The 60,948-nt window shown below is 42.3% G+C and overlaps 1 protein-coding gene and 1 non-coding gene across 4 annotated transcripts; both read left to right on the top strand.

The window, feature by feature from the left end:
- Positions 1 to 21,293: 21,293 nt before the first annotated feature.
- NPL (N-acetylneuraminate pyruvate lyase) lies at positions 21,294 to 60,215 on the top strand. Of its 3 annotated transcripts, none has more exons than XM_043924272.1 (12): positions 21,294 to 21,388; positions 26,522 to 26,605; positions 32,942 to 33,015; positions 34,123 to 34,210; positions 37,916 to 37,973; positions 45,459 to 45,534; positions 47,034 to 47,126; positions 48,060 to 48,208; positions 48,883 to 48,929; positions 51,754 to 51,838; positions 56,297 to 56,336; positions 59,625 to 60,215. In XM_043924272.1, exons 2-12 carry the CDS (start codon positions 26,538 to 26,540, stop codon positions 59,807 to 59,809), a joined length of 963 nt encoding a protein of 320 aa, XP_043780207.1. In that variant the 5' UTR covers positions 21,294 to 21,388; positions 26,522 to 26,537; the 3' UTR covers positions 59,810 to 60,215. The 3 variants fall into 3 exon arrangements, with proteins under 3 accessions (XP_043780207.1, XP_043780205.1, XP_043780206.1); XM_043924270.1 differs by lacking the exon at positions 21,294 to 21,388 and adding an exon at positions 22,481 to 22,581; XM_043924271.1 differs by lacking the exon at positions 21,294 to 21,388 and having other exon boundaries at positions 26,500 to 26,605.
- On the top strand, positions 44,441 to 44,548 carry LOC122708355. The gene has a single exon (XR_006345141.1). It is a non-coding gene; the product is annotated as a U6 spliceosomal RNA (small nuclear RNA).
- Positions 60,216 to 60,948: the final 733 nt, after the last annotated feature.

Raw genomic sequence — 60,948 nt, forward strand, 5'->3', positions numbered from 1 at the left:
CTCTGATGTAGTATGTATCACCTTCAATCACAACCACCAGTGTGTATGTCTGCCTTGCCACTCTGCCAAAATATGAGGAATAGGAGCACCATCATTTGACCCTGGGAGTCTTCAGGCCTTTTACCAGAGCCATGAGAATGATAGATGCACAATAAATGTTTGGTTACCATAGGAAGGCATGCCCTTCCCTCGTAGCTCAGTTGGTAAAAAATCTGCCTGCATGCAGGAGACCTGGGTTCGATCCCTGAATCAGGAAGATCCCCTGGAGAATGAAATGGCAACCCACTCCAGTATCCTTGCCTGGAAAATCTCATGGACAAAAGAGCCTGGTAGGTTGCAGTCCATGGGGTCACAAAGAGTTAGGCATGACTGGGCGACTAACACTTATTTTACACTTATAGGAGGGCATTTGTTAAACGCTACTTAAGGTTTTCAAGCTTCCTATGCAATCTTTTTCCTTCCTTTCATGAAACTGTTGAAGAATTGTTGTTGCTCGGTCTGCTTGGAAAGTCAAATAACATAAGGTTCTGAGTTTGTACGACTATCACTGATTTCATAAAAATTCATTCTCAGCACCACTAGTAATGATGGATTAATGTTGTTACTGAGAAGGCAGAATGACTTGACCTAACACATGTTATCTCTAGAGGTGACCTTTAACATGTTCTCAGGAAGCCTCAACTTCTCTGCATTGCTGGGACATGAGACCAGTCACAGGCCTGTGCAGAGACGTGGGAGTGGCTACTCACAGCCAATCAGCAAGCGGGGTAGGACCTTGGCCAGAATGTGATTCAAGGAGCCACTGAAAATAGCAAGTCCATGGAAGGCCAGGGGAATTTCACCCTGTCAAAGTGAGAAGGGGATGATGAAATAAGCTTCCCGGCAGTTGAGTAGAAAATATCCTGACTGAGTTGGAAGGCAATGAGGAACCGGGGAAGTTTCTGCTCACCTTGGGAAGGCAGTGGAACAGTCAAGACAGCACGGGATGTGGGACCCCAAGAATCAAATCTCTTCTACTGCGTAGCACAGGGAACTCAGCTCAGTGTTATGTGGCAGCCTGGATGGGAGAGGAGTTGGGGGTGGAAGGGACGCATGTATATGTATGGCTGAGTCACTTTATTGTCTACCTGAAACTATCACAACATTGTTAATTGGCTATACTCTGATATAAAATTAAAGGTTTCTTTTAAAAAACAATCAAATCTCAGTTCTTCCATTGGATGAGTTAACTTTCTCCTCTTCAAAATGGAGAATTAAGTGAAGAAAACTGCAAAGTGCTAGATAAATGTAAAAGAAATGGGGACTTCCCTGGTGGTCCAGTTGCTAAGACTCCATGCTGTCAATGCTGGGGGTCCTGGGTTCGGTTCCCAGCTAGGAAACTAGATCCCGCATATCGCAACAAAGATCCAGTGCAGCCAAACAAAAGTAAACATTTTTTTTTAAATATAAGAAATGATTCAATATGTTTGAAAAAGTCCTCTTCACTCAAGAACTCATGGAAAGAGCTCCCACCCTGAACAGAAACCTCTCCATCTTCTTCACACTACAGGTTGGAAGAGAGGTCTCTGCCTTCATTTAGCTTAAATTAGCAACTTTTAGAGAAGTTTAGAGGGACAAGAGGTTTAAAGGTTTTATCTTGGGACAAAACATTATTAGGAATCTCCTCTTTCGGCTACTATACCTTTGAAATATATTCAACTATACAGTATGATTTATGGCCTATGTAATTTTTTACCTTAAGAGCAAACATTTAAGATGCAAACTTGCAGGGGTGTGTGTTGGGAGTTGGTGCCTTGAGGTAGCAAGAACTTATTTTGCGTATCTCTTCCCAGTTTTGTGTTTTGTGATATCATGTTGGTAACTGAAAGTTAGCCATAGTGCATGTATTTAACTCTGGCAGTTGACAAATGCTATAAATCAGTTGTTGAGTTTTTTTCTCTCTCTCTCTCAAATTTGGCTGACCAGCACACCACTGACTGAGCCCCAAAAGACTCAAGGTTCCCCTAGCCATCACTCTCCATCAAAACACTACAAAAAGGAAACTGCAGCCATGTACACAAATACTAGACAGGGACACAACATTGTGTGGATAGAACAGCAAAAACAAAATGAAAACCCCTGGTGTACTAACCGTACATTCTTATCACATGAGATTCTGACAATGAGATGTCTTGAGTTTTCTTCTTTTAACTGAGAGTAACTGTAATATGCCAGAGAATTTTGAATCAGCCTTATTTGGAGCTTCAAATGAATCTACTCAAAAGACATATAACAGCTGGAATTCAAGCATCTCCATTGCACATTGCAAGTAATATAATGACAGAATAACTGACTTGTCAAAATAAGTGGCCTCTCATTTTTCCCAGTGAGCTAATGCAGTGTTGCATTTATAACCTTTCAATCCATGATGGTCAACTGAACACATAGCCTTTGTTTTCTCTTACTTCTATTATCTGTTCTCCTAAAGTTAAATGGATTGTTCCTTTTCTTCTGCAACTCCAAACATTAGGCAGTGTTCCCAAGACTGACAGGGAAAGAAGAAAGTGTCTGCATGTATAGACCATTGATGCTCCTCAGGGGTTCTTTTCACATGCAATTCTCACTTAATTCTTACGCACACCCTCTAAAGTAAGGTGCATCCTTTTTCAGATGAGGAAAAAGATGTTTCTCATGATAAGAACTGTGGACTCTGCACCCTATTGTCATTATTGCTACTGGCCATTGGACACTGACTATCATAGCCATCAACATTCTGCCACTAAAATGACTATAGTAGGGGAGCAAAAATTGCCACCCCAAATTGTGCCTCTTTGGCATGAAAATTAATCTAGGCTGGTTATTTTTCAGGCCTAAAAGACTCAGGAAGAACCACTGAATTTTCCCTAACAGCCTAAAGAGTGTAAATAGAAGACCAATTCCAGGAAGGCATTGTCATCATTATTGATACCTGTAGTATGAACTAGGGAGGAACCTGGGAAATTCTGCTTGTAAAAATCCCTCTCTGTATCCCACTGTCTCTGTACACCCTGCAAACATTTATTTTATTTACCAAATATTTGCTTTTCCACCTCCATATATATAGCCTTCCTCCCTTTTGTAGGTCCAAACCATTACCCCCAACATCCTCTTCTATCTTTAGCTAAAAATGGAATTTATGATGAGGGCTTTGGTGAGTTATTTTGACGAGTTATTGAGTTTTCCTGGGTTTCTCCTATGTATACATGTTACGAAACTTTTGTTTGACTTTCTCCTGTTAATCTATCTCCTGTCTACATCATTTTTTAGACCAGCCAAAAGAATCTAGAAGGGTAAAGGAAAATTCCTTCCTTCCTGACACTGCCAAAGTGCCCCTGCTTCTTAGGGTCATAAAGCATAGGACAAGAACTTAAGTCTCATGTTCAAATACTATCTCATGTCAACACTTCAAACAAACCAGTATCTGGTCTTTTTTTTTTCTTTTTTTGGCTTTTGCCATAGGAAGATTTTCCACCTAGAAAGACTGACAAAAAGATAAATTCCCCAAACATAGGAGGGAGTTCAAATTCAGGACAGTAAATATTAAAATGATGATCATGGGCATCTATCCTATTCATGGCAGCCTATTAGCTTTTGAGTCTCCTTCTTTATTTGGGGAAATAACCAAATTCTGATCATCACCATTCCAACATAAGAAAGAATGCAAATTCCCAGCCTTCCTGGCAGCTAGGATTCAGGCACGTGCTTTAGTTAAAACCGATCAGGGATGCCATGATAAAACTTTGATTCAGAAGTAAGCCACAAGGAAAGATACTCTGGCTTTCTGTGGTGGCAGCAGCAGTTGTGGTTATTTCCCAGGGATTGCAATGGTGTATTTCGGATGTAGAAGCAGCAGCTATGGAGCAGCAGCAATTTGCTGTTAGATCTATATCCTGGTTTGTGGTATTGTTCCTCCAGGCTTGTCCTCAAGTCCAGTTTTCCAGTCCACTCAACAGTCCTGTGATCCACTTGGTGTTTTTTAAATAAAATGCTTTTCCACTTATTCAGCAGGAGTCAGCTGCTACTGCTTAAAGAACTCTAACACAAGAACAATTATTTTTCTATTTCTCAGATGTGGAAACGGAAGCTTTAAGAGGTTAAATTCCTCAAGATCACAAAGTTAAACAATGACAGAGCAAAGATTTGAAGCAGGACTGTCATCATCCAAAACTCACATTACAAACCAGGAAAGTTACACCCCAAGGACGTAAAACTGATGAATCAGAGTTAAGTGGCTGTTGTTTTTTAAAGTTAGAATAAATTATAGAAATATCTAGTCCTAACCTGAAGTTCTGAGATGTAAAGTGAAAAAGCAGAGGCCACAACCCAGATCTTCTGATCTGACGTGTTTTCTATGGTACCTCTCATCCTCATAATCCTATCACATTGTTGCTTTATACATTTTGAGATGAATATTTTTAAATTATTTATTTATTGGCTGCACTGGGTCTTTGTTGCTGCGTATGGGCTTTCTCTAGTTGCAGCGAGCAGGGGTTGCTCTTCATTGCAGCGCACAGGCTTCTCATTGCGGCGGCTTCTCTTGTTGCGGAGCACAGGCTCTAGGCACACAGGCTTCAGTAGTTGCAGCTCAGTGGGTCCAGTAGTTGCAGCTCTCAGGCTCTGGTTGCCCATGGCATGTGGGATCTTCCTGGACCACAGATTGGACCTGTGTCCCCTGCAATGGAAGGTGGATTCTTATTCACTGTACCACCAGCGAAGTCTCTTGAGAAGCAATTTTAAGTGCAGTTGAATTCAAGACTTATACAGGGAGGCTTTCCATTGTTTCTTGCATCTCACATTTCTCTTCTATATCCAATGCCTATCTTACCAAAGTATATGCTTTGGTAGTTCTGTCCATAAAAGTCTATTTTTTAAATTATTTATCATTAAATACTTTTATTTCCCTCTCATTCTTGAATGACAATTCAGTTGAATATAGATTTCTGGGCTTCCATGGTGGCTCAGAGGGTAAAGAAGCTGCCTGCAATGCAGGTGACCCAGGTTCAATCCCTGGGTTGTGAAGATCCCCTGTAGAAGGGAATGGCTACCCAGGGCAGTATTCTTGCCTGGAGAATTCCATGAACAGAGGAGCCTGGTGGGCTTCAATCCATGGGGTCGCAAAGAGCCAGACACGACTGAGGGATTAAGCACACATTGATTTCTTGGTTTAACATTATTTTTCATCAAAAAAAAAAAAGGATGGAGAACCTCTCCCTGCCTCCCTAATGGTTTTCTGATATGAGAAGTGATGGTTGTATCTTCTGGATAGTGCTTTTAGGGAAATGGGCCTCCATGCCCCTTTTCTCTTCCCTGTAATCTCCCTGCCACCACCCCTGCCTAGGATGCAGACCAGAAGGCCAGAACTAAAGAAGCCATGCAGGATCCTGAAATAGAAGCCACAAATTGAAAATAACAGAGCCACTCTAGCAGCCTTTAACATCTCACATGGGAGAGACGTGGTTTTCTACCTTGGTGTTAGGGTATCTTTTTTAAAACCTCTTTATGTCATGCTGGGATACAGGTGAGTGACAAAGTTGTGTTAGTCTCAGGTGTACAACAAAGTAAAAATGATTCTTTTATATGTGTGTGTGTGTGTATACACATATACATGTATCTGTTCTTTTTAAAAGTATTTTTCCATCTAGTTAGTTGCGTAACATTGAGCAGAGTTCCCTGTGCTATACAGTAGGTCCTTGCTGGTTATCCATTTTAAATATAGCGATGTGTACGTCAATTCCAAACTCCCTAACTGCCCCCAACCCCTCCCCTCTGGTAACCAAAAGTTCATTCTCTGTGAATCTGTTTCTGTTTTGAAAGTAAGTTCAATTTGTATCATTCTTTTTAGATTCCGCATGTAAGTGATATCATATGATATTTGATGTTCTTTGTCGGACTTACTTCACTCAAGTGGTATGACAATCTCTTGGCAGGACACTCTGTTAAATCTGAATTTCAGATAAACATTTTTCACTTTAAGTATGCACCATTCAACTCTTAGGACATACTTACACCTATATATATATATATATATATATATATATATATATGTATATTCATTGTTTCATATATTTTTCATATGTTTCATAATATATTGTTTCATAATATTCATATATTCATTGTTTATGCAGAACTCAACTGTAACTGAGTATTCTGTATTTTAGTTTGCTAACCCTGACAAGCTTAGTCACCCTGCCTAAAACTGGCCTGAGGCCACATATCCAGTCTCTACATGGGTCTCAGCACCCCAGCCCCCAGATTCTAGGACACACGTGCAGATCCAGCAACATTAGCTACAGTTAACACATTGACTCTGAGTTCCTTTTTCAGAATGAGAACTAGACTGTTTCACTTACTTTTTCAATACTGGTTATACATATTTTTAATTGCTGACATGTTTTATCCAGACCTCTACATACAGGTAGGGGGAGAGGCTTGTCCATGTCAGCTATTGGCCATCGTCAGAAATGCTTTAATTACTTGCTATATGCCTCTCACCCTCCAGCAGAGCACCGTGCGATGCCATCCAATTGAAAGCCTGGAGGACAGAGGGTTGATTCACCCGAATTAACGGGAAGACAAGGGAATGTGCAGGAACAAGCCCTCACTTGTACTCCAGGGATGCTGCCCATCTCAGCAAAAGGAGTTATTCCTCCAGGATGCACTCTTCAAAAGGGAGGCAAACATGCCCCTGGTTTAGCTAAGGTTTGACTTTCCCCAAACCTGGGTATCCAAAGATTTCTTCTATATTTGGGGAACACAGAAGAGGAAGCAAAATTTTGACTTTGCTGGGTTTTATTTTCACTGGGCCGACTGAAGATGAGACACTAGATGGTGAGGTAAAAATAGAAAATTATTAACTAAACGGGGTTCAAACAAGTGTATTTTAAGAGCTTAAATTAGTCAAAACCTAAAAAATGTTAAGACACCGAGTCATAGGATGAGAAAATAAAGTACTTTTGTATTGAAATGTTTTAGAGAAAGGCCCCTTTCAAAACAGCTCTAAATCAAGTTCTCGGAATGGAAAAAGAGTATTTTGTTTTGACTTTAGACATGGAAAATCCCGTGGACCAAAAATTGCAAACTCCTTTTCAGAATACTCCAGTATTCTGGCCTTTTTTCCAGCAATTCCACATCCTCCATGTGGTTTCAAGGCAGGGCCTAATTTGTCTTCGACCTCACATTCACCAAAATTCTCAAATTCAGGCCTTTGACCTATCTCCAAATGAAATTTTACTTTCTGTTCTTGGACTCTGTGTTCAGGGTATCCATCTGTTCAAGATAAACATTTAAAATACAACACAACTTCTCAAATTCTGTTTTGGTGTGTTTTGTTTTGTTCTTTTTTTTTTTTTAGTATTTCAGACACCTTAAAAATTGATTCATGTCCTAGGCTTTCTGCCCCTGTTAAGGTTTTCCTGTTAAAAATTCATGTTGTATGGGCCTTAAAAAATGTGCACACCTCCAAAACATCTACTTGATATGAGCTCAAGAAATAAGGTACATATTCTGCTAAACAGAAATTATTTATATCTCAAAGGAAAATGGAATAGTTCTTTTGATGTGTGTCTCTAAGCCCAGAACTCCTCTGCTGCATGAGTTCTTCAGTTCCAACAACCTCCACCTCCACCTCCAGCCGCTGGGTCTGTAGAATTCCTGTAGGACAGGTCTACCCCACGCTAAAAAAAACTCACAGGATAACAGTCCAAAGTCAAACTCTCAAACTAAATCAAATCCAAAAACCATAGGGTTTTAATACATATTTTACTACAGAGCAAACCATGTAGCTTGGGCAACATTTGGAAATTATACAAAAGCGTAAAGAAGTGGAAATTTCATATATCTCCACCACTCTGGTAAATTTTTCTACACAAAACATTTTTAACAAAAATGAAATGCTACTCTAGAAGATGTAGAAATTGCTTTTTTCCACTTAGCTACATATTGTCAATATTTTCCACCATATTAAGTATTTTTCTACAGCATTTTAGTAATTACACATGCCATTTTCTAAATGTGTGTTATTTCATTAGTCCTTTATTTGAGGACATTTAGGTTGTCCCCAGTTTCTCTCAACTCTGTAATACTTATTCTTGTAGAAAAGCTATCCTTGCAGTCAGCCATGATTATTTCCTTAGAATAAATTCCCAGAAGTGAAATTGATAAGCTGATGACCAAGCGCATTTTCAAGATTTGAGGGACACATTGCCAAATTACCTTGCAACAGGTTTGTCAGTCCCACCAGCATTCAAGAGCATCTATTTGCTTGCTTTAAGGAATCTTGTATAAACTAGGAAAATTATCTATTATGCAAAAGTACTCTTTATTAATGAAAAGGACTTACAACACAGTTATTTAAACACTGAATGTCCTAGTACATGTAAAATGTTATTCAATTTAAAATAAGGCTTTAGGAACCTCCTTGGTGGTCTAGGGCTTCCCTGGAGGCTCAGACGGTAAAGAAGCCGCCTGCAGTGCAGGAGACCTGGGTTCGATCCCTGGGTTGGGAAGATTCCCTGGAGAAGGGAATGGCTACCCACTCCAGTATTCCGGGCTGGAGAATCCCATAGATAGAGAAACCTGGCAGGCTACAGTCCATGGGGTTGCAAAGAGTAGGACACGACTGAGGGAGTTTCACTTGGTGGTCCAGTTAATAAGAATCCATGCTTCCAATGTAGGAGGCACAGGTTTGATCTCTGGTCAGGGAACTAATTTCTCACATGCTATGCAGTGGGGCTAAAAAGTAAATTAAAAAAAAAAAAAAACCTATCACAGCAGCAAAGACCATTAAAAAACAAAACACAGGGAGTTCCTTGGTGGTCCAGTGCTTAAGATTCCATGCTTCCAATGCAGGGGGTGTAGGCTGGATCCCTGATCAGGAAACTAAGATCCCACATGCTTCGGGGTGCAGCCAAAAAAAGTAAAAATATGACTTTATGTTTCTGAGGGAATTTTCTGTAACACAATTACTAAAGAAAAGAAGGCATTTCTCTATTTGAATATTTTTAAATGGAGAACGCCACCTGTCAAAGAACCCCTTCTCTTTGTCCTCACCCAGCCGAGGGGAGGGGCTATGGAACCGCAGAGTTATTCGGCTCTGTTCCATCTCCTGTTTCACATTCAGCTTCCCGTCATGCACTGGGTGAACACGGCAGCCTGACATGATGAGAAGCCTCCCTGAAGACTACAGCCCACACTCATCCATCCCTTCACTGAACTCCTATTATACTTATTGTCTGTACCACACAATTAGCACTTTATTATATACTGTCTTGTTCTCTAATTGCCTCCACCACACAATTTAGCACTCTATTACATTCTGTCAGATTCTGTAATTCTGTCATGTATTTTTGTCTTGTCTTTCCACATAGATTACGAGTACCAGGGTGGCAGGGACCCTGTCTGGTCTTGCTTTGGGGTTTCCCACAGCCCCAAACACTGTTCCAGGAACAACAAAGTGGGCCTTTGACAAATGCTGGCTGGTTTATTGGTTGGTGGGGGGGTGGTTTGGGAGACTGGTTGATTTTCTGATGGGCTTTAAGCCAGCATCTGAGCTATCTAGAACCTGGAGGAGAAAACAGAGAAGGTGCTGGGTTACAGAACATGGCACCATGGTCATTCCAGTCACCATCCTTCAGTTCAACCTGCCTCATCACCAAGCAAGTCATTTCATTTCTCTCTACCTAGGTTTTCCTTGTATGTAGAAAAGGGAAACCAAAACATGTCACCAGATAATACCATTTTTTAGATTACATGATGTTTTTCATCCAAAGATTTTACATGATAACATCCTCCCATGGGACAGGCATCACCGCATAGAGGAGAGATCATGCTTTAAAATTAGAGAGACTTCTTACCAGTTATGGGATCGTTAACAAATAGTTAAATAAACCTCTCTCTCTGAAACTAAACTCTCATCTCTGAAGTTACTTCAGTGACTGTAATTACTTGTAATATTACTACTGTCCATAAGCTTGTTGGAATATTCTTATTTTTTCCAATTTATGCAAGTGCCATGCCTCACAGGAAGTGTTAAGAAATGTTATTATCATGATAAGTATAACAAACACCTCTGTTTGTCTCATACACTAGTTAAAGAGTGTCTGCTTCAGGGTGATTCATGGGTTTGCTTCTTAGAGAACAAAGTCAGGTAGTTACACAATTTCTTTATCTTTCTTGGTTGAGGAATTGTTTACGCTTAATGGTCTATCACATGACTTCAGACTTATTCAACTAAATAATAAGTGAAGAAACACCCGATATGTGGCACTAACAAATCCATTCCTCAGTCTGTCACTTTCGCCTCTGCTATAAACACGTAGGTGAATGGAGCCCTGAGTTAACCTTATTTCTCTGAACTAGGGATGATACAAATAAAATGTTCTGTCCCTGTGTGTCATTTGCTTTTCCCCCTTTTGATCAATATGTTTTGCCATACTGTGTCCATTTCTGTTTTTGTCTTTGTTTTCTGGATCAGCAGGTACACGATACAATGCAACTAGTCACATAGTTGTGATGTGTTATTTTCTTAAAACAAGATCAGTTTAAGCCTCCCCCAAAGTGCTGCTCTAACCCTGGATCTTCTCTACCTGAGAATCCCAGGGGTTGTCACAGAGCACTGGGCTGAGCTCCCCATGTTATAGAGCAACTTCCCAGCAGCTCTCTATTTCACACGAGGTAATGTATGTTTCAATGCTGCTCTCAGTTCATCCCACCTTCTCCTGGCCCCACTGGGTCCACAAGTCTGTTCTCTGTGTAGAGGACACCCTTTAAGAAGAGTTTTCCTCCCTCTTACTCAGGGTTGCCTGAGTATCCCTTGGGAAAAGATGAAGTTTCCTTTTGCGTACCTGTGCTAAACAACTATTCGATTATTCTCTCAAAAGTATTCATCAAGGTCTGCCATGTAACAGGCAGGGCCTGGGGGCTGGAGAGACAAAGGTGACTACCACTCTACCACCCAGAGCTGGGGATTCCCACTGTGGGAACCCACAGTTTGATGGGGGAAGCAGAAAGCCTGAAAGATAACTACCACACAGGGAGACAAGTGTGAGTAGAAAGTGTGTGGCCAGGCTGTAAGGCTGAGTCCAGTGTTGCCCGCCACCAAGAGTCAACTTTGTCTGATAAATCTAAGGGAGCGGTTGGCCTGGTTAGGAGCTGATTAGACTGAAGGGAAGGGACAGCTTGAAGATGTTTGGGTTGGAGGAACAACAGGAAGGAACAGTCCTGGGGTGCAGAATGGGGCATGGGAAAGAAAAAATGTCTTCTCTCTGACTTTGGCTCCCTGCCTAAACTCTACAGACTCATTTCTGAGCCTGTGGACAGAAAGCCTGCAGGCAGAGAGGGTAGGGCTCAGTGAGCCCCTGGATAAAAGTCATGTCACTTTGAGACAAGGGTGAAAAACTGTGGCGAAGAAGAAGGGGCTTTTCTCTGTGTCTTTAGGCACCGAGAGAGCAGCTCTGGCTGAGAGCAGCTCTGACAGTGGCTGAGAGGAGACACTGCCCCTCAGTGGCCTCATGGCAGAGGACACCAACAAGGAGCTGGAAGACTAACAGGAAAAGATGGGAGGGAACACATCAGAGGTACCACATGCCTTCCAGGAACACCGAGGGAGACGTGGAGCGAGGGCTGTCCACTCCGCAGGCGGGTGCAGGCACAGCCAGTGCAATGGGAGTTCTCACCACTAAGACAAGCACCATTACCAGCAGTGCTGATGCATAGGTAAAATTTCAGGAAACAGAGGTTCAGTTCAGTTCAGTTGCTCAGTCGTGTCCGACTCTTTGCGACCCCATGGACTGCAGCACGCCAGGCTTCCCTGTCCATCACCAACTCTGGGAGCCTACTCAAACTCATGTCCATCGTGTCAGTGATGCCATCCAGCTATCTCATCCTATTTTGTCCCCTTCTGCACAAAAGTTACGTGAGCACCAATAAAAGCCCTTATTTTCTGGCCACAAGGTTACGCAGAGTGGAACCTACACTAGTTAGTAATGGATCTGACAGGTAGACCTATAGGAAGTCCAAGATTAGTAACAAGAGGAGATTCAGACACGACTTTGGGGGTGGGGGTGGAGACTGGGTGACGCTGAGCAGGAGTTCAGCCAGACGCGGAGAGGGGCTGATGCAAAGCTCTGGGTGGAGGTGCTTCCAGGAAGATGGAACGAAAGAAGACGGCCCCGAGGCTGTACACAGACTGGAAGGCAGATGACCAGACAGGAATGTTCAGAACCAAATTTGAAAAAGGACTTCTCGGAAGTAAATTAAAAATTAAACCAAACACAAAGACAAAACCTAAAAAAAAAAAAAAAGAAAAGAAAAAGGACTTCTCTCCTGAACTAAACAAAATGAAATTCTATCCACAAGCACATGGTTCAATGGAAAAAAGAAACAAAATCTTCAAACAGCACTAAAAGGCATGTTGAAAAATAAGTCCCTCCCTTCCTCAATCCCTGTTGCCAGGAGAAATCACTGATACCACTGGCATACACTAGTATAAAACAACCAGAGAGTTGTTAAAATTCTTAAATATTTCCTCTCAGGTTGATAAGCAGCCACTGCTTCAAGCCCATAAAGTGCTGCCTGCCCAGAATTTCAATCAATCATTAATGGCTTAAAGCTTAGATTCTCGAGGGTCTCCAGCATCCTTCCAGCTTGAAGGCCAGCAGCCATCCAGCTTGTCAATGCCGAACCAGGTAAATATTCTGAACACCACTGTTATCCTTCCAGATAACCTATTCGCCTATATAGGCATATCCCCACACACATCTTTACTTCTTTTAATACAGATGGAAGAACTGAACACTGTTCTGTGTTCTGCGTGTTTTTCACCTGCTTGGCCCACCTTTACAAATGTAGACTGCACGTATTTCTTTCAGAGCTAACATAATTTAGCTACAACTAAGCTAAACTGACCTGAGGAATGGGGCACAGGAATAAAGAGTGAGATTCTGGAATAACTTATGGGAGCTTTCCAGTAGACCCAGAACTTGGCCAATGGATACAGTGGAAATACCACTGAAAGCTGGAATCTGAGAGTGCTGGCCTAGGAAAATGATGCCCTGATGGCTTGGGTAGAGAGAATGAGGAGGGACAGGGCCAGCAAAACCTCCCTAAGTCTCCCTCCAGGGACCATATGGGCTCCTGCCCCTGCTACCAGCTGACAGAGGGGACCTAAGCTTTCCAGAGTTTGAACTATTAGCACCTAAATTCAGGCCTTACCCAGAATCAAACCAGTCTTGGCTAAAAATATATTAAACTTCAAATCACACTTACCTCAATGAATTCCTTCCAATGAATTTCCTTCCTTTCAAAAGGGACACATAATAAATTTTCCTCATAAAACAGTCAAAATATATTTCTCCTAACTGCTCCGTCTTCATCTCAAATGAGAAAAGAAGCATAGGGTTTTTTTATTCATGAGGGAGAAAATACTTACAAACTAAACTTGAACCACATTTTTAATTATCCTCTACATATCAAAAAATCAAGACCACTGAATATACCTTTTCTTATAGTCATCTTTATCATTAAAGCACAAAAGACTACAATTTGCGGGGGGAGGGGGGACATAATTTTTCATGTCTAGCTTTTATGTTTCTGTACATCTTTTTTTTAATATTAAGAGGCAAGGATTAAAGAAGATTTAAAATTAAAGATGTCATCTGCATAGATTAAGGGGCCAGGAGAATGAGGAAATGGGAAAAGGAAAGGATTAGCTAATATTTTTATTGTTTACTGATATTCCCAGAAACTTTCAGTCCAGAAAGGAGTCATCAAAAAAGTAATTTCCGTTGATAGACTGTCACCTAGTGGTGAATTTTTACTTTACACATAATATTGGGTTGGCCAAAAAGTTCTTTTGAGATTTTAAAACTCAAAAGAACTTTTTGACCAACACAATAGAAGCAGTTACTGAGTTTGGGGATGTTTTGGAAGACACGCTTATTTCTCTTTGAGATCCCTGGGGAATGTTAAAGACTATCGTCACAAGGAGAATGGACTCACTTGTATGCTTCTCAAAGACCTCATGATCAGGTGGCATAGTGGTAAAGAATCCACCTGCCAATGCAAGAGACAGAAGAGACACATAAGATCCCAAGGTTGGATCCCTGGGTCAGGAAGATTCGTTGGAGTAGGAAATGGCAGCCCACTCCAGTATGCTTGCCTGGAGAATCCCATGGACAGAGAAGCCTGGTGGGCTATAGTCCATGAGGTCCCACAGAGTTGGACATGACTTGAGTACAGACATATGCAATGACCAGGTAGACAACAGCAATGTAGGCTGAATATCTTTCAAAAGGGAGTCTTGCCTTTGTAATTATTTGAAGATTATCAAAGAAGCCCAACCAAGTAAAATTAATATTATTGTATTTCTCTTCTGCTTTCAACCTATGGCATGTTCATAAGTCACCCTTGCTAGCAGTCAAACAAGGTCCAAATTTTCAAAGGGTTTTCCTCTTATTAGGTGGTGACAAAACATGTGTGCAACCCACTGGTACATCAGTCTAAAGACAGAACAGAGAATGTCCAAGTCAGCAACAAGGCAATGTTCCCTGGGTTTAATACACACCAGGAATAATCCCCTCCCTACTCTCAGAAGGGCATTACTCTTTTTGTCCAGTTCCTGTGTCCATCGGGCTCCCTAGTTTCACATCTTCTGTGCTGACACCATCACTCTTAACCACAAAGGTCCCTCAACAAAATATTAGCAAATAAAATTTGACAAAATATCAAAAGGATCATGCACTATCATCAAGTGGGAGTCATTCTAGGTACACAAGATGGTTCAACATCCACAAATCAATGTGATACACTACATTAATAAAATGAAGGAGGGACTTCCCTGGTGATCCAGTGGTTAAGAATCTGTCTGCCAATGCAGGGGACATGGGCTCAATCCCTGCTCTGGGAGGATGCCACAAGTTGAGGAGCAACCTAGCCCATGTGCCACAACTACCAAGGCCCATGCACCCTAGAGTACACGTTCCAAAACAAGAGAAGCCACTGCAATGAGAAGCCCAAGCACCGCAACTAGCAAGTAACCTCCACTCGCGACAACTAGAGAAAGCCCCCATGCAGCAACAAAGACCCAACACAGCCAAAAATAAATTAATTAATAAAAACTAAGTAAAATGAAGGATAAAAACCATATGATCATTTCAATCGATGAAGAACAAGCATTTGACAAGATGCCAAATGAACTCGGTGACTAAATCACCAACCACCACCAAAATGAACTCCAGCTTTTCAACCAGGCCCTCTGACATACCTGAATGGCCAGAACTTCCAAGAGAATTTTCATAACTGTAAGCTGGTTATAAATTCTTTCCTCTGAATGGAAACAACTCCAGCTCACCTAAGGATATATCTATTTCTGGTCCACAGTGGATAGCAACACTTTAAGATACAACTTACACTCTTTCCTTCCTAGATGCACCCTAATGTAGCACATTCAGAAAGCATGTTAGCTGTCTGAAATCCATTTCTTCTTTTCTAATAAGGCAACTGTGATATTTTGATCTATAGTAAGAAATACATATTTGGTCTTCATTCAGTTCCTGGCATGGAGAGCCTAACACCCTTGGAATTTCCTAAGTGATAAGAGCCAATCATTGCAGATAGTGACTACAGTCATGAAATTAAAAGACGCTTGCTCTTTGGAAGAAAAGCTATGACCAACCTAGACAGAATATTAAGAAGCAGAGACATTACTTTGCCAACAAAGGTCCATCTAGTCAAGGCTATGGCTTTCTAGTGGTCAAGTATGGATGTGAGAGTTGGACTATAAAAAAAGCTGAGTGCCGAAGAATTGATGCTTTTGAACTGTGGTGTTAGAGATGACTCTTGAGAGTCTCTTGGACTATATCCAGTCAATTCTAAAGGAAACCAGTCCAGAATATTCATTGGAAGGACTGATGCTGAAGCTGAAACTCCAATACTTTGGCCACCTGATGTGAAGAACTGACTCATTGGAAAAGACCCTGATGCTGGGAAAGACTGAAGGCAGGAGGAGAAGGGGACAACAGAGGATGAGATGGTTGGATGGCATCACCGACTTGATAGACATGAGTCTGAGCAAGCTCCGGGAGGTGGTGATGAACAGGGAAGCCTGGGGTGCTGCAGTCCTTGGGGTTGCAAAGAGTCAGAAACAACTGACCAACTGAACTGAACTGAACTGGCCTCTGTTCACCAGTACTGAATAGAAACGAGAAGACAGAATCTGAAGGGGTAGAAAAGAATAGCTTTATTACTTTGCCAGGTAAAGGAGGACACAGTGGGATCCTGCCTTGCAAAACTGTGTGTCCCTACCCAGGAGGATCTGACTTGGAGCCTTGTAACTCCCAAGGGCGAAGTCTCTGACAAGCTGAGGGTGTGTGCAGGGCATCAGGTGATGGGTCTCCTAATCTTCACAAACTTCTCATTAATCTTGCCTCAGGTGATTCTTTGGCTGCTTCTCCCTTGTTTAGCAACTGCTCATATCTGCTCTTTGGAACTCGAGGAAGGTCATGGAGGCTGGAGTCTTGCGCTCTGTGCTTAGTCTCTCAGTCGTGTCCGACTCTCTTTGACCCCATGGACTGCAGCCTGCCAGGCTCCTCTGTCCATGGGATTCTCCAGGCAAGAATATTGGAGTGGGTTGCCATGCCCTCCTCCAGGGAACTCTTCCTAACCCAGGGATCGAACCCAGGTCTCCCACAATGCAGGCGGATTGTTTGCCATCTGAGCCACCAGGGAAGCCCAATTTCTTTTGAGAAATGGGGGACAAAAAAGAGGCCTCCATGCCCTGGGGCCCCACAAGGCCCCACTCCACTTTACTTGGAGAGTGGTCAGCCTGGTGAGGGCATGAAAAAGTCTCCTTACGCTCTTTCCATGCCTTGCTGTAAATATCTCTTCCATTTGGCTGTGCCTGAGTTGTATGTTTCTAGTAAACTCCGGGAGTTGGTGATGGACAGGGAGGCCTGGCGTGCTGCGATTCATGGGGTCGCAAAGAGTCGGACACGACTGAGCGACTGAACTGAACTGAGTTCTGTGAACCATTCTAGCAAATCAATCAAACCCCTCCTGGCACAAATATGTTGAAATTGGCACTAGCACCTTTCAGCAACCTCACAAGAAGAAAAAGGCAACCTTTTGGGGAAATCACCCTTTACTCAGCCAGTTCAGGAGCTTGTGATATGACTCCACATCCTGCTCCAAGGGCGGAGCCTGTGGCCATTCTGATCAATTACAGTGCTCCAGAGTCCCGAGCTCTTTTCTCTGAATCACCGAGTTTCAAACCTGAGTTATAGTGAACAATATACGATGCAGAACTCCAATATATTTTTTAAAAATAAAGAAGGGTTGAAGGGAGTCAGTGCCTGCAAGCCCCACCCTTCTGGCCTCCAGATGGACAGACACTGTGCTCTCTGCACCACATGAAAAACAAAGATACGGTCCTCGGTGCCTGCGTGGAGCGCCTCACAGCGGTGCTACAGGGCAGAAAATACAAGCATATAAAAAAGTTAATGGGGAATATGTGTAACTCTATGGCTGATTCATATCAATGTATGATAAAACCCACTGAAATGTTGTGAAGTAATTAGCCTCCAACTAATAAAAAAAAAAAGTTAATGAAGGTGATTAAATAACACTGGATAACAAGAGACGAAATGTCACAGAGTCCTTGCCACTCATCAGAAAAGCGTCAGGGTGGGGAGTGATAGGGAGTTTGGGGCAGACATGTACACACTGCCATATTTAAAATGGATAACCAACAAGGACCTACTGTATAATACAGGCAACTCTGCCCAATATCATGTGGCAGCCTGGATGGAAGTGGGGTTGGGGGAGAATGGATACATGCATATGTATGGCTGAGTCCCTCTGCTGCTCACCTGAAACCATCACAACATTGTTAACTGTCTATACCCCAATACAAAATAAAAAAGTTTTTAAAAAAGAAAAGTGTCAGAGGACTTTAGGCTGCAGTGTGGCTTTTTTTTCTGCCTCTCCCTTCTTCTAAGGCCTACTCAAGTGTCTAAGATTGAACTTAGGTGTCACCTTCCCCTAGGGAGACCTCCCTGAGACTCTCTTGCCTCATCATACACACATTTACAAACATACACACATACTCAACCAGTCCACATGGAGTCTCCCCTCAGTGCTTCCTAATATCTTTACACAGGTCTATATATATATGTATTTTAATAAATGGCTTTCTCACAATTCATAGTTGAGGCTGTGAGTTTCTTCAGAGCAATTAGTGGATATTGGGATATGCACACCTCTCCCTCATTCTAATGAGACTCTTCCTATCCAACCCTCTTTCTTTCCTTCTCCTTCCAGAGGTATCAGAGCTCCATGACAACCTAAAGGCTCTCCCTGCCTTCCCTTGCTACCTCCCTCTGAAAATCTCCTGCACATCAAATTCCACGTTAGCATCTGCTTCTTAGCAAACCCTAACACATTATAATAAGGAATTGCCAGGTGGCCCTAGTGGTAAAGAACCCATCTGCCAATGCAGGAGACCTAAGAGATGTGGGTTCGATCCCTGGGTTGAGAGGATCCCCTGGAGGAGGGCATGGCAACCCGCTCCAGTATTCTTGCCTGGGAAATCCCATGGACAGAGGAGCCTGGCAGGCTGCAGTCTACAGGGTCACACAGAGTCAGACACGAGTGGGGTGACTTAGCACATAAGTGACTTAGCATGCATGCACCAAATTTATATAAACATTTATATATTTATATAAACAAACATATGCTAAGTCACCCCAGTCGTGTCCGACTCTCTGTGACCCTATGGATTGTAGCCCTCCAGGCTCTTTTGTCCACGGTATTCCCCAGGCAAGAATACTGGATTGAGTTGCCATTTTCTTCTCCAATAAATATAGTTATCTATAAAATATTCATATCAAATAGATTCAGAATATTGGCTTATTGGCTGGCAATATTAATCCTACTGATTTACATCTTTTGGGTACTTAATTTTTCATATATTAAAGTGTGACTTTGAGGGCTTCCTTGGTGGCTCAGTGGTGAAGAATCTGCCTGCCAACGCAGGAGACATGGATTTGATCCCTGCACTGGGAAGATCCCACATGTGAGGAACAACTAAGCCCGAGAGCCACAACTACTGAGCCTATGCTCTAGAGCCTAGGAGCTACAACTACTGAAGCCTGTACACCTAAAGCCCGTGCTCCACAATAAGAAAAGCCACCGCAATAAGCAGGCCACGCACCACTAGAGTTGTGCCACTAGAGAAAAGCCCAAGCAGCAACGAAGACCCAGCACCGCCAAAAATAAAAAGAAATAAAATTTTTAAAAATTTCTTCAAGTGTGACCTTGAAAAAAAAATACTAACGTTGTCCCACTGGGATATAATATTCTTTTTAACATAATGACTCAAACAGATGTAACTAGGACTCTTCCTTCCTTCCTTTTTTGCAGGATAACACAGAGTAGCAGTTAGTAGATCAGCTCCCACATGACCTGAGATCAAATCCCAACTCAACTGCTCACTGGTTCTATGTGTTAGTCACTCAGTCGTGTCCAACTCTGTGCGACCCCACAGGCTGTAGCCCGCCAGGCTTCTCTGTCCACGGAATTCTCCAGGGAAGAATACTGGAGTGGACTGCCATTCCCTTCTCCAGAGGAACTTCCCAACCCAGGGACTGAACCCTGGTCTCTGGCCTCACAGGCAGATTCTTTACCACTTGAGCTACAGGGAAGTCTATAGCCTTTGGCTGGTTGTATAGCCTTTGGCAAATCACTTAAGCTTTTTAAACTCCTGTTTCTGATCTTTAAAATGGGAGGATGCATCCTCATCTGAAAAGTATGACTTTTTAAAAAATGGTACCCACCATATAGGATTGTTTTATGAATTCATGAATGAATTAATTTCTGGTGCAACGTGCAATGAAAGACCTATCCTAATGATTTAAACGCACTTTGCAAACTAGAAAGCACTTCAGGAAATTCATTTTTCCTAAATGAAATAAGCATTGCCCGTTGTCGTTCATGGAAAACTGAGGTTAACTCACATCAGCAAGAGAAAGCTGAGGGATTTGTTTATGGTTGTGTTTCTGATTTATTAACACAGCACTTGATATTAGAAAATAAACTCTCGACATTTCTACAAGTGGAGATATTTTGGTTAAAAATACTTTTTCCTTTCAAAATTCTTTCCATTGTTCTCCAGAATAAGCCAGAAAAGCTGTTGCAGTAGTAACAAATCCGTCTTTAATATCCATTCATCTCTTTTTTAAAGCTGGAATAGAGTGATTCACAACATTGCATTAGTTTCAGTGAATCAGTTATACCTGTACATATATCATTTTTTTTTTTAAGATTCCTTTCCCATTTAGGTCATTACAGAGAACTGAATAGAGCTCCCTGTATTATACAGTAGCTCCTTATTAGTTATTTACTTTATATATAGTAGTATGTGTCAATCCCAATCTCCCATTTTACCACTCCCCCCTGTCCCTGCTGGTAACCGGCAAGTTTGTGTTCTATACCTGACTCTATCTCTGTTTCATAAATTAGTTCATTTTACCATTTTTTTTTAGATTCCACTTAAACACAACGCTTTAGCCTGGTGGCTTAGAGGTTAAAGCGTCTGCCTGCAATTTGGGAGATCTGGGTTTGATCCCTGGGTTGGGAAGATCCCCTGGAGAAGGAAATGGCAACCCACTCCAGTATTCTTGCCTGGAGAATCCCATGGAGGGAGGAGTCTGGTAGGCTACAGTCCACAGGAGGGCAAAGAGTCGGACACGACTGAGCTACTTCACTTCTTCATACGCAACATCACATGATATTTGTCTTTCTGACTCACATCACTCAGTATGACAACAATCTCTAGGAGTAAGTCTTTCTCACAGGAGAACCTGCGGGGTTGGGGCAGCAGCAGGAGCTGGAAGAGCGCGGAATCCCCAAGGGGCAGGCGGTGTTCTCAGCTTCTAGAAACAGCAGCCCGAATTTCCAAATCCAGAACCACAAAATACCCGTTGTGGCAGGGCCTCGGGCAGAAGGCAGGTTAACACAGAAAGGAGCCCAGGAGGGGAAGGACTGGCCCAGCAGAAGAAAAAGAAAAGATAGGTGTGGCTGCAGCTGAGGGGAGATGCGGGATGAGCGCGCGTTCGGAGAACCCAGGTGCAAGTTCCGATGCTCGCCAAGTGCTGTGGAGCCGGAGCTGCGCGCCCGTGTGCAGCCAGGCCCCGGCGTTGGCGGGGACACCCGGGGACGAGGGAACTCCACCTGTGCGCCCGGCCTTGGGCTACGGGCGGCGCTGGCGGAACTGCAGCTCCCGGGCCGGGCGGGGCGGGCACGTGGTGCGCGGCCGCCGCGATAAAGAGCGCGCCGGGGCGCCGGAGCGCAGCGGCGCAGGCGGACTCGCGGCGGCTGGGTGAGCGCGCCCGGGCGGCGTGGACGGACGGACGGACGGACGGACGCATGGAGACCGACAGACAGGGAATGAGCGCAGAGGGGTGTGGGGGAGTGGACTCGGGGGTGGGTGAGACCGTGACGGCCGGACACAAAGGTCAAGGCCGGGGAGCTGGGGAATGGAGCCTGGGGAAGTGTGAACGCTACACCCTCCCGGCCCGTGGCTAGTGTCCGGACGGACAGACGGACAGATGGGGAGGGACCCACTCCGCTAGGTTCTGTCCAGACCGCAGAGCCGGGCTTCAAGGATCCTTTTTTCAAAATGATCAAAGTCAGCCACTGGGGAGTTTAGGGATTAAGTGTGATACAGCCCCTTCATTTGATGGGAAGCTGTGTTTCTGCATTTTTGTTTGTCTGTTAGTTCTCTATTTCTGTTTTTATCTTTCCAAGTGGAGTGATTCTCCACGCCTAGAACTGCATCCTCCTCGTCCTCCCCCAGCGATTTTTTTTTAACTTTGCCCTTTTAGGAGAGCTTGACTTAGGCAGCTTGAATTCTTTGCACTAAGGATTCTTCTTGTCAGTGGATAGAGGTGTTAAGATTTCGAGAGTAATAGGCCCTCCCCAAGTGAGGCCTGTTATTAACTAATGACATTCTAAATACTCCTATTTACAAAATATGGATCATTCTCAGTTATCATGGTTGTGATTTTTTTTTTTTTTTTACCTCCATCTCTTCCTGAAGCAGTTTCACAGTTTACAAAACCAGCAAACTTTGCTCATTTATTTTCCCTTGTGACTCAGCTAGTGAAGAATCCGCCTGCAATGCAGGAGACCTGGGTTCGATCCCTGGGTTGGGAAGGTCCCCTGGAGAAAGGAAAGGCTACCCACTCCAGTATTCTGGCCTGGAAAATTTCATGGACTGTATAGTCCATGGGGTAGCAAAGAGTCACACAGACTGAGCAACTTTCACTTCACTTCCTGAATCATTTTCATGGTTTCCAAAGTCAGCAAACTGCTCATTTATTTAGTGTATTGTTCCGCACAAAGATAGATTTTTGAACCCTTCCTGCCCCAGATGGCTTACACTGGAAAAGAAGAGCCAGAACTACTTATCTCTGGTGTAGTTTTTAGTGAAAAGCAAATGTTTGCGGGAATTCTAAAGAGTAAGAAATTATTTTCATTTAGGGGATCAGAGAATGTCCTCTCATATTTAAGGTGAGTTCCAAAAGTTGATTATACTGAAGGGGTTGAAATGGGAGATACTGCCATTCTGGGTGGTAGAACAGGCGAGCCAGGACAAGGTAGGTTGCAACAGAGCACCAGGGGCCGGTTGGACTGGTGTGCTTCAGGTGTGGAGAGATCTCTACAGAGACCATAGACCAGGAAATTGGGTATTTGTCCCATGGAAGTGGGAAGAAGTTAATTAGTATTTTCTGAGCAGGGCAAAATCAAGATCAGAAATGTCTGAGCTACTAGGTTGGTCTGGTAGCCTGCCTATGTTGAAGAAGAGAGTTGGGGTTAGGACAGTGATTCCCAACTCTTATCCCAAGCCCCATATTTTTTAGCAAAGCAAGCTGTATTTAAGTGCACTTAATTTGAGACATAGGTAGATAAGTCTATCTTGCCAGTCCAGGCTTTTGACCATCCTAAGAATATCCTTGTAACTGCCCTAAATATGAAATAAATGCAGCTAAAAGCACAAGAATCTAGAGTGTATGGCCTCTAGGATACTTGATATGGAACCTAGCTCTCTGAACTCTTTTATCTCTTGAAACTTCTTGAGTCCCTTTAATGTGGAGTTGTGCCCACTGGTCTAGATAAGAGGTAATTAACAATGTGTAAGTTATGAGAGGGACAGTAAGGGAAGCGGGAAGGATTGCAGGGAAAGAAGATAACAGATAGAAAGGAAATGACTTAGTCCCTGAATAGAAGATCGTAGCCAGTGTTGGGGAGGTGGTACCGATGGAGCTGAGACGACAGGAAACAGTGCTGATAAAGGAATGCTGCCTAGTTTCTCCTGTAGTCAGCAGACAAGACTTCATGGAGGGGGCTGAACCTGTACTTGCTATGTGCGTGGCAGCCTGGCACTGTTAATCACCTTACAAGACTCAATTCATTTCATTCTCTCAGCACCCCTATGAGAAGTGATTACTGTTATCCCTGTTTACAGAAGGGGGACCTGAAGCACAGAGAGAGTAAATAGCTGTCCCGAGGTCACCCAGCTGGTAAATGGTGGAGCCAGGATGTGGGTGCAGGAAGTCTGACTCCTGACCTAGAGCTCTAACCCCCCTACTGTAAAGAGAAAACGAAGACATTAGACGATCAGATGGCAGGTTTGATTTAGGCTGTCCTGAGTTGAGATTCGTGCAGAAGGACCAGGTGACTGTGTGCAGTGGACACAGCGTCAGCCTCATTTGGTGCTCAGACCTTCTGGGGTAGACAGGGTCCTGTGTTCCTGGCCTTGCATTTTCCCCATGGGCCAGGTGATTGATTACATTTCTCTTTCAAAACTTCCAATAGGATTTAGTGTCATCTTCAAACTAGGAAAAGTCAGAGAAATCCTAGTATCCTTTATATCTGGTAAGGTCCTCCTTTATTGCCCTTCAGTACAGAGCAAAACTACTGGAAGGCTTTGGGCTTTATTTCAGGAGCAGAGCTCACCAGGGATGTATCTATTTGTAAGGGGAGGTATCATCATTGTCCAGGCACAAAAACAATACGTTTTGCTACGTGTACCCTTTCATGTTTTTGTCCTTGTTCTGCTCTGTTTCTAGCTTCAAGAGCTCCCTTCAGCCAGGAAGTGATCTCTGTACTCTGGAAGTTTATGCTCCTATTTGGGGAGATGAGATTAACAGTTATGAAAAATGAACACAGTAGGATAGTCCATAATATTACATTATGTGGGTCAAATTTAAGCACAGTGGGCATTGGTGTTTTGGGGTTTTTTGGTGCGCTAGGTCTTCGTTGCTGTGGGTGGACTTTCTCTAGTTGTGGTGAGCAAGGGGAGGCTACTCTTCCTTGGGGGTGTGCGGTCTTCTCATTGCAGTGGCTTCTCTTGTTGCGAAGCACAGGCTCTAGTTGTAGCTTTGGGCTCTAGAGCACAGGCTCAGTGGATGTGCACACGCTTAGTTGTTCTGCAGCATGTGGAATCTTCCCGGACCAGGGATCGAACCTGTGTCCTCTGTGTTGGCAGGTGGATTCTTACCCATTGCGCCACCAGGGAGTCTGGCATTGGGTTTTTAAAAGTGACCTCACAACTATAATATACTCTCTTGTTAATTATAGACATCACTACATTTTCACTAAGCCAAACATGTTTTGTATCAGTTCAGCTGCTCAGTCGTGTCCGACTCTTTGCGACCCCATGAATCGCAGCACGCCAGGCCTCCCTGTCTCAAACTCATGTCCATTGAGTTGGTGATGCCATCCAGCCATCTCATCCTCTGTCGTTCCCTTCTCCTCCTGCCCCCAATCCCTCCCAGCATCAGGGTCTTTTCCAATGAGTCAACTCTTCGCATGAGGTGGCCAAAGTATTGCAGTTTCAGCTTTAGCATCAGTCCTTCCAGTGAACATCCAGGACTGATCTCCTTTAGGATGGACTGGTTGGACCTCCTTGCAGTCCAAGGGACTCTCAAGAGTCTTCTCCAACACCACAGTTCAAAAGCATCAATTCTTCGGCGCTCAGCTTTCTTCACAGTCCAGCTCTCACATCCATACATGACCACTGGAAAAACCATAGCCTTGACTAGACGGACCTTTGTTGGCAAAGTAATGTCTCTGCTTTTTAATATGCTATCTAGGTTGGTCATAACTTTCCTTCCAAGGAGTAAGCGTCTTTTAATTTCATAATTGTCACCAAATACTGTCTGATTATATTTTATTTTCTTCTTCAATTGTTAGATTTTGCATGTGTGGCTTTAAATTTTCATGTCCTCCAGCTCAAAAATTAATAGTGCTTCTATAACTAGTTAAATGGCAGAGGTGGGAGATGAACCAGGTAGCCTCCTGTGGAATCTAGGCTTTTAACCAGGATGCTTGATGCCTCTCATTGCCTATTTTGGGCAACTTCTTGGCTTTTTTATGCTGGTTATGAACAGGTACATTCTCTGCCAGGTGGTGAGGGATCCTTTTACCCCAAATGAGTGTTTGCTAGGTTCGTTGTCTCAGCAGAGATCTCTGTGGAAGTCATCATCCAGCTATAATCTGGACACCTCATTCAATCACTCACATAGAGAAGAAAGTGAAGTCACTCAGTCATGTCCGACTCTTTGCAACCCCATGGACTGTAGCCTGCCAGGCTCCTCTATCCATGTGATTTTCCAGGCAAGAATACTGGAGTGGGTTGCCATTTCCTTCTCCAGGGGATCTTTCTGACCCAGGGATCGAACCCGGGTCTCTCGCACTACAGGCAGACTCTTTACCATCTGAGCCACCAAGGAAGCCCAATCACTCACATATCCATCACTTTTTAATTGAACACAAGGTGTCCAACAGAGCACTCAGTTTCAGGGAAAGTAAAGACAAATGAAATCTATTTCCTGTCCTAGGGGAGCTTGGTCTAGTGGGGAAGAGGTGAATGTAGTATTTGTGATGTGATTTACTAAAGCCAGGGAAACGGAAAAACTGATTAAAACTAGAAAATGAAAGGATAGTTAGGTAAATCTAAAGATAATTATGTAGCTCACACTGAAGACTTTTAAGGCTTAAATACTGGTCTTAGGGGAGATTCTTGCTCAACCATATGAAGTTATGAAGAGAGATAAGACTGTCCCTTTTCTCCTGACCATATTTCAACTTGAGTAATGTTATTTGACCTTGCTGAATTCGGTTCATATTCTTTCTTCTGCTGTTTTTAATCTCTGCTCTCTGAGGTTTCAGATTGCCTTGGTCATCTGTATAGATAAGCCGGGAGTCCTTTCCAATGGTATTTCCCTAGAACATTACTCTCTCTTATCCATCTCTCCTGTCTTTAAAATACAGTTTCCTCCTTTATAGTGTAAAGCTCTCACATTTTACATTCCTCTCATTTGCTCTGTGTTTGTACACTTGTAAGCATTTTTCACAGTTCTGAACTGTGTAGGAATGGACTTTGCCCCAGAGTTTTATCATTAATTGACATTTCTTGAAGACAGGAAGGACATTGTATGTCTTCCAGACATTTCAGCAGCTCGATGGCCTCCCCAAAGAAGAAGCTCCAAGGTCTTGTTGCTGCGACCATCACGCCGATGACCGAGCATGGGTAACTATGGTTTGGGACTAAAGGGAACTCCCTCCACCATAATGATCAAAAGGTCTCTATAGTAGCGGTGGCTTGGATGCTGCAGCTTCCATCCCTACAGTGTCTCTGACCCCAGGTCAGAGAAGAGGTCTCTATATCACAGGCAGTGCAGAGGGAGATGAGATAATATATGGCAGCTCACCTTCCTCCCAGTGTCTGTAGCCCCACAAAGCAAAAGTCTGCTTGGATTTCATCAGAGCCCTGCCCATCCCAAATAAGACCAGTGGAGTTGGGTGAGGAAGATCTCATTTTAGCAGGATTTGATATCAAGCTCTGGCCCCTAGAAGTTGTGTCTAGACTGTTCATGGATGTGATGAAATGTCCTACCCTGAAGAAAGTGGGGAAGGTTTCTGCCACATGGCCCCCTTAGGCATGTTTTACACACTCATTTCAACATTGGTTAAATAATGGGGAACTTGCAAAAGGGAGGTAATAACAGATGATTGCTGAGAAATTGTTACCCAAGCAAGCATTTTCCAGATGAATAGTATGGTGGTACTAGCAGAGAATGGTCATGTGCCCCGGGCATCCATGAGCAATATATAAGTCCTCCCTGAACATTACCATTAACACAGTGGGGATTCATCCGCCTTCTGGATCTGTTTTTGATGTTAGAAGAAAAGCTTCTCCTTTCTTCCTCTATTTAATTGCAGCCATACCTACATTATGAAGTTATGAGTATTAAAATGAGAGAATCCATGTAATAATGTTTAGCACAGGGTCAGCATGTGCTTAGGTTAATTAGTTTGAATTGCTGTTGTGGCATAAGGGATAAATGAAAGATGACATATTCAGTAAGCATTTAAATAAGACTTTTATGTTTTGGGTCTTCTGTTACTGAATTTTTACAAACCTTAACCCTATCCCTTTAAAGTGGATGACATTTCTTATGACATTTACTCTTTTTAATTCAGAGTTGGCCTGATACTGAAGTATCACAGTTTTCCCTTAGGTCATTGGAGTTCAAACATTTTAACTTCTAAGATTCTCAAAAAAAATCACATCTTTACTAGGTCTAAGTAAAATTCTTGCTGAGATGGCATGGTTAATAGCAATTCTTTTTTTTTTTTTTTTTTTCTGTTGCCTCTCCATTTCCACAAGCGCTAAGAAAGGCTGAAGTCAGCTCTTTCTCGATGTGTCAGCTCCTTGTTGGGCAGATAAAACAGCAATCATGTGATTGCACGAGCAGACAGGATTTACTTCCTGTTATGGAGTAAGATCCTGTTTGCAAGCTCAGAACACTGCATCTGGTTGGTGCTACTTTAACCTTTTTAATCAGATCCCTCTTAGCCTAGAAGTGGCTTCTTCAAAGTCCTGCTTGTTCATCTGGAACCCTCGGAGTGTCACTGTGTTCTCACTCTATCCTGTTGTTTTCCTGGGACACCAGGACCCACACATATTAGAGATAACTAAAATGACTCTGTTTTTCCGGATCCTTCTGTTTCCCAAATACTTCTAGCCCTGTTGCCTTCATTCATTATTTCCTCTTTTTTTTCATGAATTCTTTTCTCTTCTAGGACCCTCACTTTCCTGAAGTGTGAAATAAAAATGTGTTTTTAGAAGGGCCTTGTAAAAAATTAAATCAAAATGTGTGTAAGTACATGGTACATAGTAGGCATGTAAGTTTGGTCAGTTCCCTTTTCTCTCCATCTTTCTGCTCCATCAAAACATTCCTATAGCTATGAAGCAGGTTTGGAGAACCCACCAAGAGCAGGTAGATATTAACCTACTTGCCCACACGAGAATCTGTTTTTCTGACATGTTTCTAAGAGACAGGACAGAAAGAAGAACCACATGGAATCTAACACCTAGAAATTCTGCCCCATGACCTACCAACATAGGAGTTTTCGTAACCTGGATCTTAGAGTAAACCATGGCCTCCATAATGCAGAATGGCTGAAGATTCTTTTTTCTTCATAATTCTAGTGGTTCAACTCTGAATATAAGTTGATGTCCTAAAGTGAGGAAGTTGGCAGGAAAAAAACATGGTTAAATAGATTTTAGTTAGAGTATCTGGGTTCCTAACCCCCAGCTCTGACACCACTAACTATCTGACCCTGGGGAGCTCTATTCACCTTGTAAAAGTTCTCTCATATTTTGTAAGGAGACAGAATTCAACCACATAATCTCTTAAGGCCCATTCAAATGCTAAAAGTCCGCAGTTCTCTGGTATTAGGTTTTTAGGGATAGTGTGGTGACCTCCATTAAGTAACAATTTCTGAGTACCTGCAACTCCAGTCCATCCTCCACACTGTAGTTCAATGAGTTTCCTCATAAATAAATATAATCATTTAATGGATATGAACTTGGGCAAATTCTAGGAGATGGTGAGGGACAGGGAGGCCTGGTGTGCTGCAGTCTATGAGGTCACAGTCAGACGTGACTTGACGACTGAACAACAACAAATTAGATTTACTCTCTAAGAATCTCTCTGAATTCTGTTTTGTCTAAGCCTTGCTACTCCCCTGGTCCATGGACCATTAGCTCCAACATCACATAGGAACTTGCTAGAAATGCAGTATCTCAGGTGCTACTACATAACCACTGAACTAGAACCTGTATTTTAACGGTGTCCCTGAATGATTCTTTAGCACATTGAAGTCTGGAAAGAACTGGTCTGAAGGTTAAAGCCCAGAACCTGGGATGACATAGGAAGTCCTTTACAGTCTACCTTTCCTACTGCATTTCTTTTCTCCAAAACATCTCATCCCCTTTCTTCTCTGTGTGCCTTTACACATTTTGTATCCTCTGCCTTTTTCTACCACCATCCTCTCCTTTCTGTGCTCCATTTGAACTTGTCTATTCATCCATCAAAACCATCCCCTGGTTATTCTTCTCCAGTTTCCCTAAAAAGAGTATTTATAGAGTCCTTCCTCTGTGGCCTCATAGCACCCTGTGCCTACCTTTTCATATTATATCACAATTATTTGTTTATGATAATTATTATAATAATTGTTTGTTACATGTGTGTTTCTACCAACAGATTTTTTTTTTTTCTTCAATCTGGCTATACCAGGTCTTAGTTGTAGCATGTGGGCTCTTCTATCTTTGTTTCAACATGTGGGCTCTTTAGTTGTGGCATATAAACTCTTATGTTGCAGCATGTGGGATCTAGTTCCCTGACCAGGGATCAAACCTGGACTCCCTTCACTTGGAGCCTGGAGTCTTAGCCACTGGACTAACCAGGGAAGTCACCCAACAGGCTTTGTGCTGCTTACCCTCATATATAGATATTTATTGGGTACCAGACACTGCATAGGGACTGAGCATATATCTTATTTATCTTTGAATCTTCAGCATTTCACACAGCATGTGGTAAATTTAGTTAGCTGTAATTTCATGAGGAGAGGAAGCTAACATTGATTGGCTGAACACTATGTATTAGTCTTCATGCGGGGCATTTTAAAGGACACACTCCATTTAAATCTTCCCGGCAACTCAGAGAGGTGTTACCTCTGTTTGTGCAGTTGTTGAAACCAAGATCCTAAAGATTAATGCCTAATTGGAAAGGAAGGTCAATCTTTACCTAGCCCTATTCGTGTCTTTTTCTACATTAGAGTGAAGGACTTTTGTTTTCCTTAGTTGCTTCAAGGAATCACTTTTTCCACGGGGCAAGTTCACAGTCATTAGAACAGAGAGTCCATTTCAGATTGGCCAAAATGTCTGGAAAAAAGTTGTGTTTTATTCCCTCGAAGGCCCTGGACTTCCTCATGAGAATCTTTACAACACCCTTTAGTAACAACAAACCTGTTACACAGCTAGTCAAAGGGCCCAGCCCACTGGAGATGGATTTGTGTAGACTGTTGTCTTTGTAACTGTTGTGGGAGACTGAGTGACCCAGATTTCCAGAATAGGATGCTTTCCGCCTCTGGCAGGGTGAGGTCATTATTAGCCCCTGCATGCTCCTCTCTGAAAGGAGTTTTTAAGTAACCGGGTAGTTATTTTGCCAAAAAGGATGAGTAGCTTCCATCTGATTCTGAAAGCTGAAGTATACATGGACTAGTGTTAGAGTGAACGTGTTAGTCACTCAGTCATATTTGACTCTTCGCGACCTCACGGACTGTAGCCTTCCAGGCTCCTGTGTTCATGGGATTCTCCAGGCAAGAATACCAGAGTGGGTTGCCATTGCCTTCTCCAAGTGATCTTCCGGACCCAGGGATCGAACCTGGGTCTCCTGCATTGAAGGCAGATTCTTTACCTTCTGAGGCACCAGGGAAGCCCAGGAACAAATTAGATTAAACCAAAAGAAAGCATATCAAAGTGAGTACAGTGCCTACCAGGCCTCGGTCACCTGGAGCTCTAGAGGCTCCTCCTTGCTGAAAAGGCCAGGCCTGCTCTTGGTGTGTGAGTATGTGGCTGCGGTGGAACTGGGGAGATGTTGAGACTTCAGTGAATGTCTGCAGGAGCCACTGTGTCTGAACCCGTGACTCCAGCATAAGCTATTGCCCAGAGACTTTATTTCCGGTTTCCAGTCCGTGAGTGGAAAGTCCCTGGGGCCTGCCAGAGGTGTTTCCTGCTTGCATGAGTAGGTGGACATCACTGGTCAAAACTAGAGCTCCTGTCACACAGACAAAGCCCCTGCTGATGGTTCCTGCACCTCAGGACTTTTTCCAGGTGGGGAAGAGCTGACGGAAGCAGCAAGGAGCAAGTGTGTTGTAAAGGTGTGGTTCCGAGTGGTCACAGATGTCTGAAGCAGAGAGACTTCAAGAAGTTGAGCAGGTCAAGCTGACCTAAATGCGAGTCCTGAGATGAATTGTCTAAGCAGCCATCTCCCCCATCTTAGAGTCTTGCTCAGTGAGACTGAGAGGCCAGGATTTGACGTTTGAGCAAGTGGGGCAGGGAGGGGTAGTGTTAACGATGCTGGGACATGAGCCATTATGGAAAGCGCCTGCTCCCCTTGCAGGCCTCTTAACTACATTAAAGCACGCCTTTGCCCAAGTGGCAGCTTGGACTGGTTGTCTCTCACGCATTGTGGGCAGTGGTTGCCTAGGCATTCTTTGTTTTCATCTCTATTGTTCTGTTTCCTTTGACAAATACCCTTTGATGTCTTTGTTTTCTATATGCCTCAGATATTTTGGTTTCTTTTTGTTTTTTTAAGGAATAATAAGATGAAAAGAATGTTAATAAGGTTAAAATTAAATTAGTATTCTCTGGCCCCACTGACAAAAATGCAAAAGTACTAGCTAACTCATATCAATACTTAGTTTTCTTGTCAACCATGCATTCTGCAACATTTAACACACCCTTGCCCCACTGTTTTCCTTTGTATTTTCATTCTCCATCCTCCCCACCTATATTTTGATTGAGAACAGGTCACTTTATCTGATCTGTCATTTTCTAGATTTTTAAACTCAATATGATTTTAAGGAAAAGAGCCCTTACTACCTGAAGTATCAGATCTTTACAAGGTCAGTACTTTTCAAACTGAAAAGCACATACAGATCATCTGGAGATCTTGTTACAGTGCAGATTCTGACCAGGAGAACTGTGTGGCCTGGGACTCTTCATTTCCAGCTAATATAACCAGATACTGATACCGCTGTCCCTCAGATGACACATTGAAAGACAAACTGATGCCAAAGTTCCTTTCCAACTGTTATTCCCCTTCAGTTTAACACTAACATATATAAATGGCTTTACGCCTTCCTCTATTGTCATAAATATTAAGTGCTAAATTCTTCAATTACTAAGATTGTATTTTCTTACTTCCTAAGAAATGATTGCTTCTAGCCACATGGAAAATGTTAAGTTCTCATTTACCCACACCCCAGCCCATCACTCTTCCCCAAAAGGGCAAAAGATAAGTAATTATTTTTTAAATATTACTTGTGAAAAAAAAAATATTACTTGTGATGCAGTTTAAATGTAAAACCTTTGTGGATAGCTAATAAGGTTTTGCTCACATCATTGAGGCACATGTGGCTGAGTAGAGAAGAAAAGAACCCAGGTATCATTCAGAGCAGGCCAAGAATTTCACAGTCTGGTTGGGTGGATTTGAATAACGATTAACAAGAAAGAGCAGTTTATAGTCACGGTGGCTCAGCTGTTAAGAATCTGCCTGCCAAGCAGGAGATGCAGGTTAGATCCCTGGGTCAGGAAGACCCTCTGGAGGAGGAAATGGCAACCCACTCCAGTATTCTTGCCTGGGAAATTCCATGGACAGAGGAGCCTGACGGGCTACAGTCCATGGCTTCGAAAAAGAGTCAGGTACCACTTAGCGACTAAACAATAACATGGATTGAATAATCTAGAAAAGAATAAATGTGCATTCTTTTCTGATTTTTTTGTGTTTTTCAGAGAAATCAACTTTTCAGTCATTGGTCGGTATGTGGACTATCTTGTAGAGGAACAGGGAGTGAAGAATGTCTTCGGTAAGTCATCTTTAGGGATTTCTCTACATATCTCGAGCTCAGTCCTTGGAAAGCAGATTACTAGCCTGGAGTTCACAGTGTTATTGTGTTATAGATTATGGTTGAGCCTGGCTAAGCAGTATAAAATTTGTGAATTTTTAGGTTCATCAATTTTAAACCTAGAAGATGATCAAGAGATTATCTAATTTAGTAGTGTGCTTGAGATAGGCCAGGAACTGGGACCTTTTACCAGAGCACTTGCACCTATAGCAACAGACTATAAAAAGACTATAAGGGACTAAATATCGCTATGCACATGTGTAGTTGGGGCTAATTATGAGCAATAAGATACAGAAAGTCACGAGCCAGTGGCCACTTCTGAGATGCTGGGAGCAAAAGCAGGGTGCTGTACATGATCCCTGCACACAGCACACCGAGGGAGTGGGCAGACCATCTGTGCTTCCTGCCCAATCCATGGACCGCCCTCTTGTGACCCCCCTTTAAGGACCGGCTCGCCACTGTGGGGAGCGAGCAAGGTGCCTGTTTCTGGTTCCTCCTCCCTCCGGCTGCAACATGAGCCGCCGTAAAGCCTTGCCTGAAATTCTCTTCTGGCCTCTTACCAAATTCTATTGATTAAAGAGTCCAAGGACCCAGGTCTATAGACGGAGGTCGTTTTAGATCTGCGGTACCCACCATTGTCTTTGTAAGTAAACACCACTTAGGACCGCCGGGACATCCCAGTACTGGGTGGTATTGGTTTTCCTGCCATTAAACCCACATAGAGAACTTGCCTGGTGTGTTCGGAGACTTGCCTGAAACCTGGGCAGTCATCTCTGTCTCCATTTAAAACACTTACTCTTTATCCCTGAAAACAAGGACAGATTTGTAATTACAAGTCGTGCCTAACCTTCCCGGTCCTTTTGATAAGATGAAGATGAACAAAAGACTGGGTCTGAAGGGAAAAATGGAAACATGGCGTCACACCACTGGCTCCAGACTCCGTCCTCGGGTCTGTCTCCGTGTCCCTTCCTCTTGAGCAGGGGTTTCTGCCCCTGCACTTCCAGCGTTGGTGCTGGGGGAGTGACAGGTATCTGCTGGTCCCCCTGACTGACTCTCTGTTTGGAACAGTGAACGGCACGACGGGAGAAGGCCTATCACTGAGCATCTCGGAGCGCTGCCGGGTCGCGGAGGAGTGGGTGACGAAGGGGAGGAACAAGTGAGTGGCTCCATCGAGATAAACACCCTTGTCTGCCAGGGCAGCAGAGACCACAGCTCTATCCCAGATGACACAGCCTCCCTGCCTTCCGGCCACAAGTCTGACCCAGGGTCAGCTTGTGGGGAGAGGAGTTCCCTTCCTTTCCATGTGGAAGGGCAGCAAGACACACCCGGCTCCCGGAGATCCCATCGGGTAACCAGAAACTGTCTCTGGTCTGTCTACCAGACCAGTCCCTCGAGGGCGGCGGGGTTCCCTGTGCTTGGACTGAGGGGCAGAGGGTCCTGGTGATTGGCTGCTGGCCCTTCTGCGGAGCAGCTCAGCATCCTTCCTATCTCAGGGTGGGTCCTATTGCTTCCATCAGATCTTGTCTCTGTAGATGACTCCGCGTGCTCTCTGTGGTGCTTCCTATCATAGTCTTAGGGAGCTTTCTGCGTCCTCTGAACTTCAGTGCAATGATGGATTTTTGTCATAACACTCAATTCGTGCCTTGGTAAAACCAACAGGACTGCATTGATTCAATAAGCACATCCATGAACCAAGTTTGGTTCGTTGTCTGTTACTTTGTGTGTTATGCACTGTGCTGGCACTGGGGATATAAAACAGGATCTCTGCCTTCAGGTTGCTTACCATCCAGTGATGTTAGACCCTGAAAAATAACACTGATCCTTCTGACAAATAGTGCAAACAGGGATCAGAGTGATTGACAGTGCCTTAGATTGGAGGTAAGTCTCCAATCCTTAAATGGCTTTAGAGCACCTTGTATGCATGCTAAATCGCTTCAGTTGTGTCCCACTCTGCAATTCTATGGACCATGGCCTGCCAGGCTCCTCTGTCCATGGGATTCTCCAGGCAAGAATACTGGAGTGGGTTGCCGTGCCTTCCTCCAGGGGATATTCCTGACCCAGGGATCAAACCCGAGTCTCTTATATCTCCTGCATTGGCAGGTGGGTTCTTTAACACTAGTGCCACCTGGAAAGCCCTTGGAGCACTTTGGGCACTCTGAAATTGTACGCCAAATTTGAATGTCCACATAGGCATTTTCTGTCAGTTTTCAGCTAATTTTCAGTCAGATCCTGGGCCCCAAACAATTAAAGACCACGGGTGGAGTGAGAAGAGGAAGGCTAAGGGTAAACATTAAGAGAAGCACCAGAGGAAATTCCCTAGTGTTCCAGTGGTTTAGGACGCTGTGCTTCTACTGCCGGGGTGCAGATTCGATCCCTGGTCGGGGAACTAAGATCCCATATGCCTCCCAGCGTGATCAGAAAAGAAAAGCACCAGAAATGGGAGGATAGTAAAGTAGGCACAGACAGAAAACACTCAAAAGGAATGGAGGGAGATTCAGAGAGAGTCCTGTCACTGAAGGAAAGATGGTCTTGTAGAGTGTCCAGAGAACATGGAAATTAAGAGCAGGGCTTGGAGGCCAGACTGCCTGAGTCGGGTGCTAGCTCTGCCTCTTAAAGCTCTGTGAGCTCAGGCTGGTCTTAGATGCCCTGTGTTCTTTCTGTCAAGCAGGAATGTTAATAGTACCCATCCTATAAGGTGACGATGAGGGTCCAAGCAATGCCTGACACAGTGCTAAGTATTATATAAGAATTCACTAATTATTTGCAGTGGGTGCTGTGTCCATTATATCATTTGTTTTAATAATTGTTAGATGTTGTGAGAGTCTGCAAATGGAGGATTGAGAAGGCAGGAAATGACCAGTGACCTCAAAGAGAGCAGAGCCCATCGGGTCACTGTCACAGAAGCAACTGCAGAGAGGGTAGAATACAGCAGACACCTGGAAGGGGGACCAGTAAGGGTAGCTTATTCTCACACTCGAAAAACATTTGCAGGTGGGGACTTTCCTGGTGGTCCAGTGGCTAAGACTCTGAACTCCCAATGCAAGGGGGCCCAGGTTCGATCCCCAGTCCAGAAACTAGATCACACAGACCACGACTAAGACCCAGCACAGAGAAATAAATTTTTTTAATACTTATTTTAAAAAATGTGCTGGGATGTAGGGAAGGAGAGATAGAATAATGGATTAGAGAGGAGGAAGCAAGATGAAAAGAAGGGTAGTTTTCTTTCTCTCAGAGTAGGAATGTCTTAAACACATTTCCATGCTGAAAGGACAGTGCCATTGGAGAAGAGATAAAGAGAGTGGAGAACCAATGCCTTTGATGGAAGATCTCAGCAGGGCTTGAAATAAAACCAAATGTAGGTAGAGTAGCTTTTAGGAGACAGGTAAGAAGCTGGGAGGAACACACAGAAGGGGACACAGCTAAGCACAGAGGTGAGGAGGAGGAAAAGGGAGTCTGTGTACAGAAGTGCCTTTATCTTTGGTGTCTTGGAAGCGAGGAGCAAGGACATCTGCCAAGACAGAGGGGTTGTGGGGTAGAATTTAGAGCTTGAGGTGACAAGTCAAGACTTGGAGCAGCCTCTGCAGGGACTTGGAAAACGAAGTAAGTCATGATGGCAAGAACACTTTGGGGAGTCTTTTCCTCCTGAATTGAGAAATTACAGGTCTGTACTAAAGCCACAGAGTCAGCAGCCTGGTGGAGAGGAGAAGGAAATGCATGATTGTTTTAACCTAAGCCAGGAGATGGGGTAGTAAAAGGTTTAAGGGAGTCATGCAGTAAAGCTACTGGTGAGGGTAAAAAGCCAGCCACCTTTTCTCCTTTCACAAATCTTCTGTTATCCTTTGCAAATGCAGATCTGATCAAAGGACTTCCCAGTGAGATCCCATTTTACCCAAGACAACACAAGTCAAGGATGACAGGAGGACTCAGTGCTCGGGCCTCGACGGGGATGGCATGTCTCCATCCCGTGAGAGCGGCACGTGTGTCATTCAGGGTCCCTGGAAGACTCACCAGCACGACTGATTTCACAACTGAGTTTTATTGATCCTACCCACAGAGGACCAGTCTAAGTGTGACTTCTTCCCAGGGGGCCCTGTGGCACACATCCAAAGATGAACATTGGGGTCTCAGAGTAAACCTCTTTCATGGCCAAATCCTGAGGACTTTCAATATAGGAAAAAACTTTTCACAGCGAGTTCCTTTCTTGCAGGACTGATTCCTGGATGTACTCCTTAAGGAACCTCTTTATTTTTATCTCCAACCCAAAATATCTCAGTTTTACACCTATGTTCATGTGTACTGTCACCATTGAATGCAGTATCTCTAACAAGGCATAGTCAAAGCAAGTCCTCAAGTACTGGTTAATCTGTTATTGCTTTCAAAATTCTATTGCTTCAGTTCAGTTCAGTCACTCAGTCATGTCTGACTCTTTGTGACCCCATGAACTGCAGCACGCCATGCCTCCCTGTCCATTACCAACTCCCGAAGTTTACTTAAACCCATGTCCATTGAGTCGGTGATACCATCCAACCATCTCATCCTCTGTCATCCCCTTCTCCTCCCGCCTCCAATCTTCCTCAGCATCTGGGTCTTTTCAAATGAGTCAGTTCTTCATATCAGGTGGCCAAAGTATTGGAGCTTCAGCTTCAACATCAGTCTGTTGCTTGGTTGAATCTTAAATTGTATTCCCTGGATTTTTTACAAAATCCCTGATCAGATTAGTTTTAAGTAGAGCACGGTAGAATTCACTAGTCTTAAAAGTGAGATTAGCCAGATATTAGCTAACTGGTAAAACCGGCACAAACCAGAATAGCACAGCCCTTTGTAAACTTCAAGTTATGCAACAGAGTTTTCTCTTTTGCAGGTTGGATCAGATAGTAATTCATGTGGGAGCCTTGAGCTTGAAGGAGTCACAAGAACTGGTATGTATGTGGGTCCATCTGGGAGAGACCACTTGAGAGGCCTCCATCTTTATGCTGGAGTTAAAGTCAGTATCATTTTTGCTAAATATTGGATGCTATGCTGGTACATATAAGGTATAGGACCTCAGGGAAGCCAGCAGGGCTTCCTAGATTAAGCAGTTATTACCTTCAAAATTCTGTTGTTTGGTTGAACCTTAAATTTTATTCCCTGGACATTTATTTAAATCCCTGATTAAATTAATTTTAAATAGACCTTGGTAGAATTTAGTCGTCTTAAGACTGAGGTTACTTAGGTATTAGCTAACTGCTCAAACAAGCACAAACTACAGTTAGGGCAGCCTTTCTGTGTCACTGTAAACTTCAGGTGATGCAACCATGCTTTCTCTTTTGCAAATTGGATCAGATGTATATATAAATATAAAGAATATATATTCAGATTCTTTTTCATTATAGATTATTATTATAAGATATTGAATATAGTTCCCTGTGCTATACACTAGTCCTTGTTTATCTATTTTGTGTGAAGTAGTATGTATCTGTTAATGCAGCATGGATGGACCTAGAGAATATCATACTAAGTGAAGTAAGTCAAATTTATATGTGGAATCTAAAAAAATGATACAAATGAACTTATTTACAAAACAGAAACAAACTCCCAGACAATAGAAAACAAATTCATGGTTACTTGGGGTCTTAGAATTACAATTCAGGGAGCACAGATTGCAGCAGCCACCAGAACAGTGCCCTTCTGGGAACCAAAAGGCAGGAGTTTTTAAAGGAAAATAGAAGTACACTTAGTTTCCATGAGTTATTTGCCAAGAGCTCTGATTGGGAGGTCTATATCTTCTTTTTTTTTTTCTGTTACAATTTATTGACTGGTCAAGTGTGCCTCAGACATGCAGATGACACCACCCTAAGGGCAGAAAGCAAAGAGAAAGTAAAGAGCCTCTTGATGAAGGTGGAAGAAGAGGGTGTAAAAGCTGACTTAAAACTCAATATTCAAAAAACCAGGATCATGGCATCCAGTCCCATCACTTCATGGCAAATAAATGGGGAAAAATAGAAACAGTGACAGACTGTATTTTCTTGGGCTCTAAAATCACTGCAGACAGTGACTTGCAACCAGGAAATTAAAAGATGCTTGCTCCTTGGAAGAAAAGCTATTACACACCTAGACAGCATGTCAAAAAGCAAACACATCACTTTGCAGACGAAGGTCCGTCTAGTCAAAGCTGTGGTTTTTCCAGTAGTCATGTATGGATGTGAGAGTTCGACCATAAAGAAGGCTGAGCGCTGAAGAATTGATGCTTTCGAACTGTGGTGCTGGAGAAGACCTTGGACAACAAGGAGATCAAACCAGTCAGTCCTAAAGGAAATCAACCCTGAATGTTCATTGGAAGGGCTGATGCTAAAGCTGAAGCTCCAACTCTTTAGCCACCTGATGCAAAGAGCCAGTTCATTAGAAAAGACCCTGATGCTGGGAAAGATTGAAGGCAGGAGAAAGGGGTGACAGAGGATGAGATGGTTGAATGCCATCATCGACTTGAATGGAGATAAGTTTGAGCAAACTCCGGAAGAGAGTGAAGGACAGGGAAGACTGCCGTGCTGCAGTCCATGGGGTCACAAAGAGTTGGACACGACTGAGTGACTAAACAACTGTGTCTCACTTGTTATCAGTAAAAGCACATTTCTGCACAGTACCCCAAGATGCCTTTCTCAACAGATAGCTGCTGCTACTGCTTCTTCTTCTTTTTTTTTGTCAGCAGGGTCAGCACAGTTCACAGTTTAACAGGATGGAGCCCTAAAATACAAAATAACATTCCTATTGACAACTCCTTCCACAAGTTTCAGATTTGCAGGATGAATAAGTTCTATAGATCTGTTACTCAACAATGTGAATATATTTAGCAGAACTGAACTGTACACTTAAAAATAGTTAAGATGGTTGTTTTTTTTTTTTTTTAACCTTGCAGCTTGTATAATCTTAGTTCCCCGACCAGAGATTGAATGCAGGCCATAGCAATGAAATCCTGGAATCCTAACCATCAGGTCACCAGTGAATTCCCAGTGTTGCATTTTTCTAAGTCACAATTTTGAAAAATAAATTTTAAAATAATTAAATTTTTTTAAAAGGATTGCCCTACATACACACCAAGGAAATAAGATCTGAAAGAGACATGTGCACCCCAATGTTCATCGCAGCACTGTTTATAATAGCCAAGACATGGAAGCAACCTAGATGCCCATCAGCAGACGAATGGATAAGAAAGCTGTGGTACATATACACAATGGAATATTACTCAGCCATTAAAAAGAATTCATTTGAATCAGTTCTAATGAGATGGATGAAACTGGAGCCCATTATACAGAGTGAAGTAAGCCAGAAAGATAAAGACCAATACAGTATACTAATACATATATATGGAATTTAGAAAGATAGTAACAATAACCCTATATGCAAGACAGAAAAAGAGACATAGATGTATAGAACAGACTTTTGGATGCTATGGGAGAAGGCGAGGGTGGGATGACCTGAGAGAACAGCATCAAAACATGTATATTATCAAGTGTGAAACAGATCACCAGTCCAGGTTGGATGCACGAGACAAGTGCTCGGGGCTGGTGCACTGGGATGACCCAGAGGGATGGGATGGGGAGGGAGGTGAGAGGGGGGTTCAGGATGGGGAACACATGTAAATCCATGGCTGACTCATGTCAATGTATGGCAAAAACCACTACAATATTGTAAAGTAATTAGCCTCCAACTAATAAAAATAAATGGAAAAAAAAATAATTAAAAAAAAATGGATTGCCCTAGTGGTACTAAAAACCAACTAAAGTTTTAAGTCTTAAGTTTGTCACACCACCACTCAACACAGCTATGGAAATTTTCTTCTCTTACACTCTTCAGTTAGAACATAGGAAGAAGAATGCAAACAGTTGGATCACTCTGGGTTTAGAGGTGAGCAGGTTAGGTGGAGGAAAACTGTGGCAAGGGAGGAAGGAGTTAAAAGTTGCTAGCAGAAAAGTCAATGGTGTGGTGGTTTTGAAGCCTTTGTGAATGGATTAAGTAAAGGAAACCCAGAGATTTGTAGACTGGACTGCTGTCAGTTAACTGTTGACTGAAAAAAATGTGCAGCCAAAAAGGCAAGAATTTTATTTTAATCAGCGTACTTAACTGAGGACTCGGGCCTGGGGTACAGCCACTCAGCTAGCTCCGAGAGACTGTTCCAAAGAGGCAAGGAAAGAACCTGGATGTGGAGGAGTTTCTGGCTGAAAAAAAAAACAAAAATAAGCCATGTAGTTGAACATCAAAAGATTATAGCTTATCACAAAAGTACATTTCAAGTTAATTATTTTAGTGCTTTTCTTTGTATGGGAAAGTGCACGCGGGCCTATTGAAACCATCCCTTTGATATGCATATTTTTCTCCATCCTGAGTTCTCCTCAGGGCACATTGACCTGGTGGCTGCAGCAGCTGATGGCAATTTGGCCGAAACATTGTTTACTGAAATGGCAGAGATGTTCTTTGTCCACGTAACTTTGATACTCTAATTTCAAGGAGCACAATGACCTGATCTAACTCCAGCATCTTCTTGTGGGTTTTGTTTGAGTCTATGAATGCTAGGTTGCTTCAGTTGTGTCCTACTCTTTGCGACCCCATGGACTGTAGCCTGCCAGACTGCCCTGTCCATGGGATTCTCCAGGCAAAAATACTGGAATGGGTTGCCGTGCCCTCCTCCTTCCGGGGATCTTCCTGGCCCAGGGATTCAACCCATGTCTCCTGCATTGACAGGCGGATTCTTTACCACCAGCGCCACCTGGGAAGCCCTTGCTTGATTCTATTTCCTGTTATTTGAATTAATTAATTAAGTTTTATTTACTTATTTGTCTATTTATTTCTTTATTTTGGCCCTGACGTGGTATTTGGGATCTTAGTTCCCTTACTACAGGTTGAACCCGTGCCCCCTGCAGTGGAAGCCCAGAGTCTTAACCATTGGACTATTGGAGAAACCCCTATTAATTGAATTTAGAAATGGGATGCATACTGTATACTTGCAAAACTGCAATTCAACACTCTTAGGCATGCCACAAGTGAAGGCATTACTAAATGATTGCTTAGTAAGCCTAGAATCTTGAAAACCTGATTTATTCTTTTTGATTTGTTGTTCTTACAATCGGCCTTTCAAGTAAGGTAGTGTAGTGGAGGAAATCTTTTTTCTCCCCCTTCTCCTTTCAATTGCTTTTTTCTCTGATAGAAGAGGTGTTAGTTGATCAGTCATGTCCGACTCTTTGAGACCCCATGGACTGTATGTAGCCCATCAGGCTCCTCTGTCCATGAGATTGTCCAGGCAAGAACACTGGAGTGAGTAGCCATTCCCTTTTCCAGGGGATCTTCCCAACCCAGGGACTGAACCTGGGTCTCGTAAATTTTAAAATATTGTCACATCATGACATGAGAGACAGTGTTGTTCATTGGGCTCAACACTAGAATAGTATAAAGACAATCTTAACATAAAGATTAATCCCCTGCCATGGGATAATCTTGCCGAGGAGACAGTAATATTGGCATCTGCTTAGACGTAAATCTCCATTGGATGATGCTTGAATGGGCACTGCCATCAACTATCTATGAAGTGGTTTTTGTCCTTCCTTTCAGCTAAGGTTACCCTACTACTCTTGTCCTAAACAGTGTATTGAATGATTCAAATATATCACATTTCAACCCTGTATTAATAAAATTCTGTCCAATGTCCTTGACTGGTCTTTAGACTGTATTCCAGTCTCTTTTTGACTCTTCTGCTTTACTTCTGCAGAAAGTTAATCACATCTGTTGGATACAGATATCCAAAGTTAATGTAATGCCCCTTTTAGGTAATGGGGCATGTTTCACACATCTACTGGGTACTTGCTATGCGTTCAGCACCATGGCTGATCTGAACCCAAGAGTCAGTAAGATCTGACATCCTCCCCTCAGGGAATTAACTCTTGTTGGAGACCAGTAACCATATGCAACTATCTTACAATGTGGTAGGCTTAGGTACTGTACTTAAAATAGATTTAACAAAAGTTATGAGGGCTCAGTGGGAAGAAATGTTCATTTTTTCTGAGATAATGTGAGAAAACATCAGAAGAGTAGCACTGTATCTTCTGTGATGTTTATAATCTTTCTACTTAACCTTTATCAACTGCATTGCTGAAACCATTGTGGCATTTCAGGACGGCGTGAGGGGTACTCCGGAGAGCCCTAGTCCTTTATGTCTCACTGCAGAAAAAATTCAGCAAGAGGCAAAATGATAGCTAAGAAGTGATTTATTTGAATAGGATAAATTGTAAGCTTGTGAGGCTTACAAGAGGGTGGGTGAGAGGTTATAGGGCTATAGTTTTATAATCAGAGGAGAAGTGGGGAGGGGGAGAAGACCTTCTTTGTCTTTCTTGAATAGACATCATGCTTCCAACATCAGTTCCTCCTTCAGGTTGGGCAGGGGAGTTTTCTTATCCCTTCATGGTCAAGCTAGGTACACAAATTATTGCTTTTCATGGTTGCAAAGAGTGTGTCCAAAGTTAACTGAGCTCACTGCGCATGGCGTAGGTCTTATGCTTGTTGTTATTCAGTCACTCAGTCGTGTCTGACTCTTTGCTACTGTTGTAATTGTTTTATTGTTCTGGGTCATGTCTCACGCTTCTGCTGCAAAGCAAGCATGCTTGGTTTTGTGGATAAGGGAACCTGCTTTCTGGAGCAATCATTAACTTAGAGAGTCCTCCCATTTTTTGTCTACTTATAATCCCCTAGTGGCATTAACTATTTAATCACCTGCTTTGTCCTTTTACTCTGTCCCTAACATTTCCAGTCTGTAATATAAATTTTGAAATGTGACTATTGTTATCTTTGGAGAGGAAAGTCGGTATTATCCAACGGGCTGAACACTGGAAGAGGAATGACATTTGCAAGTTTCTCTATCATTAACAGTTATAATTTATCAAGACAAACTGCTCATGTCTCCATAGCAAGTTTTTTTTGTAGTGACAAAATCTGCGGAAGGTTCAAGTTAAATACACAGCTCACCTCCTCCAAAGGTCTCTACTTTGCAACCTGGGATTTTCCTGGCAATGACATCATTAAACATGGCTAATTTCCCACTCTAGTGGTACATCAGCTGGCAAATTTGAAAAGCCTGTTGTTAACCTCTAGTATCTAAGTTAGAGGTGAATATAATAAATCTCTTACTCAGGATAGTTGTGATATTGTGATTTATAACAAGAAATATATTGAATTGGCCGAAAAATCATTTGGTTTTTTCCATAAGATCTTATATATTTGGTTTTTGTCCCATTTCTGGCACAGAACTCCTAAAACCCTTGGAGTTCCCAGAGATGAGAACAATAAAAGCGTCTCCTGTTAGGTTAATGAGGTGAATTTTGGAAAGCACTTAAGGTTGGGAGCTGGTTGTCAGGAACACCAAGCAGCGCTCGCTTCGGCAGCACATATACTAAAAGTCGGAACGATACGGAGAAGGTTAGCATGGCCCCTGCGCAAGGATGACACGCAAATTCGTGAAGCGTTCCATATTTTTGGACAATCAGAGCCGGTCTCTGCACAGGCACAGGCTCTTCTTGCACTGGACACATTCCCCGCCCATCTTATCTCAGAGGTACAGGAAGTATGTTCTTAAGCATAAAAATCAGAAAAGCTATATTTAACCAACGTGAACAAAATGAAAACAAAAACACTGAGGAAAAAAAAAGAGAACACCAAGCAAGTGAATTAAGGGGTTGGAATTTTCATTCTCAGCTCTCTCCCTGCACGGAGGGAAAGAGGCTGGAATTTGAACCGGTCACCAATGGCCAATGATGTAACCAATAATGCGTATGTGGTAAAACCTCATTAAAGATACCAAAGGATGGATTTCGAAGAGCTTGTAGCTTGGTGAACATGTAGAGATTTGGGGAGGGTGGTGCACGTGCACCGGGAGACGATGTGGAAGTTTTATGCCCCACCCGCCCCGTGCATCTCTTTGATCTGGCTGTTCCTGAGTCATATTCTACTTTGTATATATACATAAAGTAGACAGTTGTTTCTCTGATTTCTGTGAGCTGCCTTAGCAAATTATTTGATCCTTGGAGGGGGTCATTGGCACCTCCAATCTACAGCCCGTAGGTCAGGAGCACAGGTGATAACATGGCATTTGAAGTGAGGATAGTATTTCTGCCTGGAGAATCCCCATGGACAGAGGTGGCTGGCAGGCTACAGTTCATGGGGTCGCAAAGAGCCGGTCATGACTGAGCACCTGAACACAGGAGGCTGGTCTTATGGGACTGAGCCCTTAACTTGAGGAAGCCGACTCCATCTCCAGATAGATAGTGTCAGAGTTGACTTGAATTGTAGGAAACCCAGCTGGTGTTTGAGAATTGCTTGTTGGTGTGAAGGAACCCCCACACTCACCCACATTGGAACTGTGACCAATGGTCTTTCTTCTTTTAAAGGCCCAACATGCAGCAGAAATAGGAGCCGATGGCATCGCTGTCATTGCACCTTTCTTTCTCAAGCCGTGGAACAAAGGTAGGTAGATAGGTCTAAACACACAATGCCACACATGGTCCATTTCTTTACGCCGTCATTCCAAATGCTTGTGTTTAACTCATGAAAGTAAAGTCCTATGAACTTCCATGAAAAGTCTCACGGCATGAGACTGCCGTGGCATAGTAGTTCTCCGGAATTTTCAGACTTCCTGGATCCGTAGGAGAAAAGACTCCATTAAAGGACTTCGGCTCTTTTGCCAAATGACCTGATCAGGTCATTCACCAAGCCCGGGGTCAACCCACAGGTGCCTGTGTTTGGGTCAGGTGTCCACTTCCTGTCCAGTCAGTTGTGTAGAGTGTCAAGAGTTACATAGCAAAACGTGAGACCATTTTTCTCCAAAAAAAAAAGAGGAATATAAGTGATGGGCATTTTGAGACTACATGTACTATTCAAGTGAGTAAGTGGTGAACTGGAAAAAAGATTTCACAGAAATACCCATTGCTTTCAAAATATCAAATTCTTGTTTTCTCTATGGAAACTGTGGTTTCCAAGTGTACTGAGTCCTTTTAGTTCTTTTGATTAGCAAAAATACAATACAAATTTAAAAGGATTAAAAACACAAAATGTTATTTGCATGCAGTTAAATATTTATTGGTAGAAAATAGTTGTTAGTATAGATAAATAATTTAAATGATGCAATTTGGAAGTTTAGAGTGAATATTTTTTAAGTTTTTTAACATAGTTTTTAATTTTTCTTGCATAAATACTTTACACAAAAGACAAAGAAAAAATAATACATAATTTTGTCAGAAATATTTATCATAGATAGAAAATATCATCACAGCATTCAGATGAAGTATGTTGGATTCCTTCTCCTGCTATTCAGTGGCATCCAAATGTAAGCAGTCTTGCTGGATTTGTTTATCATAAATACCTATATAAACAGCAGTGAAGTTGCTGTTGAAGCTCAAAATGGATGATGTAGGAAACCCCAGTTCTTCAGTAAACCAAACTGAACTCTCTTCTGGAAAATATAAATTTCTCTCCAAAGGGGGAAAGTACCAAACTTTGGTTGAAATGTGCCATTCCTTTCATGTCTTCCCATTTTGAGCAGATGTTGTTTTATCTTTTTGTTGTAGGATTTTCTCAATTACAACTTTATTCTGATCTTAATGCAAAGTCTTTGCTATTCACTGACCACACTTACCCTGCTGGGTAAGAGGAAGAGGATCCTGTTTGATGGGCTCCTGGTTTTTGTAAGAGTATTTCATGACTTCTCTTAGTACGTGGGAAGATTTGCACCAGTTTTTTGTTAGTATTTTAGTATAGTAGGAAAGTGAACCTCTTATTTTGGCCCTTCTGGAGAGAGGAAAATAAAACTTTGCATGAAATGAATTGCAGTAGCAATCTCAGAGATAGTAAGCGTGGTCAAGAATTTTCAGCCTCCAAAATAGATGGTTGCATGTCACTCGATGGCTTTTTTTTTTCTGGGGAAAGGCAGTGTTTTACACCCGTTCACACCATGACTGTTCTTTCAGATGCCCTGATTAATTTCCTGAAAGAGGTGGCTGCCGCCGCCCCTGCATTACCATTTTACTACTATCACATTCCTGCCTTGACCGGGGTAAAGAGTAAGTACTGCTTCTTTCCATGGCTCTTTCCCTTCCCTTTTCACATCGTACCCTATTTCACTAACAAACTCCCACACTCCACCCCATGCCACCCCACCCCATGTCACGCAAGCCTCAGACTGTAGACTAAGATAGTTCCAACTGCTCCAAAATCAGTCACTCATCAAAAATAAGTCAGCCTGGGACTGCCCTGGTGGTCCAGTGGTTGAGAATCTGTCTTCTAAAGCCGGGGATGTGGGTTCCGTCCCTGTTTAGGGAATTAAGAGCCAACATGCCACTGGGCGACTAAGCCTGTGCGCTGCAACGAGAGTCTGGGTGCTGCAGTACCCAGCGCAGCTGGAAAAAAGAAATGTCAGTCCTCATCAGTCATCGACACTACCTTATAATGGAATATTTTAAGTATGAAAGACAAGGTGACCCCTAGGCACTTCTAGCGGACACCTGTGTCTGTGTCACACACTCCTCCTTCTTATATGGGAAGATATAGCCTGAAAATCCCATTAGGACAACTGCCTTTGTACCCTAACCCGTCCTCGGTGCCTGGCACACAAGAAGGTACTCTGATCTCTTCTCACTTTTCTTCTAGCTCTTCTGTCATCGTTATCGTACTTCTCCTGCATGAAGATTGTTAGATGAAATTTCTTAGGAGGTTATTTTTAAAATGCTGCTCCTCTTAACTTCCTTAAAAGAAAATACTGAAGTTGCGCTTTATATATATCCATCTATTGTTCAAGGAACAGAAGACTTAGATCTGTAATTTGACAAGTACAGATGAACGAGGAGGCAAGGGCAAGTGATTGTGTTCAATCCGCAGCCAGCTGCAGCTGAGAGCAGCTCCTGGCAGCTCGGTGCAGACGTGTGGGGCTCGATGGGATGTCCTCTGATACTTCCCGAGGGCGTGCAGGTGAACAAGGCATTTATTGTTTTGAACAGTTCGTGCTGAGGAGTTGTTGGATGGGATTCAGGATAAGATCCCCAGCTTCCAAGGGCTGAAATTCAGTGACACAGATCTCTTAGACTTCGGGCAGTGTGTGGATCAGAATCGCCAGCGACAGTTTGCTTTCCTTTTTGGGGTGGATGAGGTAAGTCACCTCCTGGCATGTCCCGGCTGGTTAGTTTCCCTCCCAAACAATTGATGTAGCTGCTAATATAGTAGCAACTCTTCTCCTTTTTCATCATAGTAATTATGTCCTTTGCTTCTGTTTTTTTTTTAATATATTTTAAATTTTTATTTGCTATTTATACTCAATAAAACTGAAAAAAGTCTATCATAGCCTCATGATGAGGCTTTTGCCATATTCTGTTAGAAGCAAGTTATTGATCCCACCCACTCTCAAAGAAAGGGACTTATTCAGGGGGTAACACTAACAAACAGAGATCAGGTAGGCCATCTTAGAATTCTGTCCATTATAATGAAATAATTCAATAGGTTACTGAACAGTATTTGTATTATTGGCTAACAGCAATTTGGATGTCACTCTCTAGCATGGGGAACTAGGGTAATGGGGAGAAAACTGCTTTATGTGACTATTCCTTGCAAACACTGTACAAATTTATTGATAAAAGTTATAAGAATATATAGTAAAAAAAAAACTGTCATTAAGCAGAAGTTGAATGTAATTATGTAGAGTATGTTCAATGATGTTTATATTTTACATATAAAATATATATTATATATATAAATATATATTATATATATATGTATATATTTTTATCTGTCAAAACATAATGGAAGAAAATCTTTGTTTCTGATCAGCAACTGTTAAGTGCTCTGGTGATGGGAGCAACTGGAGCGGTGGGCAGGTAAGCAGGACTCGTTTTCCCCAATGATTATAACTGTAAAATCCCCCCCAGAGCCATTCGTCACCTGAGTAGTTGTATTTCTTGCATGTAAACCTTTTCTAAGAGAAGTTGCCCTTCTTTGCCACATTCTCAGCGAAAATGAATTTAGCAGGGCTTAGCACTTTGGTGGGCTTCCCTGGTAGCTCAGATGATAAAGAAGCTCTAACTCTACCAATAGTATCTTAGGCTAATTACTGGATTCTTAGAGTAACCAGCAAGGCAGGGGGTTCTTGAAATTCAGAACAAGGATGTTTTCCCAGTTTCTCATACAATGACTCAGGATCAGAGAAGTTTTATCTTGTTGTACTGGGAACAGCAAGTTCTTACCTCCTCCTCCTCTAATGCAGGAGACCTGGGTTTGATTCCTGGGTTGTGAAGATCCCCTGGAGAAGGGAATGGCAACCCACTCCAGTGTTCTTGCCTGGAGAATTCCTTGGAAAAAGGAACCTGGTGGGCTACAGTCCATGGGGTTCGAAAGAGGCCGACAGGACTGAAGGACTAACTTTCACTTAACACTTTGTTACTGACTCAGTCCTTGTTTTAAGAAGCAGCTGTTGCAGTTAGAGATGAGGCACAGGAGCTGAAAGTATGCACAGAACTTCTTTGTCAGAAATTACCTGGTTACAAATAACAGAAAACCATTCAAACTAGCTTATGTGAAAGAAGGTAAGTTATTGTAAAATACTGGGAAATTTCATACACCCCAAGGGAGGGAGTGCAGTGAGGTCTCAGAGAAGATGAGAACCCAAAACTGCAAAGCTCTCAGCTGCAGACTGTTCTCCATCTGTGGTCCTTTGGACATCTCTCTATCTCCCTTCTCTCCAGATGGGCTTTCTCTGCTTCAGCATGCACGTGGCCAGTCATGGTGCCTGATTGGGGCATCTCAGGCTGTCACTAGATAGCACTGCCAAGTCAAATGTCCACGTAAAGCCCGATCAGTTGCAACTGGGAGGGCAGAATCATGTGGCCTGATGTCTACTCAGCAGAAGGCCCTGGGACATTCGATTGAGCATGTCCACTGCACATGTTAACCTAATTCATTAGGAATGTGCCTGCAAGCAGATTGAACTGTTTATATTAACTGAAAGTGTATTTCCCCCCCCCGTGAGAAAAGTACAGGGGAAGCAAAGTGATAACTCAGAGCATATCTTGGTGAGCATGGCTTTGATGAAGAGTAGTTGAGTTGGATGATCTTAACGGCTCTTTCACCAAGCCAGGATGCCTGAAACAACCATTGTCACACAGGCCGTTTCTACTGAGGAAACCTGCATGCCTGGATCTGCTGACCATGGAAGTTCTTACTTTTTAGACTTTTTTTTTTTCTGACCTTCATACTAGGCGTTTTTATTCTGTCAACATAATCTGAAGGCAAAGTACATTTGGTTACACTTCATTACTTCTTAATTATGATGAACATTCCTCTCTGAGTGAAGACATAATCTGGGACTTCCTTGGTAGTCCAGTAGCTAAGTCCATGTTCCCAAATGCAGGGGGCCCAGGTTCGATCCCTGGTCAGGAAACTAGATCCCACATGTTGCAACTGAGACTTCAGATGCCACAACTAAGACCCAGTGCAGCCAAATAAACAATTATTTAAAAAAAAATAAAAGCATTTAAGAAAAAATTCCATGATTAAAAAAATTTTTTTTATAAATGAGAATACACCTGAGACCCCTGGGATTCAACTTATAGTATTCCAAGACCCCTGAGACATTCATGTAACATATTGTGAACTCCGGTGTTTCACATGTGCAAGTAACTTACCTCAGCAATTATATTTTATTCTTCCCTATTTTATTACTGGGAGATAATTCCACTTTCTTGGAATCCCTTGTATGGACTCCAGGGACTACTTATTTGAAGTACCAAGAATATGCTGTTCCCGGTACAACAAGATAAAACCCTTCTCTGACCCTGAGTTACTTTTTGAGAAACTGAGAAAACATCCTTGTTCTGAATTTCCAGAAACTCCTGCCTTGGTGGTTTCTCTAAGAATCCAGTGATTAGTCTAAGATTCTATTAGTAGAGTTAGAGTTTCTTTTTTAAGATGGCAAGAACATCTTATCAGATCAAGTAACTAACTCTCACCTCTGTTTTTGTTGAAGTGTAATAGAAGGGGATACAAAGGGATGGAAAACCTTCTCTACAACTCTGTAGCCTTTTTTTGAGGCATAGCATCTTCATGGCGAAATGGAAGCCGCATCTCCCTCACAGGGTTTTGAGAGGATCAGACTTGGTTTATGTCAGGCAGTGAAACATAATAGTCAATAAGAGGTATCTCATATTATTATTATAATCTAGTCTCTAGGTAGCATATAACTCAACAAGGAATTGAGGTAATCTGCTAGGATTTTCCCCTTTTACTGTGGTGCTCCATTCACTCTGTTCCTCAGCTTAAAGTTTCTAGGATGTACTTTAGACATTGCATTTTATCCACAGTTCTTATCTAGCGTTGCACCTCTGTGTGTGCCCTGGGCCAGGGGTTGCCCTCATTCACTCTTTGCCAAAGGTACCTCTGTCTTTCACTTTTTTCCAACTCTACCCTTTTTGTATTTTTCCTCCCTTTTCTTCATTCCCTTTAGTGTTCTTTGCCTCCTCTGCACTGCTTAGTATTGCTGGAAAATTCAGAACTAAAGACACCTGATCCTTTAATAGATTAGGGCCCAAAAATAGGCTTCTGAAAGGCTTGGTATATTTTTCCCTTTTAAGCTTCAGAGGGGTTTGTAGAGCTGGGTCTTCCCGCTGAGTTACTGATCCTACAGTGTGTGCTGTTTTCTCTTTCTAGTACCTATAACTACCTGGGAAAAAAGACAAAGCAGATGTTGGAGGCTTTTGAACGAAAGGACTTCTCTTCAGCTCTGAGCCATCAGGTTAGCTTTCTTTTTCCCTCCTTAGAAATCACAGCCTTTTTTCTTTCCCACTTGAGAGTTCTTATTCTCTCTCATCAGCATTCCTACCATGCCTGCCCTCTTTAAAGTTGCCCAACTGCTTCTTTCTGTATTTTCCGTCTTTTTTGTTGTTTAAAACCAAATCTGCTCTCATTGTCCACGGTCCCTACATGTCTAATCAGGACAGGCCCCATACGGGAATGACTCCTTTCTGTTCCTCCTAGAAATGATCTTATTTTTAGTCTACATTCAAAGTGTTTTTATGACTGTGAAATAATAGTGATGGATTTCTGAGTAAGTGACCACATGCCATCCCCTTGAGAACTTCACACTTGAGTCACCAGAGTATATAAAGAAGCTATGAAGCTGGTGACCCAAAAACGGGAGACTTAATCCAAAATCAGAGCAGGTCGGTCTCCTTTGCCCTGGAGATGTTGCTGAGAACTTTATCCACCAGGCAGGAAGCAAGAGCTGAGTAGGTGATCCAAAAGGAAGACACCAACTTGGAAACAGGAAGAGAAGAGCATCAGGAACTGGTATATGTCAGGGAAGAGCCCTGGGGGAAATGGTGGCCGCTGTTAGTGTTACAGGGAGGACAGCCTAGTGTCTAGAAAAGGAAGAGCCTCCCCAAAGGCTGGAACCAGCCGCAGCAGCTGGTAGTGTGCATACCTTAGGTAAACAGAATAAGGTGGAAACAAAGAGTCAGCACAACAGAGCAACTTCTGGAGGCCCTAAGAGGTCCAGGAACTTTCAGGATCATAAAAGTGACCAAGAGGAGTAGCCAAAAAAAAAAAATGAGTGGGAATGAAAGGCATAAGCAAGATCAGAGCAGGTGGTTGGTTCCACTAAGCTCAGATAAGGGATCTTTTGAATAGGACAGGCCACCATCCTGTCCTAAGAATGGACTCATTGGAAAAGACCCTGATGCTGGGCAAGATTGAAGGCAGGAGGAGAAGGAAAGGCCAGAAGATGAGATGGCTGGATGGCATCACCAACTCGATGGACATGTGTGTGTGAGCAAGCTCTGGGAGTTGGTGATGGACAGGGAAGCCTGGCGTGCTGCAGTCCATGGGGATGCAAAGAGTCGGACCTGACTGAGTGACTGAACTGAACTGAACTGGCCACCATCAGGGCAAATCAGGAATTATAGAGCAGAAGCCACGAAGCATCCCAAAGGTTAGAGGGGGTGACCTGAGCTCTAACCAAGAAGAAGACAGGAGAAAGCAGTTGCCAAGAGTGATTAAGTACATCCTTCCTGGGACTTCCCTGGTGGTCCATTCCTTAGGAATCGACCTCGCAATGCAGGGGGCATGGGTTAGATCCCTGGTTGGGGAACTAAGATCCCACATGCCACAGAGCAGCTAAACCTTCGTGCTGCAACTGCTGAGCCCATGCCACAGGGAAAGATCCAAGATGCAAAGAAGACCCTGCGTGCTGCAACTCAGACCCAACGCAGCCAAATTAATTAGTTAATTTAAAAAAAATACATCCTTAGCCTTTAGCCCTGAATGTTGAGCCAGCCTAAATCTACTTCCTGCTTAAAGTTTAAAAGAGCTTATTTAATATTCATCTTTGTTCAGCCTCAGACCAGATGAGGCTGAAAAGCAGGAACACCGTTAAGGATCTAGGAGGCTATGTCAACTAGATTAAGCAGTCTGAATTGTACAGACTCAGGCCATCTCTTTTCATTTATAATTTTCTTCTTCCTAAGTTTCCCAGAAAAAAGTATTTCTGAAAATTTCAACCTGTTCTGAGCTGAATGGTGGGAAAATCATAGAATGGTGTAAACTGTGAAATAGATGCAACATGGACCCTTCCATTTAGTGGTTTCTTTTATGGGCTGACTCAGCTTCCATCTCCATCCCATTTTTTCTTTTAGTCCTACTCAAATAAATCATCTCACTTAAAACATTATTGGGGAAAAAAAAAAAAACATTATTGGGAAGGAGTTTGGGGCGGGGGGGCTTCCCTAGTGGCTCAGACGGTAAAGTGTCTGTCTGCAATGCAGGAGACCCCGGTTCGATCCCTGGGTTGGGAAGATCCCCTGGAGAAGGAAATGACAGTCCACTCCAGTATTCTTGCCTGGAAAATCCCATAGATCACAGAGCCTGGTAGGCTACCATCCATAGCGTCGCAAAGAGTCGGACATGACTGAGCGACTTCACTTTCACTTTCACTTAGTTCATCACATGATATTTTTTCTTACAGAAAGCCAGTGTGAGTGGGTCTCATTTACTTACTTGTTAATATACCAAGGGCTGAACTGAATGCATGATTTCAGTAAATCTGGTCTCTGACCTAAAGGAGTTTGTAGTCAAGTGAAGAAACAAACAAGTAAAAAGTTAGGGCTAAACTTACTCATTCTAATAGATTTAAATGCCATCCATTATATTTACAAAGTGAAATGATGCATATACAAAGATATTCCTTATAACATTGTTTATAATAACAAAAGATGAAAACAGCTCAAATATCCACCCAAGGAGACGGTTAAATACATAGTTGTTGTTTAGTCACTAGGTTGTGTCCAGCTCTTTCATGACCCCCATGGACTTCTCTGTCCATAGGGTTTTCCAGGCAAGAATACTGGAGTACATTGCCATTTCCTTCTCCAGGGGATCTTTCCAACCCGGGGATGGAACCCATGTCTCCTGCATTGGCAGGTGGATTCTTTACCACTGAGCCACCTGGCAAGCCCGCTGGGCACAACCTAAGGGAAAGGTCCCACTGCTATGTTTGACTTATTTAATGGAATTAGTTACAGCCCTTTAAAAGGATGAGATAGTTTTATATGCACAGATTTGGAGAGATCTCTATGATATTTTAAGTGTTAAAAAAAAGCAACAAAATAGACTTTTGGGGTTTTTATTTTGGGTTTTTTAAAATATTTAACTTTATTATGAGTAGCTAAAATTATTAATGAATGGTTTGATTAAATTATTTCCACTGAGCAGCAAGCTAAGACAAGGTTGGATAGTGTGATAGTGAATAGGAAATAAAAGCTTAGAACAAAAGCGGAGACTTTTGAATGTAATGTGCCATAGTTTGTGTGTCAGGAAAAAAAAAGGACATATGTATATGTTCTTGGTATTAAAATTTTATTCTGCACTGAATTTTTTATTGCTTGTATACAATTGATTAAGGGCTTCCCAGGTGCCACAGTGGTAAAGAATCTGCCTTGCCAATGTAGGAGATGCAAGAGACACTGGTTTGATCCCTGGGTGGGGAAGATCCTCTTTAGTAGGAAATGGCAATCCACTTTAGTATTCTTGCCTGGAAAAATTCCCATGGACAGAGGCAACTGCCAAGCAGTAGTCTTGGAATCACAGAGTCAGACATGACTGAATGACTAAGCATGCATGCACATACATACAATTGATTAAAACAACATAAAAAGCAAATGTTATTGAAAATGCATCTCTATTGAAAATAGTGAGATGGATGGGAATCTCTTTTTAAGAACTGCTTCATGAATTTGTGGATGAATATCCTTTAATGCTAGAATCAGTTACAGTTGAGCATTCGATACTATTTCTGGTTTTTGTTTTTATAGAAATAAGTGCTGTGAAAGCATGATCATATATATTAGTAGATAAGAATGGAAGAAACTTTAGCAGTTGTCACTCAGTTCTTTAAGCAGTTTTTGAGTCATATGCCACAAATCACGGAATGCTTGATCATTTAATTATTTTCAACTGACAATGTGAATCACAACATTAAAAGGAATGTTGAAAGGAAAAAATGGAAAATCCTATGATTTTTAAGAGGACTTGTTATCCATTAATTAGAGGAATCACTCAGCTCTCTTTGTGGATGCCAATACCAACATTTGATTTGTTCCTTTATTTGATTCCCAGAGGTGTCCCAAGGCAGTGATATAGGAAGTATGTCTTTATTTTTTCAAAAGTAGGAGAAGGACTGTGAAAGGGAAGATAGACAAGGACAATCTACACCTCCATTATGTGTGAATCCTTACTCTGATCAATTTTAGAAATAGCACTTATGGAATTTGAGTATCTAGAAATTGATTTCCATAAATCAGCCTTGGCCAAGTGCCCCCAAGATGTCTTGGAAAGTAATCCAGAAGTTAGAGCACCCCAATCTGGAAACAACTACACTAGCTGGTAAGCTTACTTATGTAACCTAGATGGGTTGAGGTTACCTTCCCCACCCTAACTCTGTATTGAACAGTTCCTTCATTGAAGTTTCTTTTCTTCATCGGCTCAATTCATAAAGCTTATATATATGGAAAAATCCTACCTTAGCCTAGATGGATCTCAACCATCCTCACTTGGCTGTTTTTCTCCATTCTGTCAGACCTTCAGAAAACTAAGATGTGTGGACTTTTGGTTTGAGGTTTCTGTAATTTGACCTCCAAATTCTTTAAATTGTTATCACAGTTCAGTAATACTGACTATAGATTTGTTTGTTTCTTTCCAGTTTTGTATTCAAAGATTTATCAACTTTGTGGTCAAACTAGGTAAGTTTCCCTGTCTGTCTGCCACTCGGGAGGGTTTGGGGTCTTCCCAGGTGGCACAGTGATAAAGAATCCACCTGCAGGAGATGCAAGAGACTTGGGTTCGATCCTGGATGGGGCAGATCCCCTGGAGTAGGAAATGGCAACGCACTCCAGTATTCTTGCCTGGAAAACAATCGCATGGGCAGAGGAGCCTGGCAGGCTACATTCCATGGGGTCGCAAAGAGTTGGACACAACTGAGCAACTGAACACACACACTGAGAGTGTTTCAGAGAAAGTGATGAGGTACTTTCATCACTTTCTCCAAGGGTTCAACAAGACACCTTTTAATCAGTTGTAAACAAGGTTTTATTCCTAATGATAACTTTCAGAGCCAATCCTATAAAATGGTGAAGTAAACCTAGTTGGAAGGTCTTGGCACCCTTCTCCAAATCTCTCTTCTCCATCTTAGCACTTTGTTCACCTCTCTACTCTGTGCAAACACCATTTGTTACCCCTTTTCTTCTAAACCATCAACACTCCCTCCCTTCCCTTGCCTCTGCTCCTTAAAATTCTACTTCCACACTATAGCTGACTTCAGCCTAAGTATTTGGAGGAAAGCAGCTTGAATATAGATCTTTCTAAACTGTGAATGACTGACAGCTCTCCCAAGAGTATCTGCTGTTTAAAAGTTTATTAATACAAGTAAGCTTGAATGTATAGAGGTTTGAATAACATGACAACGTAAAGTTTGAGGGAAATATAGTGAATCTGAGTTGAGAAACCTCTCCACAGTCTCCTAAGTCTTATCCCATAACAAATGACAAATGCCACCATTCACTCCACTTCTTCAAGACTTTGGCCCTTCCTGAGAACCTGGGTCAAGTCCAGGAAAAGCTTTAGGTTTTTTCTTGGCAGACCTCCTCCCTTCCTTTCAGAGCCTTTCTGCCTCTTCCTGGCAAGTCTTCCCAAGCCCTAAGCACCTATTATGTATTATGTCCCTCATTCTCACGGGTTTTCAGCCAGCTCTCTTTATCCTTCAAAGACAATGCTTCCCATTTGCTTTCCACTTCGATGATTTTTGTCATATTTGTGTACCACCAGTACTAATGGGTCAGCCAAAAAGTTCATTCTGAGTTTTCCATAACTAGAAGGAAACTTTTTGGCCAATCCAATATTGTTAGCTATTATTATCCCCTTGTCCTAAGCAATACTTTTCACAAAATCATGGGTTGGTATATGTTGCTAAAGTGCATAAAAGTAGATATTGAACTACTACTAGTTTTTTTCAGTTTTTAAAGAGCTAAAAGTTTACCTGTATGTCTAAGGTCACTTTGCATACCAGCAGTTACACTGCAAAGAAAGATTTTTCTTCCAGTTTTGAGATAAATTTGACATACAGCACTGTATAACTGTTTCTGTCTTGTGTTTATTTTTGTATTTTAGATTTCCAGTGAAATGATAGAGTGTCTTTTTCTGTCTGACATTTCAGTTTCATTTAGTTTAATACCCTCTAGGTCCATCTGTTATAGGCTGCAAGATTTCATTCTTTTTTATGGCTGAGTAATAGTCCATTGTATATAAGAGAGACTTAATCTTAATAAACATGATAGTGTTATCATGAAGGTAGGTCTTCCTCTTCCACCATTCATAGTAAGCAAAGGAGGGCCACTTTGCATTTAGTAAAGTATATTCTATGTATTTAGCCAAGTTAGTATTTTCCTTCCCAGTGCTCAATTGTTACTGTAACTAAGTTATCTTAGCAAAAGAAAGTTACTGCGCATAGCTTTGATCTAAAAGTAATAGCCAGTTAAGAAAACAAATATCTTCCAGTGCTGTATTCTGGGTTATTTCCTTAAGACCTACCTTCAAAATCACTAATATTATCTTTAGCTATGTTTTCTACAGTTTTATTTTACTTGTTATATATTTTCATTTCCATTATTTCTTTTTGGTTATTTCTTCCAGATCATCCCATTCTTTACTTATATGCCCTTCTCTTAGCCTATGGCTTCTATTCTTAAATATTTTTATCTCTGTGAAATCTCTTTCAGAATTTTGTGTCATGTTTTCTCACGATGTGAAATGTGTGAGTTGTGTGTTTTCTGGTTCCCATGCAGCTTCTTTTTCCTCATGTGCTTTGTAACTTTTAACTCTGAATTCATCTTCAGAGACAATTGTTTCCTGGGGAATTCATTGTACTCCAGGTTGTGAGGTGTCTTATCAAGTGATTTTACATCTGCCTCTGCAAACACTTTATTTTCATCAGTTCTAACCAAGTCTTTAGGTATATTTTTTAGTATGGTTCCTGTACTAAGCACATAATACAAATATAGATTCAGCATTTATATATGGCACAGGCTTGGGATTTCTTTTACTGCCTCTTTTTCCAGCCACAGCCCTGGCAGAAGCCAGGCTCCCTTGCCTCTTAGCAGAGTTTTTCTTTGATGTTTGTTTAGTTTGGTTTTGTTTTTTTCTATTGCTTTTCATATAAGACTGACTACCAACTTTATTCTGGGAGTTTTAATTCCAGCTCCTTACTGTATACAGACTGAAGACTTTATCTTGCATTGCAACCCTAATCTAAAACACCAGCACTGAGTCATAAGCTATTACCTTAATTAGTGCGTTTCTCAGGGACTTCTTAGATGTGTCAGAACTAAATTCTGTCTTAGTGATGAAGTCCTCCATCTTTCAATCCACAACAGTACATCCCTGAATCAGATTATCCCCATGGACCATTGGCTTCAGCGTCTCCCTACCACTTTGACCTCTTTATTCCTGATACCTCTTGTCCCTCCTTCTTGCTTCTGAGGTTGACTTTGAGTCTCACTTTGTTTTGTTTTATAATTTATCAATTTTTTAAAAAAGCTTCCAGCATTTGTATGTGTTCAGAGCAGGCCTAGGGATTTCCTAAGGGGCTTCCCAGGTGGCGCTAGTGGTAAAGAACCCTCCTGCCAGTGCAGGTAGACATTAAGACACACAGGTTCAACCCCTGGGTCAGGAAGATCTCCTGGAGAGGGCATGGCAACCCACTCCAGTATTCTTGCCTGGAGAATCAATCCCATGGACAGAGGAGCCTAGTGGGCTGTATTCCATAGGGTCGCACAGACTTGGACACACCTGAAGCCACTGTGCATGCATGCAGGGATTCCTGCATCTGCTCAATCTGCCATATTGACTGGAAATGCCCCATCTTTTACTTCCATTTTATCCTGTCCTAGGAATCACTGTAAGAATATGATCTCTTCTCTGGAATGTTTGTGGCAACGTGGACCGTCCCAGCCATGTTTCCTTTTTATTTTTTCTAGGTTTTGGAGTGTCGCAGACCAAAGCCATCATGACCCTTGTCTCTGGGATTCCAATGGGCCCACCCCGCCTTCCACTACAGAAAGCCTCCAGGGAGTTTACTGATAATGCAGAAGCTAAACTGAAAAGCCTAGATTTCCTTTCTTGTACTGATTTAAAGGGTGGAGACATGGAAGCTTGTAGCTAGTGTCTATCAAATCAAGGTGTGTACATTGAAATATAATGTACCTGAATACTGCATTTATTTCTCAAAGCCTTTTTAAACTCAACCTTCCTAGGAAATGAAATCTTACATCAGTCAACAAGTATTTAAATACCTACTATGATCTTTTAAAGTTTTAATTTGTAAAAGGGCAAAAACTTCAAAAGGAGTCATAGCCCTAAATCATTCAGTATTTCACAAAATTTCTGTAGAGAAAGTTTTGCATATATGGATGAGATCAAATCAAGAGGAAAACTGTACTTGATTAATTCCATTTGCCTTTGGGAGCTCCCATTATCTTAATTCCTGGTTCTTAATTCTATTTTAAAGTTTTCTAATTTTAAACCACCACAATATACTTTCATTTTAATAAATATTCATTTGTAATCTAGGACAACTCTGAGTGATTGCATTTAGGCAGATATTCTAACTGTAATGGCAGATTAATACAATGTAACTCAACTATGCACAACTATTAACATATCAGTTCACTTGGCTGCTCAGTCTAACCCTAGTATATCTGCTTTCAGATTAATTACAGTGTCACTGTAATTTTCCCCAAAAACTTTGGGTTAGGTGAAGACTTGCTTCAGTTACTATAACTAAAGGGCTATTTGGGTGGTTTTCACATAACAAAGGAGAGGCGTTCCCTAAAGATGAATTCATGTCTTTACTTGCTGCTGTAGAGAACTTCTCAAAGCCCAGAGTTTCGAAGAACCAAAGATCTCTCTGCTCTGGGCACCACAACTTCCCCCTTTCCTCACCGGGGACAAAGTGTCCCCCAGCAGTGCGCTGAATTATTGGAAGTGAAAACCAGAGTCCCTTCTGCAGTGAGCCCAGCAGCTACTTACTTTCATTTTCCAGTCGCATTTTCAAGCAGTCACTTTTCAGTGATAAAAGGTTTAGGGAGGACCCAAAGATCTCACCTTAACGTTCCCTACACACCCTCTTTACTTTTTTCTTTCTCTGGAACGTAAACTGGCTGCTCAGACACCTCTGTGACAAACCCAGGTGCGTGATTTCTAGCAACAATGTCTATTGTGATTTTAAACTTGATTATCCCATCTAGTAACTACCTAGCGTTTTATTTTGTTTCCTATCTGATTAGTCTGCAGAGGAGAAGT

Source organism: Cervus elaphus, chromosome 14 (assembly GCF_910594005.1).
Source record: "Cervus elaphus chromosome 14, mCerEla1.1, whole genome shotgun sequence".
Taxonomy (NCBI): Eukaryota; Metazoa; Chordata; class Mammalia; order Artiodactyla; family Cervidae; genus Cervus; species Cervus elaphus.

What these genes read in the sequence shown, in the direction of transcription:
- NPL (XM_043924270.1), top strand. Translation starts at nt 22,508, where the DNA reads ATGTTTGCGGGAATTCTAAAGAGTAAGAAATTATTTTCATTTAGGGGA. An exon ending in ACGCCGATGACCGAGCATGG is followed by an intron (nt 26,606 to 32,941) that starts GTAACTATGGTT and finishes TGTGTTTTTCAG; the next exon opens with AGAAATCAACTTTTCAGTCA. An exon ending in TGCCTTGACCGGGGTAAAGA is followed by an intron (nt 47,127 to 48,059) that starts GTAAGTACTGCT and finishes TGTTTTGAACAG; the next exon opens with TTCGTGCTGAGGAGTTGTTG.